The sequence below is a fragment of the Aquarana catesbeiana genome, linkage group LG05 (assembly GCF_042186555.1).
Source record: "Aquarana catesbeiana isolate 2022-GZ linkage group LG05, ASM4218655v1, whole genome shotgun sequence".
NCBI classification, from domain to species: domain Eukaryota; kingdom Metazoa; phylum Chordata; class Amphibia; order Anura; family Ranidae; genus Aquarana; species Aquarana catesbeiana.
In genome coordinates, this window is record NC_133328.1 from 397898431 (window position 1) to 397970519 (window position 72089).

Here is a 72089-nt window from a genome sequence, read left to right on the forward strand (position 1 = left end):
TAAAACTCTGTGATAAATGTGAAAAGAATCCATGATTAAATACGTGAGCTAAAAGGACAATTTTCACACTGTTCCTGGGTTTCTATTGTTTTTTTCTCCCAAGTACAGCGGGCATAGGTGATACAGAATCTTTGGGGTTGATTTTAAGGCTGTTCAAATTGCAAGGTGAATGTTGTTATTAAAAACAGCAAACCTGTGTTATGTATGATCAGGGCTTTTTTTCTCAGACAATAGGTGCAGGAACTCCCCCTTTCCGAGTCAGCCCTTTTCTCTGCCCCCTACCCACCTCCCAGTACTGTCCCTTTTAGACAATATAGAACCAAGTATCATTTTGAGGTGCTGAGTAATTTGTATGGAATTTGGTAATGATATCAAGAAAAACAGTAAAATAGATCCTCTGCAGCCAGCAACAATTGATCCCCCCAACAACAATGGACCAACCACAACAAAATTTCCCCGCCAGCAACAATAGACTCCCAGCAGCATCTCCGCACAGCCAGCATTAATAGTCTGTCTAGCTGCCATCAACAATAGATCCCCTCCCCCAACAGTAGATCTCTTTCAGCAACAACTGACCCCCCCAGCAACATAAGACCCCCCAAGCAACAATAGGTCCCCCACCAGCAACAATAGACCTCCCCAGCAACAATAGACCCCCCTTGCAAAAATAGATCCCCAGCAGTGAGCATCAATACCCTGCAGCACACCACCACACCCCTTGCCATTACATACAGTCAGTCCAAGAGGTGCCAGATCCCCCCGCGTTCCCACTGAAAAAATGCCCTGTGTATGATAACAGAATACCAAATCATGTACCAGACAAAATTCTGTTCTTTTTCTCATTTCCCTCAGAGGTGATTGGGTATTCAAAGCAAACACAGATTTACCTTATTTGCTAACATTCACTGTGTCAAGTCAACATACACTTAGCAAATAAATCCTTCCCGCCCAGCACTGGTGTTCCTTTAAGTGGATCCATATGCCGAGGACAGGATGGACTTCTCGATCATGTGACTATTGTAATTGTCTGTCACAGTAGTCACATCTTTATGACAGCTCTTACCATAAAAACATGTGCATCGGGTGGGCATTAAAGTTCACCCTCTTTGCCACCGCACATATGCATTACGTGGACAACAAGAGGTTACACAGCCTCTACTGCTTTACTAAATCAACACCATTGGTTACACTGCTAAAAGTCAAGGCATTATTTTATTTTCTCTTTTTATTTAAATGCCAGCATATCATCAATGTATAATAAAGGCCCAACTCCAGGCAAAAATGAAATTTATTTTTTTTTATATTTAGTGCATTGTTAATCAATTACCTTACTACTCATTCTTAATTTCAAACACCTCTTCCCAAGCCATTATACAGTGTAATGTATCAAAGTTATGTTACTTCTATGAGCCAAGTCAATTTCCTACATTGAGGATGAGACATCTTTCCCTGTTTGTTATCTTCTTGGGCACTGGTCCCCTTACTGGCCCTGTGAATTGTTTTGCTTCTGGAGCCTATGAGAGAGGACCAAGCCACTGTGTCACCTCCACCAGTAGGAGATGTCCTCATTGAACAGGCAGTGATGTGGTCAACAAAATAAGTACCACAGGAAGTAAAGAATAAAAGAGAGAATGATCATCACATAGCAGTGGCTACAGATAAGTAAAATTGACATTTGGGTGGCTTTTTTTTCATACAAGTGGTTCGTTAGAGGGAGTGGGAGGGAGGGTTGCTAATATCCTGGAGTTGGGCTTTACACTTATACAATCTTTACTTTCCTATTTTGCAAGTAGTCATGCCAGACCTCTTTGATTATGTTAACTAAACCCCAGACCATAGTATGCTTTGTGTACAGACTGTTCAAAAAGTAATGTTTTGTCAAAATGATTCAATTATATATTATATATTATATGGATCCCCTTTCTTAACAATGCAGTTCATCAGATCTTGTACAGTGTTAACATTGATCCCATAAATGCTGAGAAACTAGGTATTATTGCCTACTGTCTTTCTTTTTATTGAATGATCAGTCCACTCAAAACTAATATTTCAGTTTTTGGAAGATGCTGGATACTTGTGTAGCACCCTCTACCTTAGGTAGGTGCTACAGTAGCGGGTTTGTTTTGTACTGTCAGCACAGGTAAATTTTAGCAGGCCTATGCTGTGAGCTAAGCCTGTTTGTTTTGATCTGGGGGCAGGGGAGGGGTTTAGTGTAGCAGCAGGTGACTGACATGTGCTTCAGCTCTTGGGCGCCTCCTCTGTTTTCAGAAGGTTCTGGAAAAGAGGCTGGGCAGACAGCTGGAGTGACATGGGGTGTATGTGGGAGCCTTGACCAATCCCCAACTAGGATTGGCAGGGGACAGGCCTCCTATATATACCCATGGTCAGCCTGCTGTGGGAGCAGTTGTCGGGTGGAAGATCTGAATGATGGAGTGTTAGACTGTCGTGATCTGAGGGAACCCCCTTTCTGGGGGGGTGAACTCAGGCCTGGAGCTTGGGAGGGAGCCTCTCTCTACACAGTCATTGAGAGGTGTCTTGGAACAGGAGCAGGAAAGAGGACAGTTGGGAGCACTGCCAGGCAAGTCATTCAGGAGGGATCCATGCCGGGGTCGGTGAGTGAGGAGCACAGTGTGAAGCTCTGGGAGAGACATGCCAGGAGTTGGATGTGGAGCCAGAGGGAGAGACTGTAGTGTTGTTTGTTTGGGTACAATGTAGCATGACCGCGCGCAATTGTCATTCAAATTGCGACAGCGCTGAAAGCTGAAAATTGGCCTAGGCGGGAAGGAGTCTAAGTGCCTGGTATTGAAGTGGTTAAGAATGAGACCTACCCATGTGCTAATGGAGACAGGAACCTAGATTTGGACAGTGAAGTGAAGCAAGTGATCTCAAGTAGTGTGCTGGAGGAGAAGTGCAGAGGAAGAGATTGTCAAATCTAGACTCAACCAACATTGATTTCATTAAGAAGTATTCATTATCTGGGTATCCCATGTCCCCTTTCCCCATCCAAGTTTAATCCCCTAATAAAAACAACAAAAACAAGCAAGAGACTGTTCATTTTCTGGGAAAGTGTGGCAAAATGGATGTCTGACCAGCAGGGTGAAATGTGTGGATGCTAGTACACACAGCGACCCCACGGGGGGCACCGCTACACTTGAGTTTTTGGGTCTGTGACCATTGTGAAGGGGTCCCACTGTGTGTGAATTTTTTATTTGTACTCCATTAAGTGCAACAGGAAGCAAAAACACTAAAATCTCCAAGGGGCTTTTTCAAAATGTGACCACTTTAGAAACAGTGACTTTGCTACCTATTGTGTTGTTCTACAGCAGAACTGTTTATTTTGCAAAGCAGACATATGCACCTGTTATGTGGCAGATTATTTATCATTTCACACAGACTGTTTTCTGCCACTAGAGGCCAATCTGTTTCTAGTAGCTTTCCAGCAATGGATTTCAGACTATCCCCAAGTGGCCACCGCAATTTACATATAAGGGATAGTTACTAAAAAAGAGACACATGTACAACCTGTATTGTGTGACATCAGAGAGAGAAATGTTCTGCAGCACAGTTTGGGAAGAAGTAAATTGGTGAGGGAGCCTTTTGGAAGAAGGTAGTGAAGAGGGTAGAGACGTATATATCATGTGGGATTCTTTTAGTCAGATTCCTGTTTGTTCAGCTCAGAGAAGCTGGGGCCGATTACATCTGTTCCTCAGTCTGCCTAAATGCCTACATTGTAAGTGCCACATGGTCTTCACGAGTAAGTTGCTTGTGCTACTGTGACTGTTTCTCAGATTTCTAAAATGATTTTATTTTGCTGCAATATGGTTTTACAATATCTTCAGCTAGCTATTTATCTCACAGAAGCTAGTATGCATAGTCAAAGAGAGACTGCCAATTAAAATATAGATTCGCCTTCCGAATATGTGACATTTTACATCCGTATTTAGGGTGCAAAATGTAACATGTTCAGCCCCCAAGCCTCCCCCACCCCGTGACAGCAGGGATTCTATTCGCCATAGCCACATTCTAAAAATTCATTTACAGCAGGGGTCCCCAACCTTTTGAGGAGCAAGGGCCACTTAAGCGACCTGATAACCAGTTGCAGGCCACAATGAGTGGAGCAGGCAGACGACAGGTCCGTGTCCTCTCTGCATATGCAGTGCAGACATGGACACAGCTCGCTCTACTCTATGGGCCCTCCAATCTGATCAGCCCAGATGGAAGGGGGCGGAATATGATCTGTATTTTTTTGCTTATTAGATTGAAGTTAGGCGGGTGTAAACAGACACATGTCCGTTTACATCTGCCGATCCATAGAGGTGAATGGAGGGTCTGATTGGATCCACCTGAAAAACGGACAGGCGGACCTGATCGGATCAATTGCGTGAAAGGGGTCTAAGGCTGCTTTCACACTGATGTACTGCGGTTTACCCACACCATGGGTGCAGCTCAGTGCACCTGCAGGTTAGCTGCACCTTGCCATAGGTCTGTGGCAAGCGTGACTTGTAAACACATCCAAGTGCGCACGCTCGCGAAACGCGTCCATGTTTGATGACCTCACCCATCTGAGCCAGCCACACCGTGCACTTCAAGCCTCACTCTGAGGCAGCCTTCCGGAGCCGGAGAGTACACCTGTCAGAAGAGTCACTGCCCTTAGCTGCGATCAGCAAGGATGTACATGGCACGGAACTTGGGAGCGTCATCATGACATTTGTATACCATGCCTGTCACTTCCACCTAAATGTGAGTGTATTTATTATGAGATTAAAGCTGTTTGTCAAAACTATTGCACCCAGAGGCGCCTCTCCACTTGTGTTTCTTTCACAGCCCTTGGAATATGGTTTCTGTCCTACTATGATGGCAGCCCTGCTTGCATTTTTTGGTCAGTTTTTCAACTTCCTCCAGCGCAATTACATAGACTTTTTAGCCTGCATATGCTATATGGACTAATTAGTTCTATTATAGAACACTTATTTTACAACAGACTTGCATTGGGAAATTTATGATTCCTGAGTTGTTGTGCCTATACTTGTTACTACTACTGCACCTTGCTATAGACTTCCATTATATCCTGATGGTGTGGTGCACTCTCTGAAAGCGCACCAAACCTGCAGGTAATAATAGAAGTCTATTGCTCAGTGCAGGTAACCTGCAGGTGCACTGCGCAGCACCTTTGGATCAGTTTGAAAGCAGCCCAGTAACCACTGGGAAGAAGAGATATACCCATGTATACACTGCGATTTTAAAATTTACACTGGCCTTTAATAATCTTCCATTCAGGAATCTCCCTGGCTACAGGCTTTGCCGGCTCTTGCTGTCCCAGATGGAGTGCAACGGGTATCATTCCGCCTGTGACAGAAGCCGACGCTATACAGGAAGCATCGGCTCATGCGGCTCTGCTCCCTCCGCAGCCTGGCTTCCTCTAGCGCCAACTCTATTCAGAACACTGATGCTCCAGGATGGCGGGTTGGGAACTCGCAATCTGGGCTTGCCGACCCGCCATCCCAGAGCAGGAGGACGCGGGCCACATCAGAGGGCTCCGTGGGCTACACATGGCCCTCAAACCAAGGGTTGTTCACCCCTGAATTACAGCAATCTGTAAATGATCGAACTACAAGTCCCATCTTCCTTTATGGCAGATGGTTTGTAGTTCCCAATGAAGAATGAGGGCGCTGATTAGCACTCCACTGATCACAGGTACAAAAGGTGAACTTAGCCTTTAAATACAGAGGATAAAAATATACAATTGCTTAAAGATAGGTCTGTTGGATAAAGTAACCAGTGAGAAGAGATCTTCCTTCCTTCAGTATGTAATATCCTAAAGAGATAGCACGTTGGTACACTATTGTTCTGCGTCCCAGTGCAAAATTGTAAGCTCACCAACAGACAAATTTAGGACTATTTAGCTTCACTAGATAGGAGAAAGTGTGCTGCTATCACATATGTTGACATTCTAATGCTAATACTGTGCTTCCACTTTTTAATAACTAAACTTGTTTATCTGTTTTCAGTAACCATTTCTCTTTTCAGCTTGCAGACACAATTGAATAACATTTTGTCTTATTTGCAGTTGTTTCACTATGATACAGGATTTCTACGGTGACACCAGATTTAGGTAGGAGCTGTACCCGCATACTTATCAAAGCCAAAACTTAGGCTGCATTCACACCTGACCGTTTCATCGCATGATTTTACCGCGATTTTGCAGCGCTTTTACCGTGTTTTTGTTCTGGTCACCAATGTAAAAGGCAGAAAAACACGTGTAATCTGCTCCAAAAATGCTCATGCTCTTTTTGGAGCTTAGGGTGTTTTTCAGATGTTTTGCTTTAGGTGACAAAACGCTCAGATGTGAACAGGTGCCATTGAAATGAATGGGATTTTGCTTGTTGGGCGTTTTTCAGGTGTTTTTTCGGGTGTTTTACGAGAGTTTTATGTGCTGAAACGCTCAGGTGTGAATGCAGCCTTAAAGGTGTGCCACAAACATTTTTAAAAAGCTAATTTTTCTTTTAAATAGTTTTTATTGAAGAAAAATAAAGGCAGATACAAACAATCATAGACCATTGTAGCCAAAGGGACAATAAAGCAATCCAGCCTTTTTTTTTACACTGCACTTTAAGAAGCATACGTCAAATAAGATTTTTACCTGCATCAGATAAAAAAGTAAATGCATATATATATAAACACACTACTAGTGACGTGTTCTTCTCTAATGCCCCATACACACGATCAGAAATTCCGCCAGCAAAAGTCGGATGTGAGCTTTTGGTCAGAAATTCCGACCATGTGTATGCTCCATCGTACTTTTGCTGGCAGAATTCCTGCCAGCAAAAGATTGAGGGCAGGTTCTCTATTTCCCGTCGGAAAAAGTTCCTATCGGAAATTCCGTTTGTCTATATGCAATTTCGACACGCAAAAAACGACGCATGCTCGGAAACAATTCGGCGCATGCTAAGAAGCATTGAACTTCATTTTCTCGGCTCGTCGTAGAGATGTACGTCACCGCGTTATTGGCGGTCCAAAGTTCAGAGAACTTTTGTGTGACCGTGTGTATGTAAGGCAAGCTTGAGCGGAATTCCGTCGGAAAAACCATCCAAGTTTTTTCTGACGGAAATTCCGCTTGTGTGTACAAGGCATTAAAGTCTGCCCAGTTTACAGAGCCTTGAAAAAGTATTCATAACCCTTGACATTTTCCTCATTTTGTTATGTAACAACCAAAAACATAAATGTATTTTATTGGGATTTTATGTGATAGACCAATACAAAATGACATATCATTGTGAAGTGGAAGGAAAACAATACATTGTTTTCAAAATTGTTTAAAAATAAATATTGTGTGGTGTGCATTTGTATTCAGCCCCCTTTACTCTGATACCCTAACTAAAATCTAGTGAAACCAATTCCACTAGAAGTCACCTAATTACCGTATTTTTCGGACCATAAGGCGCACCGGGTTATAAGGCGCAATATCAATGATCGACTGCTAACGGGTTTTTTTTCATACATAAAGCGCACCAGGTTATAAGGCGCATTAAATGAAACAAATGAAACAAAACTCTGATAAGTCAAACTTTATTCAGCTCTTTCACAATAACTCTCAACATTGTTCAGTTGTAACACATAAAATACAAAACAATACACTCACTTATTCAGTTTATTCTTCTACCACAAATCCATCAAATTCTTCATCTTCAGTGTCTGAGTTTAACAGCTGGGCGATTTCGGCATCAAGCATGCCCGGATCCCTCTCATCATTTTCCGAGTCAGTCTCTTTGCTGTTACTTAGCTGTTCAGTGATGATTCCGGCCTTCCTGAAAGCTCGGATGACACTGGAGACTGATACCTTTGCCCAGGCATCCACGATCCACTGGCAGATAGTGGTGTAACTCGCCCGGCGTTGCCTCCCTGTCTTGGTGAATGTGTGTTCGCCTTCTGTCATCCAATGCTCCCACGCAGCTCGCAATTTAACTTTAAACGACCTGTTGATACCAATATCTAGCAGCTGGAGTTCTTTGGTTAATCCACCTGGAATGATGGCAAGCTCCGAATTAGTTTTCTTCACTTGGGCTTTGACAGTATCGGTCAGATGGGCGCGCATGGAGTCACAGATTAATAGGGACGGAGATTTGTGGAAAAAGCCATCTGGTCTTTTGACGTAAATCTCTCTCAGCCACTCACTCATCTTCTCCTCGTCCATCCAGCCCTTTGGGTTAGCCTTGATAATGATGCCAACCGGAAACTTTTCTTTTGGCAAAGTCTTCCTCTTGAAAATGACCATGGGTGGTAGTTTCTGGCCATTAGCCTGGCAACCGAGAACTACAGTGAAGGATGACTTCTCGTTTCCTGTGGTGCGTGTAGAAACCGTACTGGTCCCTGTTTTCTTAACAGTACAGTTTACAGGGATATCAAAGGTAAGGGGGACCTCGTCCATGTTGGTGATGTGTTCTGGCCGGATCTTCTTTTCATTGATCTTATTTGTGCAGTAGGTGCGGAAAATGGCCAGCTTTTCTTCGTAATCCTTTGGCAGTTGCTGCGAGATAGTAGTTCTTGTGCGGATGGAGAGATTACGCCTTTTCATAAATCGGAAGCACCAAGAAGGGCCTCCTTGAAAGTCGTTGATCTCCATGTCGCGTGCTATCGCTGTTGCTTTGAGTCGAATAGAGACAGTAGAGACACTTCTACCTGCGGTTCTCTGTTCAATAACCCACTGTTCAATTTTGTCCTCCAACTGTGGCCATCTCGCTTTGTTCCCTCGGAAACTCAGTTTGGTCTTCTTTACCTGGCGCAGGGCGTCTTCTTGCTTCCTCCACTTCCGTACCATTGATTCATTAATGTTGAATTCTCTCGCAGTTTCTCTATTACCATGTTGTACTGCATGACTGATAGCGTTGAGTTTGAAATACGCTTTGTAAGCATGTCTCTTAACAGGAGCCATTTTTGGGGCAGCGGAATGCACACACCTTAATGTTTAAGCACAAATCGTATTACTCAGCGAGGCTCCTGACTACGATGGCCGTAATGCTCAATCCATCAAGCAGTGCAGCTTCGTAGCTTACCAAGGCCGTGCTAAAACATTTTGACAGATTTTTGCCATGTACCACATAAAATCGGTTCTAGGTCAGAAAGCACAAACAGAAATTAATTCATACATTAGACGCACTGCATTTTAAGGCGCACTGTCGATTTTTGAGAAAATGAAAGGATTTTAAGTGCGCCTTATGGTCTGAAAAATACGGTAGTAAATAGAGCCAACCTGCGAGTAATTTAATCTCAGTATAAATACAGCTGTTCTGTGAAGCCCTCCAAGTTTTGTTAGAGAACCTTATTGAACAAACAGCATCATGAACAAACAGCATCATTAATGCCAAGGACCACACCAGACAGGTTAGAGATAAAGTTGTGGAGAAGATTAAAGCAGGGTTAGCTTATAAAAAAAATATCCCAAGCTTTGAACATCTCACAAAGCACTGTTCAATCCTTCATCAGAAAATGGAAAGAGTATGGCACAGCTGCAAACCTACCAAGACATGGCCCTCCAACTAAACTGACAGGCTGGGCAAGGAGAGCCATCATCAGAGAAGGAGTCAAGAGGACAATGGTAATTCTGAAGGTGCTGCTGTGATCCACAGGTTAGGTGGAAGAATCTGTCCACAGGACAACTATTAGACGTGCACTCCACAAATCTGGCCTTAATGGAAGAGTAGCAAGAAGAAAGCCATTGTTGAAAGAAAGCCATAAGAAGTCCTGTTTGCAGTTTGTGAGAAGCCATGTAGGAGACACAACAAACATGTGGAAGAAGGTGCTCTGTTCAGAAGAGACCAAAATTGAGCTTTTTGGCCTAAAAGAAAAACGCTATGAGTAGCGGAAAACTAGCACTGCATATCACCCCAAATACACCATCCCCACTGTAAAACATGGTGGTGGCAGCATCATGTTATGGGGATGCTTTTATTCAGCAGGGACAGGGAAGCTGGTCAGAGTTGATGGGAAGATGGATGGAGCCAGATACAGGGCGATCTTAGAAGAAAACCTGTAAGAGTCTGGAAAAGACTGGAGACTAGGGCAGAGGTTCACCTTCCAGCAGGACAATGGCCCTAAACATACAGCCAGAGCTACAATGGAATGGTTTAGATCAAAGCATATTCATGTGTTAGAATGGCCCAGTCAAAGTCCAGACCTAAATCCAATTGGGAATATGTGGCAAGACTTAAAAATTGCTGTTCACAGACACTCTCCATCCAATCTGACAGAGCTTGAGCTATTTTGCAAAGAAGAATGGGCAAAAATGTCACTCTCTAGATGTGCAAAGCTGGTAGTGACATCCCCAAAAAGACCTGCAGCTGTAATTGCAGCAAAAGGTGGTTCTACAAAGTATTGACTCGGGGGGGCTGAATACAAATGTGCGCCACACTTTTCACATATTTATTTGTAAAGAATTTGAAAACCATTTATCATTTTCCTTCCACTTCTTATTTATGTACCACTTTGTGTTGGTCTATCACAAAAAAATCCCAATAAAATACGTTTACGTTTTTGGTTGTAACATGACAAAATGTGAAAAATTTCAAGAGGTATGAATACTTTTTCAAGGCACTGTAAGTAAACAAAATCAAATAAAAGAATAGAAAGGAAAAACAATATGTCAACGTGACCAATACAAAATTACTTACCAGCACCATCACTTAGATACCATCCCTAATAAATCTACTAGCTGAAATATTTGATCCCAACAGACCATATTTTTATTAGCTAGAAAAGGCTAATGCCCCGTACACACGGTCGGACTTTGTTCGGACATTCCGACAACAAAATCCTAGGATTTTTTCCGACGGATGTTGGCTCAAACTTGTCTTGCATACACATGGTCACACAAAGTTGTCGGAAAATCCTATCGTTCTAAACGCGGTGACGTAAAACACGTACGTCGGGACTATAAAGGGGGCAGTGGCCAATAGCTTTCATCTCTTTATTTATTCTGAGCATGCGTGGCACTTTGTCCGTGGGATTTGTGTACACACGATCGGAATTTCCGACAACGGATTTTGTTGTCGGAAAATTTTATAGCCTGCTCTCAAACTTTGTGTGTCAGAAAATCTGATGGAAAATGTCCGATGGAGCCCACACACGGTCGAAATTTCCGACAACACGCTCCGATCGGACATTTTCCATTGGAAAATCCGACCGTGTGTACGGGGCATAAGACCTTTCATACATATAATGAGTGTTAACTCTACGCATGTCATCCGTGATGTTAAAAGATTTAGTAGATTGGCAAGCATTGGCTATAGCTAATCTAGCAGCAGTTAGAATATGGGGAACTACAGTTCTATATTGAACAGGGATAATATCCATAGTAATGCCGCGTACACACAATTTCGACCGGACTGGTCCGACGGTCTATCCGACTGACTTTTGGCGGACTTCCGACGGACTTTCCAAACAAACGGACTTGCCTACACACGATCACACCAAAGTCCGACTGATTCGTACGTGATGACTTACGACCGCACAAAAATAAGGAAGTTGATAGCCAGTAGCCAATAGCTGCCCTAGCGCCGGTTTTCGTTCGTCGGACTAGCATACAGACGAGCTGACTTTTCGATAGGAACTGGGTCCAGCGGAGTTCCAACGTAAAGATTTGAAACATGTTCCAAATCTAAAGTCCGTCAGATTTTCGACAGAAAAAGTCCGCTGCAGGTCCGATGAAGCCCACACAAGGTCGAATTGTCCACCGGACTCGGTCCATCGGACCAGTCCGGTTGAAAAGTCCGCTCGTGTGTACACGGCATAAGACTCAAGGTGTTGGAGGAAATGAGCACACCTGTCACTTGTGATATTAGAGCTAAAATCTCCTTCCAGAAGTTGTGTATGGATTTACATTCCCATAGGACGTGTAATAAGTTGCCCACAGATCCACATTGTCGTCAACAAAGAGGCGATGCATCTGGATACATCTTGGACAGTTTATATGAAGTAATACAGTGGAGTAAACAGTTAAATAGAGTTATCCCAATGATTAAAAATATAGGTATCCTGAATGCTACACCGCCCTTCAATCAAAAAATACCTCCACTGCGCCACCAAATGATGTGTAAATCAATATAAATGTGATTAAGTGAATAGTCTCATATATTCTCCTATATATAGAGCTTCCCCTTTAAAAAATACGCACAAATAATATTCTCACATATCTGTACACCCAAACGATCCCTTTTACAGATATACAAGAAGAAATAAGAGGCACTCTCACCCTCCCAGTGCAAAATGTTGCTAACACACAATTAAAGTATACTTTGAAATCTACTGTGTGTCGCAGAGTGTGCTCTGCTACAAACATACACAAGTGAACCCAATGATATTCACAGTAAATTACACACCAAATCTATACAAATATATATCCAGATATTTTCACCAAGTGTTCAATGTGAAAAGTACCTTTGGTGTACTACAATAGTCCATATATAATGTGAACAAAAATCAGTCCAAAATAATGTGACAAAAAATGTGATTAAAAAAAAGTGACAAAAAACTCAATAGAAAACTGGAATCTTGATAAATTAGTGATCTCCGCGTGTCTTCCACCTCACCACCGTGATGCGTCAATCCACTCCCAATAGAAACACACTCACCGATTCCTATTGCCAGCACTCTCAAGCACGTCAAAAATCGCTTGTTTACCACACTCCAGGGTAATCAGTTAAATTCGATATCCCACAGTGTATAATAGAATCGGTCCACATGAAAAATAATGAAGTGCTCCAATAGTGTAAACCAGCACAGCAAATTTATTAAAACCACTACAATCTTTTAGAAAATCACTCACATTTTAAAAGATTCAAAACAGCAGGGGGGGGCGTGGCTAGCCGGCGCTGAAGATGGCCATCTGAACACACAGCTCCTCAGCAAGGGAGAACACCGGAGCGCATAGGACCCGACAGACTCCAAGAAAACACCCCAAACGCGCCACACAACTTCCCCGGGTGCCGACCGACGATGTCCCGCAAGCGGATGGGCGATCACGGCATCAGAAAGCTCACCACCTTCATGTTCCCTCAGGACAAGGTCAGTGTGATCCAAGATGGCGCCGGCGGCCTGACGGAGCAAAGAGAGGCATACACTGACCTCCCAGACGCTATCCTCACATAAATGGGCACTGCTCCTCTGCCCTTATCCCCCACACAAGACCCAGGCTCTGACCCTCTTACCTCCAGCCCAGCCAAAGCTCGGATGCGGATGGATGCACCGCACCAGCAGCCTCCTCCTGCTATGATGACAACACAGGCCCAGGCCTTCACTCCATTCATATCTAATCAGGCACTGCATAATTCAATGGCATCCTTCCCCACATCTGGCCTCCCAGTTATTGACACCACTCTCAAAGAGATGCTCATGTCCCTACAAACCTCTCTGATGACAGACCTGACATCCATGTTCACAAAAATCTCCACAGACATGCACTATATGGGCAATAGAATATCTACCATAGAGCAGGGCATGACAGACTGCTCCACCACAGTTAACGACATAATTGACGCAGTTGATGACATTAAAGGGGAACAAGAATGGGTCCGGGCCAAACTGGCCGATTTGGAAGACCGTTCGCGACGTAACAACGTCAAGTTGAGTGGGGTCCCTGAAACAGTTCCCCCGGGAGATCTTCCGAAATACGCCAAAGATCTCATACATACTATCATACCAGATGCAGCTCCCAGAGATATCATCATTGACAGAATCCATAGGATTGCAAAGCCTTCACACCTAGCAGCATCAGTTCCAAGAGATGTTCTCATGAGAATCCATTTTTTTCATATCAAGGAAAAGATGATGTCAGAAGCCAGATCCAAAGGCCCATTACCCAGACCGTATGACGGAATCCAGATTTTTGCCATGTACCACATAAAATCGGTTCTAGGTCAGAAAGCACAAACAGAAATTAATTCATACATTAGACGCACTGCATTTTAAGGCGCACTGTCAATTTTTGAGAAAATGAAAGGATTTTAAGTGCGCCTTATGGTCTGAAAAATACGGTAGTAAATAGAGCCAACCTGCGAGTAATTTAATCTCAGTATAAATACAGCTGTTCTGTGAAGCCCTCCAAATGTCATCAACTGCGTCCCTGACCTGTCCAAATACACCCTACAACAGAGAAGAAAGTTGAACCCCATCACCAAAGGCCTGTTTAACCACAAAATTCAGTACAAATGGCGATATCCCGCGACTCTGCTTATCGCAAAAAATGGTACCACTCACGTCGTCAGCGACCTCATGAAAGGACTGCGTCTACTCCATGATTGGGGTATCATTCTTGAACCCCCAGTAGAAGGAATATCACCTCTGCCACAACGCACACCCCCTCACAGGCGCACCAACCAGGCTTCAAGAGCGCACCAACCCCAAACTAACGCCTGAACCTGTTGGGTCACAACCACCACCACATTTCTCCCTTGCTACCTTGTATGAATCTTTCTCTTCGGTTCCATTACCTACAAACTGGTTTCCCCCACCTGCGGCATAGCTATACGTAGCTTCTTGTTACCCACGCCGCCACAATCTTTGTACCACTCATTTATAGCATAACAGAAGTTCTGCTACAGTTTTTTTTCCTTTTTTCTCTCAGTCTCTTTTTTGATTGTTGTCTTGAGGTAGCAACCTCACATTTTTATCGTTTGACCTGCTGACTTGTTGTTTCCCCCCAGCCATCTTCCACGGCCTCAAATCCAGGACATCTACTCCACGACGACGCACAACAGGATCTCTCCCTCCCCCGTAGCGGAAACACCTACGCTCACACCCTTGAATCAACTAACTGTAAGTGCTATCTATTTCTCTGCATCTCCACCACTCTCCACAAAATACCATGCCATGCAATATCTTGTCCCTCAATGCCAAGGGCCTCAACCATCCGGCAAAGCGCCACTCGCTATGGCACACAGCAGCCAAACTGAACAGCGACATCATATGTGTCCAAGAAACACATTTGCTTCCGACAGCTACGGATCTATGCTCCAATAGCAAATATCCCCAAATCTTTCACGCCACATACAACTCCAAAAAACGGGGAGTCCTCATTGCCATAAAAAATGGTCTAGACTTCCATTTGCTACAGGAGATCGCTGACCCCAATGGCCGATATCTAATTTTAATATTCACCCTCAACAAGATCACCTACACCTTGATGAATATATATGCCCCCAATACCCGCCAGATGTGTTTCCTTAGAAGAGTTTTCCTCAAAGCACGAGAAGCACGACAAGGGCACTTGATCATTTGTGGAGACTTCAACTTAGTCGCAGACATACACATGGACTCTACTTCAGCTGCAAAAAGAAGGGAGTCGCCCCTGGGGCAATTCCTCACGTCACAGGAGGTCTTTGACGTGTGGAGGTGCCACCATGGGTCTGAAAAGAACTATACTTATTTTTCTCCACATCACAAATCGTATTCTAGGATTGATATGTTCCTCACGGACAAGTGGCTACTACAAAACATTGGTGCATCTGTAATCCACACCGTGACGTGGTCAGACCATGCTCCAATCACCATCTCCATCAACGACACTGCACCCCAGCGGAATACGTTCCTATGGCGGGCGAACAATTACATTCTGCAACACCCAACCTACTCCCAAGATATCAAAAAACAACTGCAGGAATATTTTGATTTAAACAAAGGTTCAGTGGGGGACCCCGTCACGGTGTGGAACGCACATAAAGCGGTTCTAAGAGGTACGATTATGAAATTAAGTGCAATATGCAAGAGAAAGAGGACGCAGCAAATAGACACCCTTACATCCCAAATTGCAACTCTTGAATCCCAACACAAGACCAAACCAAACCCGACACTTCTAGCCCAGCTTCTGACCCTCAGACGCGACCTACGCTCCCTACTTCTATATTCCTACGAACAACTCCAACGCAAACTCAAAGCCAACAATTACTCCACGTCCAACAAAGCGGGCAAGAGATTGGCCCAGCGCCTCAAGGGACTTAAAATCAAGTCCAGAATAACCCACTTATTTCACCCCCGCTCTAATGTTAAACTGACTAACCCCCAAGACATAGCGAATGCATTTAGCGAATATTATAGTAACTTATACAACATCAAACATGATGCCGACACCTACCAACCGTCCTCTGCTGACATTATTGACTTTCTCCACCGAATTAAGCTCCCGACCCTGACAGACTCCCAATTGGCTTCTCTAAGCAAACCGTTCACAGACCAGGAAATCCTAAACACAATTTCTTCCCTACCTCTGAACAAAGCTCCCGGACCTGATGGGTTCACGGGAGAATATTACAAGCACTTTTCCAGCCACCTAATTCCTCATATGACAGAATACTTCAATATTGCTGCCTCCTCTTCCAAGCTCGCAAATGAATCTCTCAATGCTATTATTATTACCATCCCGAAACCGGGAAAAGATCCAACCTCCCCTCCAAACTTCCGTCCAATATCTCTGTTGAACCTTGACGTTAAAATATATGCCAAAACAATTGCCAGACGCCTGATGACGGTAATGCCGGATCTCATCCACAAAGACCAATCGGGGTTCATCAGAGATAGACAGGCTCCTGACGCCACAAGACGGATGATAAATCTGATACACCATATTGAGTCTAGTGGAACGCCTTCTCTGCTCCTATCTTTGGACGCAGAGAAGGCGTTCGATAGGGTCCACTGGTCCTACCTACGAGAAGTATTGACCAAGTTTGGGTTTAGAGATTTCATATATGACGCCATAATGGCACTTTATACCACCCCATCAGCACAGGTCTACTCTGCAGACATGTTATCACGTCCTTTTCACATAACGAATGGCACTCGTCAAGGCTGCCCATTATCCCCACTGATTTTCAATATGTTAATAGAACCCTTAGCAGAACACGTCCGCTCAAACCCCCTCATTACGGGTCTAACAATAGGCAAAATCCAACACAAGATTAGTCTTTTCGCGGACGACGTCATACTGATACTCACCAACCCTAACTCCGCCCTCCCTGCAGCCCAAAAACTGCTAGAGTGGTTTGGACGAGTCTCATACTACAAACTAAACGTAACTAAATCACACATTCTAGATTTTAAAATAGACGCCACCTCCAGACACCTTTTACAGGCGCAATTCCCCTTTGCCTGGGCAGACAACAGTATATCCTACTTGGGAATTAATTTAACTAAATCAACCAAACAACTCTTCACAGCAAATTTCAAACCTCTCCTCGCCAAATTAAAAAGTGACACACTAAACCTAACTAAACACAACCTCTCCTGGTCCGGGAGACTGGCAGCGTTTAAGATGATCCACTTACCACAAATACTATATCTGTTCAGAACTATCCCCATCCCCATTCCTAAACAATATTTCAAATCCCTACAAACTATGTTTAACAAAGCTATTTGGAACGGAACTAAGCCCAGATGTGCACACGCTATACTCAGACACCATAGATCGGCCGGGGGCTCGGGCACAATCGAATTTGAGGACTATTACTCAGCGGCAATCTTGGCCCAAATGGACGAGTGGTTCCAGTCCAGCCCTAGCAAGCTCTGGAGTTCCATCGAGAACTCGACCTTGATCCATCCAAATTTAACATTTTGGGCGATGAGCACACCCTGGTGCCCAAAACTATCGTCGGCTTTACCGCCTACAATGTTAGCAACAATCACAGCTTGGAAAAAAATACTACACAACAGTCGCGCTGTCTCTGACACCCGTTCCATACCTATCCCGATAGAAACTCTCCGACATATATCACCCGATCTACACCTAGGTCAGTGGTCCAAAAAAGGCATCAATACCATACAGGACATCCTTCAAAATGACAGCCCGAAACACTTTTCCCGTCTTCAAAGCGAATTCAACCTGCCTCCTTCAGAACTATTCACCTACATGCGCATCACCCACTGCCTTAAAGCCATCCAATTTCCTCTCTACACATTACACTCCAGTGCCTGGGATTATCTCACGAAACCCTCCACAAAACTAAAAGGAATTTCTCTCTTTTACAATATCCTAAACCACAAACTACAATTTACTAAAAAAGCCCCCCACGTACACTGGGAAAGCGACCTAGGACATTCATACACTGAACACCAATGGCAAAGAGCACTTAGGTCCACCTACGCGGCCACAAAATGCTCCTCACTCTGGGAGATAACCCAAAAACTGTCCCTCAGATGGTATCTCACACCCTCGAAGCTAGTTAAGTTCAGCTCTCCTACGAGCGACCAATGTTGGCGATGCAACTCAGCCAAGGGAGATTTGTTCCACATTTTTTGGTCCTGTCCTCGGCTAAAGAACTACTGGCAAAAAATATTTCTCATACTGACAGACATTACAAACCAAACCCTACTCCCCTCCCCTGACCTGGCACTACTAAACCTCAATATTGATTCTGTTCTTCCACAATACAGACACGTCCTGACACATATCTTACTCGCAGCGAGACTGTGCATAGCGAGGTCATGGAAGTCTGACAAACCCCCAACAATAGAACATGCTCTTGACACGGTAAACCTTCACTACAATTTCGAAATAGTGATGGCCTCCAGTGCAGGCCGCTTGAATAAAGAATGGACAAAGTGGAGGCCGTGGGAGTCCTGGACTGGGGCCGAGGTATTCCTCTAAAGTAACGGAAACTTGCTACTCTATCTTGACACACAACAATCACCTAGGGTTATGTTAGTCATCACCATTCATACTTACTGCTGACTTATGCTATTGAATTTGCTCTTATTGGATCCTGTCCACAGGAGCAGCTCCCCCTCGGGTGACAAACAGTTCCCAATGGGGTCCCCGAGGGCGACGTTCTAAACAATTATAAAACATCAGATAATCTCTAACTCGCACATGACAGATCCAAATCTCTGTTCTGTTCTGTTCTGTTTGTGATATTGATGAATAACTGCTGAGTAATTAATACATACATTTCTGATTTCACTTATTGTCATTGATATACAATGTACTTACTACAATGTTGTGAAAATTTTCAATAAAAACTATTGAAATGAAAACAGCAGAAAATATAGTGCAGCTCACAGCAACTTCAGAACTCAGTGGATGAACAAATGACACTAATGGTCACGGCGGACCCGAGGTGTGTTAGTGCTTAGACTTCCGATCTCACCCCTTCCTCGATGGTTCACCGTGCAATCAATTCACCCCTCCTACGGTGCGGCTTCCAGCGTTACTTGCCACACATCACAGCCACGCCCCCTATCCCAATGATTAGTGCAGCTTGTGACAAAAAATATCATTTTTAAAAAGTTACATTATATAATTGTAACAATCTCAGAACACCCTACATTTTTCTTTTTCCTAACTTTTAGTATTTCTTTCAACAAGCTGTGTTTATTTGTAGGGTCAAGAAGAGTTATGGACAATCACTGCTTAATGTTTAGTGTTTTGAATGGTGTGTTCACTTCTTTATATTTCATAGGTGATTGAAAACACAAAGAATGTACTTCTAGCTATTCTTCTTGTCTCCTCATTAAAGACTTTTTCAGGACACAGAACAGTACCCTGCTTGTAGTGTACATGCAAATGCAAGAACTTACCAGACCTGACAGGTACACAGCTTGCTAGAGCACAGTGTAACTGCTTTGACATCTACAGCCTTTTAAAAAATACTGCATTGTGGTGAAGTAATGCAGGGTTTTAGGTGAAGAGTTTAGCACACACACACACACACACACACACACATATATGCACACAGTATCTCACAAAATTGAGTACATTCCTCACATATATAAATATTTGGACCCAATTGGCCACTTTCCCTCCCCGGTGTCATGTGACTCATTAGTGTTACAAGGTCTCAGGTGCAATGGGGAGCAGGTGTTTTAAATTTGGTATTATGCTCTCACTCTCTCATACTGGTCACTGGAAGTTCAACATGGCACCTCATGGCAAAGAACTCTCTAAGGATCTGAAAAAAAGAATTGTTGCTCTACATAAAGATGGCCTAGGCTATAAGACCCTGCCAAGACCCTGAAACTGAGCTGCAGCACGGTGGCCAAGACCATACAGCAGTTTAACAGGACAAGTTCCACTCAGAACAGGCCTCGCCATGGTGGACCAAAGAAGTTGAGTGCACGTGCTCAGCGTCATATCCAGAGATTGTCTTTGGGAAATAGATGTATGAGTGCTGCCGGAATTGCTGCAGAGGTTGAAGGGGTGGGGGGTCAGCCTGTCAGTGCTCAGACCATACTCCGCACAGTGCATCAAATTGGTCTGCATGGCTGTCGTCCCAGAAGGAAGCCTCTTCTAAAGATGGTGCACAAGAAAGCCAGCTGAAGACAAGCAGACTATGACATGGATTACTGGAACCATGTCCTGTGGTTTGATGAGACCAGGATAAACTTATTTGGTTCAGATGGTGATAAGCGTGTGTGGCGGCAACCAGGTGAGGAGTACAAAGACAAGTGTGTCTTGCCTACAGTCAAGCATGATGGTGGGAGTGTCATGGTCTGGGGCTGCATGAGTGCTGCCGGCACTGGGGAGCTAAAGTTTACTGAGGGAACCATGAATGCCAACATGTACTGTGAAATACTGAAGCAGAGCATAATCTCCTCCCTTCAGAGACTGGGCCACAGGGCAGTATTCCAACATGAAAGTATATAAGTGATAACATCGCTAACGGAATAACGTGCTAGTATAACACAATATAACACACTAGGCAATATGAAAAAATGTGTAAAGTGCTGAGTGCTTCAAACATATATATATATATATATATATACATGAACATGACAAAATAAAGTGCTGAAAAGTCACACAATAAACAATATGGAAAAAAATTGCAAAAATTTGCTGGGTGTTTCCAATATTAATCAAGGTTACTGGATGGGTGCTTATAATAAGATGGTCTCCCCTCTTGTGCCCCTACTCACCAAAGTTCATGGACCCTCAGCTTTGCAGTCCAGGGGTAAAACAGGCTTAGAGATACAGGAAGGCATGTAATAAAGATCCAAATTTCCGAAAGGTATTCTCAGGGGGATCCAGGATTTTCAGTTATATTGAGGAAAAGAGAGAAAAAACATTCATGTGAAGTACTGCCGTTTGTAGAATACACTGCGCTGCTAACTTGTGTCACTCACGAGACAGTAGGTAAAAACAGACATCAACGTGTTTCCGTGTTCGCACTAGCAGCATACGTTCCACGGAAACCGGAACTGGTTCAGTATACTGGAAATTACGTCGACGTGTTTCGCCCCTCCTCCAGGGCGTCATCAAGGACATCACTTCCGGTATCATGAATGGAATTAAAATATGCTTAGGGTCGTCCTCTCACAACCAATTAGCCAATGATATGAATGGGAACCATCTGGTGTAGTTAAACACCTACTTCCCTCAAGCACACAACACTTCCTGTTATAGCCAAATCGTAACAAACTTTAATAACAACTGACAATTTGAACATTGTGAAAGACATTGTAAAACATGAAATATAAAAATATATAAAAATAATAAAAAAAACTAATTCATAAAATATTTCATTGGAATAATTCAGAACAATATGTATAATCAAAAAATCAAAAAATGGTAGCCAACTTAAAATAAAAATAAATAAAACTACAAATAAAAATATAAATATAAATAAAAATAAAGTTGAAATTAAATAACATTAAAAATAAAATAAAAATGAAAATGAAAATGAATATGAAAACGAAAATAAAAATAAAAATAAAAAATAAAATAAAATGAAAATAAATAAAAAATAATGAAATAAAAATAAATGTAAAATAAAAATAAAAATACATGTAAATAAAATAAAATCAGCTACCAATTAGATAGAAAACAATTTAAATCAAGTTCAATGTTGAGGCCATACGGGCTTAAAGTGCCCAACCTATGGATCCACTGGGTTTCATTCCGTGAAACGGCCTGCTTAATGTTGGAGCCTCTCCAGTGTGCCTCAACCCCATCAATTCCATAAAACTTCAAATCCCTTAGATCACTATTGTAGAATAACCTGAAATGGTTAGATAAACTAAGGTGTTTAAAACCCTTTTTTATCCTGTTTACATTTTCTCTGAATCTAATACCTAATTTTCTACTGGTTCTACCTACGTATTGGTGCCCACGCGGGCAGGACAAAAGGTAGGTTACATGGGTAGTACCACCGGTGATAAATTTTTTTATTTCATAATTTCTATTCTGAGAAAATTAAGTGAAATGTGTTGTCTTCCTAATCCTATGTCTAGAAGTCCGACAAATAACTAATTTCCCACAGCTAAAAAAACCTGTCTGGTCTAGAAAAGTACACATTTTCTTAGGAGGATATACAACATTATGAGCCAGTTTGGTTCTCAATGTAGGAAGTTTGGTGTATATAAACTGCGGTGAGGCTGGTAAGATACTAGTGAGGTCTCTATCTTTAAGCAACAATGGCCAATGTTCTTTGATTACCTTCTCAAATTGTTTATGCTGTCTAGTGAACCCTGTTATAACGGCAACACCATCATTGTTTTTCTTATGGGATTTTATTTTGAAAAGAGATTACCTATTAATATTTGTTATGTCTTCTTTGGTTTTCTCCAGATTCCTGATATCGTACCCTTTTTCTTGAAGCCTATCTACTATGATTTGGGACTGTATATCATAATCCTCAATCTTTTTACAGTTTCTCCTCACTCTAAGCATCTGACTTTTGGGTATACTGCTCAGCCATCTAGGATTATGACAACTGCCAAGTGGTATATATCCATTCCGATCTACTTCTTTAAAGAAAGTTCGAGTGCACAATTTGCCATTCTCCTTAAATATAACCAGATCCAAGAAATTAACTGAATTTTGGATAGAAACTTCTGAAAAAGAGATACCATATGGATTGGTAGCAATTTGATTCAAAAACTAAAAAGAAGACTCTTTTGATCCTGCCCAAATAATAAAAATGTCATCGATATACTGCTTATAAAAACTCAAATGTGGTATATTTTTTCCATAAATGAGACTCCCACCAATTCATGAAAAGATTTGCTACCGATGGGGCATATTTTGCTCCCATGGCCACTCCCCTTTTTTGTCTGTAATATTTCTTCTCATGCCAGAAGAAATTGTGGCTCATTGCTAATTCCAAGGATTCCAATAAAAAATCTTTTTGTTTGGGCTTGATGTTGGTCTCATCCAGAGCCCACTTGACCGCTTTAAGTGCATGGTGTTGCTGTATGTTAGTGTACAATGAATTAACATCTACACTTGCAAGGATGCAACTATCATCAACCGCTAAAGGTTCGATGAGTGATATAAGATTTTTGCTATCCTTGAGATACGCTGGGCATTTCTGGACCAAAAGTTGCAAAAATTGATCCAGATATTCACCCAACATAGAAAATAGTGAATCCACACCACTTACTATGGGTCTCCCCGGTGGCTTCAGTGGATCCTTATGAATTTTGGGCAAATGATATATGACACGGACTCTAGGACCAAAAATCTTGTTTGTTTTTTGTTAGTTATCCCTGTTTGGTGTGCTCTCTTTATCAATAGTTTTAATTTAGCCTTATATTTGTTGCTGGGGTTTCCTTTAAGTTTCTCATAAGTTGCTGTATCAGAAACCAATCTGTTTAATTCATCTAAATAATCACTTTTGTTGAGGATCACTAGCCCACCCCCTTTATATGCCGACCTGATAACAATGTTTTTCTTATTTTCTAATAATTCTAGACCTCTTTCGACATCTTTTTTCCGCCTACTAGGACGAACTTTTAATTTCTTAAAATCTTGTTCGACAACTGATTTAAAAACTTCCACAAAATGATTATTAGTCACTTTGGGGTTGAAAATTGAATTATTCCTTAAAGTAGTATGCACAAATTCCTCTATTACTTGTTTACTTGTTGCTTTGTTTTTGGCATAAAACTTTTTAATATTGATTTTTCTAATACATTTTTGAAATCAATAAACACATCAAACTTGTTAAAATCTTTATCCAAAGCAAATGTAGGTCCTAGTTCTAAAACTTTATTCTCATCCTCGGTGAACACAGCATCACTTAAATTAAAAATTCCTGTATTCAAGCTTCTCTTTTTCTTTTTCCTTTTCCCTCCTCGACATCCTCTGAGTCTTCTCTTCTTGAGGTCTCCTGATGTGGTGGAGGAGGTGCCATGGGGTACCATGGCCTCCATTCCTCCTCCCTCACATCTTGGGAATATTGGTCTCTCCCATGACCTCTGGGATTGGGCCCTCCTCGGGCTCTCTGAGGGGGTCCCCCATATCCTCTCCTCTGAAAATACCCTCTGTAGTTGTTTTGATTGGCATACTCCCCTCTTCCTCTGAGTGGGTATTGATTATAATGATATGGGGTCCAAGACGGACCACCACGTCCTCCCCTTTGGTCATAGCCTCTCGTATTGTAAGACCCCCTATTAGCCTGTTGAGACTAATCATGTCTTAATGGTTCAAATCTATTCTGTGTGGGGACTCCATACTGTGGGGTGGAAGCTTGGGGAGTGCCTCTCCCCCTACCATATCCACCCCTTACAGAGTCTCTCCTATGACCTTCATATTTAACAGGAATATGGGGGTAAACAGACCCAACGTCCATTTCTTCCGTAGGATCCCTGGACGCACTGGGCTGTTCATCAGTCAGCTCTTGCCACCTGTAGACTTTGTTTGACTTATAATCATTAGTATCTCTGATGTATTTCTTCATTTTTTTCTTTTGTACTTCTTTATCTAGTTTTTCCACAGTCTTGTAAATGCTTAATTTTTTCTTTATATTCACCTGTGGTGATAGAGGGTCCTAACTTGTATTTTAAAGCATTGGTATTGGCCTCCAGCAATTTTAACTTTCTTTCTTTTCTAGTTATTAATAATTCCAATATCCAATATCCAATTTTTCTCGGTATGATTGAAAAAGGAGAACCATTCATCCTCCAGCTCCTTGTCAATCAGACCATCATTGGGAGCAACATCCCACCTTAGTCTCCTAGGGGTAATGTTATCTTTGATGTATTTTTTTAAGGTAAACACATCCCACCAGGTCTTGACCTTTTTGTCTAAGGCACTTTTTAATTGTTTGAATCCTGATTAACATCTGAATTAATACTGTGTTGTGAAAAAAATTAATCCGCATCTAATTTCTTATTGTTAACAAACGTAAAAATTTCCATAGCTGCTGAGTGCACTCTGAAGAGAAAAATCACAAAAAACAAACTATAACTCGCGCTTAGTGGAAAAAAGGAATATAGTAAATTATAAAACACACTAGGCAATATGAAAAAATGTGTAAAGTGCTGGGTGCTTCAAACATATACATATACATGAACATGACAAAATAAAGTGCTGAAAAGTCACACAATAAACAATATGGAAAAAAATTGCAAAAATGTGCTGGGTGTTTACAATATTAATCAATGTTACTGGATGGGTGCTTCTGATAAGATCTCCCCTCACTGGTTCAGTATACCGGAAATTACGTTGACGCGTTTCACCCCTCCTCCAGGGCGTCATCAAGGACATCACTTCGGTATCATGATTGGAATTTATATATGCTTAGGGTCATCCTCTCACAACCAGTTAGCCAATAAAATGAATGAGAACCATCTGGTGTAGTTAAACACCTACTTCCCTCAAGCACACATCACTTCCTGTTATAGCCAAATTGTAACAAACTTTAATAACAACTGACAATTTAAACATTGTGAAAGACATTGTAAAACATGAAAGATAAAAATATATAAAAATAGGACTAATTCATAAAATATTTCATTGGAATAATTCAGAACAAGATGTATAATAAAAAAAAAATAAAAAAATGGAAGCCAACACAAATAAATTTTAAATAAAAATAAGATAAAATAAAATAAAAATAAAATAAAAAATAAAAATAAATAAAATTAAAAATAATCCATCATCCGAAAATGGAAAGAGTATGGCACAACTGCAAACCTACCAAGACATGGCCGTCCACCTAAACAGACAGGCTGGGCAAGGAGAGCATTATTCAGAGAAGCAGCTAAGAGGCCCATGGTAACTCTGGAGGAGCTGCAGAGATCCACAGGTCAGGTGAGAGAATCTGTCCACAGGGCAACTATTAGTCATGCACTCCACAAATCTGGCCTTTTTGGAAGAGTGCCAGAAGTCATAAGAAGTCCCGTTTGCAGTTTGTGAGAAGCCATGCGGTGGACACAGCAAACATGTGGAAGAAGGTGTTTTGGTCAGATGAGACCAAAATTTTACTTTTTGGCCTAAAAGAAAACTGCTATGTGTGGCGGAAAACTAACACTGCACATCACCCTGAATACACCATCCTCACTGTGAAACATGGTGGTGGCAGCATCATGTTGTGGGGATGCTTTTTTTTGGCAGGGACAGGGAAGGAAGCTGGTCAGAATTGATGGGAAGATGGATGGAGTCAAATACAGGGCAATCTTAGAAGAAAACCTGTTAGAGCCTGCAAAAGACCTGAGACTGGGGCAGAGGTTCAACTTCCAGCAGGACAACAACCCTAAACATACAGTCAGAGCTACAATGGAATGGTTTAGATCAAAGCATACTGTATTCATGTATATCCCAGTTAAAGTCAAGACCTAGATCCAATTGAGAATCTGTGGCAAGACTTGAAAATTGCTGTTCACAGACGCTTTCTATCCAATCTGACAGAGCTTGAGCTATTTTGCAAAGAGTAATGGGCAAAAATTTCACTCTCTAGATGTGCAAAGCTGGTAGAGACATACCCAAAAAGACTTGCAGCTGTAATTGCAGACTACAAAGTATTGACACAGGGGGGGCTGAATACAAATGCACGCCACACTTTTCACATATTTATTTGTAAAAAATTTGGAAAAGCATTTATTGTTTTCCTTCCACTTTCCTTCCACACAATTACAGTGGGTAAAATAATTATTTGATCCCCTGCAGATTTTGCACATTTGCCCACTTACAAAGAAATGAAAGGTCTATTGTTTTTCTCATAGGTGTATTTTAAATGATAGAGACAGAATATCAACCAAAATCCAGAAAAAAACACAAAACAAACGGTATAAATTAAGTTGCAGTACAGTGAGTAAAATAAGTATTTGATCCCCAAGCAAAACATGACTTAGTACTTGGTGGAGAAACCCTTGTTGGCAAGCACAGAGGTAAGATGTTTCTTGTAGTTGATTACCAGGTTTGCACACATCTCAGGGGAGATTTTGGTCCACTCTTCTTTACAGATGTTCTCTAAAGCCTTAAGGTTTCTTGGCTGTCTCTTGGCAACGCAAAGCTTCAGTTCCCTCTTCAAATTTTCTATAGGATTAAGGTCTGGGGACTGGCTAGGCCACTCTATAACCTTAATGTGCTTCTTCTTGAGTCACTCCTTTGTTGCCTTGGTGGTATGTTTTGGGTCATGCTGGAAGACCCATCCATGACCCATCTTCAGTGTTCTGGCTAGGCCCGATCTCTGGCTTAGCAGCCCGGGGCATATGACGCACATCCACCCAGATGGCGGTCCGGGTGGCACACAAGAACCTGAATCACCTGCCTTCCCCTGAATATATAGGCTGTCCCAGCAGGCCAAGGGATTCAACAAAATCACTGCCCATTGGCTGAGATACCCCATATACCCATAACCTGACCTTGAGTTGTCCTTCTCAATCTAATACATCCAAGTGCCCAGCCACCTAGTGATAGAAGAGGAAAGTACAACCAGGCCAAACTTAGGGAGAAATCAAAGGATCCCTAGCAATTAACTACAATAGCTATCCCTGACAAAGGACTTAGCAAGGAGCTCCCTGACTAAACTCTGGAGTGCTACACACCTATAATAAAAATTACAGACCCTTAATTTATTTGTAAGTGGGCAAACTTACAAAATCTGCAGGGGTTCAAATAACTATTTTCCCCACTGTATGTGTCACTTTGTGTTGGTCTATTGCAGGGATATGCAATTAGTGGACCTCCAGCTGTTGCAAAACTACAAGTCTCATCATGCTCTGCCTCTGGGTGTCATGCTTGTGGCTGTCAGAGTCTTGCTATGCCTTATGGGACTTGTAGTTCTGCAACAGCTGGAGGTCCACTAATTGGATATCCCTGGTCTATTGCATAAAATCCCAATAAAATCCTTTTACATTTTTGGTTGTAACATGACAAAATGTGGAAAATTTATAGGGGTATGAATACTTTTTCAAGGCACTGTGTATATGTGTATATATATATATATATATATATATATATATATATATGTGTATTTATACACACACACATAATGGGTAAAATAATTATTTGATCCGCTGCAGATTTTGTAAGTTTGCCCACTTACAAGGAAATTAAGGGTCTATAATTTTTGTCATAGGTGTATTCTAAATGATAGAGACAGAATATCAACCAAAAATCCAGAAAAAAAAACATGATACAAATGTTATAAATTGAGTTGCAGTTCAGTGAGAAAAATAAGTATTTGATCCCCAAGCAAAACATGACTTAGTACTTAGGGGGGAAACTCTTGTTGGCAAGCATAGAAGTAAGACGTTTCTTGTAGTTGGTTAACAGGTTTGAACATATCTCAGGAGGGATTTTGGTTCACTCTTCTTTACAGATCTTCTCTAAATCCTTAAAGTTTCTTGGCTGTTACTTGGCAATGTGAAATTTCAGCTCCCTCTATACATTTTCTATAAGATTAAGGTCTGGAGACTCGCTAGGCCACTCCTCGACCTTAATTTTGTTTCTTTTTGAGCCACTCCTTTGTTGCCTTGGCAGTATGTTTTGGGTCATTGTCATGCTGGAAGACCAATCCACGACCCATCTTCAGTGTTCTGGCTGACGGAAGAAGGTTGTCATCCAAGATTTTACAATGCATAGCCCCATCCATTGGCCCTCAATGCGGCAAAGTCAGCCTGTGCTTTAGCAGAGAAACAGCCCCAAAGCATAATGTTTCCACCTCTGTGCTTGACTGTAGGTATGGTGGTCATAGCATTTTTCTTCCTCCAAACATGGAAAATCAAGTTAATGCCAAAGAGCTTAATTTTGGTCTCATTTGACCACAGCACTTTCTCCCAATCCTTCTCTGAATCATTTAGATGTTCATTGGCAAACTTCAGACAAGCCTGTACATGTGCCTTCTTCTGGAAGAGGACGTTGCAGGCGCTGCAGGATTTCAATTCATGGAGGAGTATTGTGTTACTAATGGTTTGTTTGGTAACTGTGGTCCCAACGGCCTTGAGATCATTCACAGGCTCCTCCTGTGTAGTTCTGGGCTGATCCCTCACTTTTCTCATGATCATCCTTACCCCATGAGGTGAAAACTTGCATGGAGCTCCATTTGTATTTCTTCCATTTGCGAATAATCACTCCAACAGTTGTCTCCTTCTCACCAAGCTTTGCACAGATGGTCTTGTAGCCCATTCCAGCCTTGTGCAGGTCTACAATCTTATCCCTGGCATCTTCTGACAGCTCTTTGGTCTTAACCATGATTGTGAGGTTTGAAAAGAAGAAAGAGATTCTGTGGACAGGTGTCGTTTATACATATAATGAGTTGTCGTTAGTAGCACCTTCTTAAACTGACAGGACTAATCTGTGTACCACACAAGCACATATTGTAGCCAGTCTGTGGGAGCCAGAATTATTGTTGGTTGGTAGGGGATCAAATACTTATTTTACTCACTGAACTGCAACTCAATTTATAACATTTGAATCATTTGTTTCTTTCTGGATTATTGGTTGATATTCTGTCTGTATCATTTAAAATGCAACTATGATAAAAAAAAAACTATAGACCCTTCATCCCTTTAGTGGGCAAACTTACAAGATCTGAAGGGGATCAAATAATTATTTTCCCCACTGTATATATATAACAGGCTAAACTAATATTGATCTTTAACTAAAAGGACTAGGTTTACCTGTGTTCAGACTATGCACACTGAAGTGTTTACACATTCTAAATAAGCAGTAAAAGCACTTGAAAACAAATGCCTATTCACCTTTGTAGCTATAAGCATTTTGGAGTGGAGAATTTGTTTTCACAAGAAACACACAGAAATCAAAGTTTTTGTCTATGCTTTCTATTGCAACAAAATCTTGTCAGTCTGCCTGCCTGTAATGTAAACAAACAGCAAGTGTAACTAAATTGTTAAGCCTCGTACACACGATCGGATTGTTGGCCAACAAAACCGTGGAATTTTGTCCGAAGGGCGTTGGCCCAAACTTGTCTTGCATACACACAGCACACAATTGTTGGCCAACAATCATGAACGTAGTGACGTACTATGTGTTTTTTCAGCTCTTTAGCGGCCCCCTTTTGGCTCTTTCTGATAATTTTGTGTTAGTAGAAGTTTGATGAGTGTTGATTTGCGCCTTTCATTTTGCGTTTTTCATTTAGCGCTTTTCATTTCGCACTTTTCATTTCGTGCTTTTCGGTTAGTTTCTGAACGACCGTTTGTTAACCAGACATGTTGCGGAATCAGAGGAGATAACGTGTTATTTATTATTGGTCTGGGAGTTATTGCTTTGACATTATTTTTTTGGTTGAATAATGATTTGATTTGGTATATTTTCTATATTTTTGGATGCATAGAATGCATTTTTTGGTTAAGTTCTATTGGCAGATAGCATGTCTAATTTTATTTGTTTTCTTTTTTTAATGCACAATAAAAAAATTGTGGATAATAATACTTGGCTATGTATTTTACTTCAAATGACATGTTGGGAGTAGGCAGTTACATTTAAAAAAATACAATGTAAAATTGACAAGGGACCAACATAGTTGTATCTTTCATCTTAAAAGCTACGGGATAATTGTGTTGTGGTAACTTGCCCAAATAAAAATTTAAAAAAGTGTAATAATATTATTCTTGATATCACTAGAAAAAAAAAATCCTTTGAAAATTAGTTTGCAATAACTCCATCAGTATCAGCAGCAAAGCAGCTTCATTATTATCCCATTAAAGAAGAAGAGAATTGTGCGCTGCATTTGGAGATTTCATCAATTTGCCACGTCACAAATGTTAATTCTCTATTACTAATGCTAGTTTACAAGACAGACTGCTTTTGGTTCGTCCTTGCTTCCGAGCATGCGTGTTTGTACTTTGGACTTTTGTCCGACGGACTTATGTACACACGCTCAGAAAATCTATCAACAGACATTTGTCTGAGGAAAATTTATAAACCTGCCATCCAACATTTGTCCACGGAAAGTTGGCCAACAATTGTCTGATGGAGCATACACATGGTCGGTTTTTCCGCCGACAGCCTGTCATCACACATTTCCCATCGGAAAATCCGATTGTGTGTATGAGGCTTTAGAAACCAACCAAACCAGCATTGGACAACATTGCTCAAAGCAGTTCCAATGCAAGAACAAGGCAATTTGCCTTATATACTATGGCTTCAGTTCATACGAACAGGCTAAATAAAAGTGGGATATGTTGGATTTTGCAGTGCATTCTGACAGGCTGTAATGCAATGCAACACTCACTTTTATGGACCACGTTGACGAGGGGGGCAGAAACGTGTAGTGGTCCACCCATTCTATTGATGTTGTGTGCCAGAAGAACAAGGAGGACAGCTGTAGACGCTTCTTCCAAATTGGCGGTTCCGGCTTTTAATGAATAGAGGCATCATAGCAGATCACCTGTTATCCCTGCTAGTGGCCGTACAGTGTCTACCTTCAGGCTGTTTACAGGCTTCCCATACACAAGTATGATATGTTTTATGTTTAACAAATTTTGCTATACACTGATCCTGTAACTTGTTGCTTTGCTCTTTTACAAGTAGCTAAATGCTTGTTTTGAAGCCGCTTGAGGCTTCGTTTTCACTAGTGTGTCTTGTCATGCGACTTTGGACACATAAACTCACAGCCCATTTCAATGGCACCCATTCCCATCTATGCGACTTTGAAAATCAATGACATTGAAAAGGTTCCTGCATTACTTTGATGCGTCTTTTGATGCAACTTTGATCCAGAGAGTGTAAAGTTGGATCAAAGCTGAACTTAAAGTCGCACCAAGGTCGCACTCTAAATCGCGCGACTTTGGGGTCGCAATAGTGGAAAACGTATCCTTACTGTTTATTAAAACTATGTAAATCATTTAACATCCATAGTCTTTTAGGTTTCTTGAAAAAAGTGCTGAAGAAAATAATTTTTCATATAATCAAATCAGATGAGTGGAGGTGCATTTAGAGTGTTACTAAACCCACAACCAGTGGTGGCTGGTGGAAACAGTATGCCACCCCCCTGGGTCGGTCAGTCGGCACTTACCCCTTCACCGGCGGCTTCCCCTGCTCGGTGATGGCTTCCTCTGCTCGGGGGCCTCCCGTTCTCCTGCTGTTCTCCTGCGGCCTCTCATTCTCCGGGTCATCAAGGTGGCTTCCGTTTCCTCCCTCCTCCTCGGCAGCCAATCGGGAGTTTTCTCTTTTCGGTCAATCGGAAAATGAGTCTCACACCCGCTTGTGATTGGCCGGATTGAGGATCAGTGTTTCAACAACGAATTTTCATTCCCTCTTGCAACACACCTGGGTGGGATCGGAACGCATCCTCTTTGTCCCGAGCCCACCTGATTTTAGAGCCTCTGGCTCTAATCAGGTGCTTCAAAGAAAATACCCCATCACTGTAATTCATTCACCTGGTGCCCTGATAGGGGCCGGACACATGAATAAGGGGTGGCCACGGTGGCCATTGATAGATTCATACTACCATATATGGAGGTGGAGTGGAGAAAGCGGGTGGCGCCCGGGTGCCCCTAATGGACGGGCTGGCACTGCCCACAACAGTAAAATCAGTCTGTATATGCAGTAAAGCATGCTTGTTTTACCCACTGTGGAACCTAAGGGGTTAATTCTCCGCATTGTGAAAAAGGCTGTTTGATCCTGTCTTCTCTGGTCTTCCCTTCTTCCACAATCCTCAATCCATCTCCTGATAGTACAGAGCCTTGGGGGCACTCTGCACATGCTCAGATGATGTGTATTGCAAGAGAGTTTTTTTTCTTTTGGAGGGTGCATGTGATCGGCACAAGGCCAATCAGCACACAGTGGATCAGGTGTCATGCAGGACAGTCATAGGACAGTCAGAGGAGAATGAAAACTCCTCCTACAAGCTTTAACCAATGCTCGACTTTATACTTATAGAAGTCACAAGACTGCTATATACTGCTGATGAGAAAAGGTATTTAGCTGTTTATATTTAGTAAAATTATTGCATTTCCATATTCTGTGTACTGTGGGAGAAAAGATATGAATATAGGGTCCTGGGTTTAGTAACGCTTTAATGTTTCCCCCATGTTGTACCATACCTCCCAACTTTAAAAAAACCTTGATGTATATTTAACTAAGTCAAAATGTGAGCATGGCTACATTGGATACAATATTGGTTGTTGTGACTAATGTTTTAAAAAAACTGGGGAAAAAACAATGCCGCAGTGTCAGAGATCAGTGGAAGGAAGAAAGCCCCAGCATCAGTTTTCTGTGGTAGAAGTAATTCCCCTTTTGTTGGTGTTTGGCCCTGCAAGCACAAGAGCCCCTGGACAGCTTGACTGGGACACAGCCTGTTCACATTTGTGGTAGACAGCTTGATATGGAGGCTGTCAATTCACTTCAATGGTGGACAGCTTGGCCTGGGAATTTCTTGTGCACATCTATGGCAAAGGAGGAACCTCCTAGAGGTGGGTCTTTAAAGGCACTACCACATCAAATTATAGAAAAAATATATAAAATTTATTGAAAAAAGGCATAATATAAAAAACATATATGACACATGACCAAGGATGCAATGCAATGTACAGAGAAATGGCAAAGAGGATTGATACAACTTCCTTAACACAATGAAGTTTCAGAGATGAAATGTTGTCTCCTTCATCAGGGGTTTTCACAGGGAGTACAGTATATTATAAACATTTAGCAAATACATTTGAGCATCCATCAAGATTAAAAAAGATTTTAGCTTTCAGGAAGAAGAGAGGGGGGCCATCGAGAATGAGGGGGCAATGAATCCCCTAGTCGCACCCACCAGCTACGCTGAAGTCCGGGAATCCAGACAAACAGCAGGCTGGCATGTACACTGAGGCCCAGCCAAAGGGGAGTCTAAGTCCAAAGATAATGTCGCTCACAGGCAGATGGGCAATTGAGGAAAAACAACCCTGGAGTCTGGAGACCCATGTATTGAGGAGATAAGGTCTGGTATAAGCGCCAAACAATGTCTTTCCCACAACTGCCGGCAGGGGGAGGACATCTCCTGGACTCGCCGGTGGTACCAGTTGTGGGAAAGACAATGTTTGGAGCTTATACCAGACCTTATCTCCTCAATACATGGGACTCCAGACTCCAGGGTTGTTTCTTGTCAAATGCCCATCTGCCTGTGAGTGACACTATCTTTGGACTTAGACTCCCCTTTGGCTGGGCCTCAGTGTACATGCCAGCCTGCTGTTTGTCTGCTATTATTATTATTATAATACAGGATTTATATAGCGGCGACAGTTTACGCAGCGCTTTACAACATAATATTGCATAAAAGGAGAAGTAAACTTAATTTATTGCCTTTTACCTATAGGTAAGCCTATAATAAGGCTTACCTATAGGTAGTGTAAATATCTCCCAAACGTGCACCATATAGGAGATATTTACATTACATGCAGCCAGTGACATCACTGACGCATGCACTCTAAAGGAACGGCCACCCGTGCACATGCGCGGGAGTGACGTCATCGCGGCTCCGGCCAGTCACAAAGCCGGAGCCCGCGAACCCGGAAGCAAGATGGGTGAAAATGGAAGCGGCTGCTGCGCTGACATTGCGGCGCTGGAACAGCTTGGTTTTAAGCTAAGTTTCACATAATGTGCTAGTATGTGATGCATACTAACACATTATGACTTTACCTTGCAGGGGAAAAAAAATTCACGCGGTATACAACTGCTTTAAGTCATCTGTACACTTATTCTAATTACAACAAGTTATGGTATCTTAAAGAGTATGTGTATGCTAGACTTGTTTTGCCTTTTAACCTAAACTCTGGCAAGTATTAGGAAGTGCTTCAACTGATTACAGTTTAAAAAAAGTTTCTCTTCATCATCAAACGCTGCTTTGTGTGTAGCAGAGATGTTGTAAGACTGAAGTTTGTTCAGCACACGAGTGGCCATCTGTCCTGATTTTGTACCGGAGTTGTGTTACAAAGTAATGAGGAATTGTTGGCAGCCTAGGATGGTAAACAGTTCATCCAAGACCAGGATATGACACTAGGAGACATGGTAATATATGATCCTTATCAACAGGGAGCTGAAAAATGACCAGGCACTAAACTGCTGAGAAGCAAAATGTCAGTCCATAAGAAACATTTATAACTGAATAACTTTCTCAAATGAACAGTATGAAAGCTCAGCCCGTAATCTCTGTCTGGGACACCAGTGCACTGTTGGCACGGCATAGTGGAACTAACAGTGACTTAATGGTTGCTAATTATGCAATAACACAATATAGTCTATTACTTATGTTACCTAAGTTACCTATGGATCTTGGCATTTTTTTATTAATAGGTGTTATACAGTATATTAGTATGAGGCAGGGGTAGGCAACCTTAACTACTTAAGAAACGGATGGATTTGCCCCGATACTGACCGGGCCATTTTTTGCAATACGCATTGTGTCTCTTTAACTGACAATTGCGCAGTCATGCGGCGCTGTACTCAAACAAAATTGATGTCTTTTTTTTTCTGACAAATAGAGCTTTCCTTTGGTGGTATTTGTTCACCTCTGCCATTTTTATTTTTTGCGCTATAAACAAAATAACAATATTTTTTACCTTTTGCTATAATAAATATACCCAAAAAAAAATGTCTTCATCATTTTAGGCCAATATGTATTCTTCTACATATTTTTGGTAAAAAAAATCGCAATAAGCATATACTGATTGGTATGCACAAAAGTTATAGTATCTACAAAATAGGGGATAGATTTATGGCTTTTTTTTTTTATACTAGTAATAGCGGTTCTCATCGATTTTTAGCGGGACTGCGACATTGCTATGGAGCCTAGCAAATTACATTACCTGATGGACATATCTTTAGACCAAAATTTATGGCCAATTGTCAATCGATAGGATTGTTTTACATTATTATTAGGGATGAGCTTCGTGCTTGAGTCGAACCCATGTTCGACTCGAACATCGGCTGTTCGATCGTTCGCCGAATTGCGAACGATATGGGCCGTTCGCGCCAAATTCGTGTGGCGCGTCACGGCCCATAATTCACTGCGGCATCGCAGTGCATTGCTGGCTGATGATTGGCCAAGCATGCACTATGACCCGCTTTGGCCAATTATGGCTCAGGGGGTTTAGAACACGCCCCACACTATATAAGGCCGCCTGCACGGCGGCCCTGTGTAGTGTGTTCCGGCGTGCTTAGAGAGAGAGACAGTGTCATTTCATTTGAGTAAGCTAGATTAGGCAGGACAGTCAGTGAGTTAGCTGCACTTACAGTGTATTGTGTATATATATGCATCCCAGGTGTGTATATATATATATATATATATATATATATATATATATATACACACTGTATTCAGTTTAGCTAGATCCGTTCCTGTTATCTTCCTACTGAGAGGCAGGCTTGTCTTGTTACAGTATTTACAGCTACCTGAAGAAAATTGCTGGTGTTCTTTTGATCCTATTAGTACCACAGTCAGGCAGCTAGACTATTTACAGTTAGTGTAGTGCGTCCTCCTCACAGTGTTCAGTTAAAGCTACAAGTTAGTTTAGTGTGACCTCTGCACAGTGTTCAGTTAAAGCTACAAGTTAGGGTAGTGCGTCCTCCTCACAGTGTTCAGCTAAAGCTACAAGTTAGTGTAGTGTGACCTCTGCACAGTGTTCAGCTAAAGCTACAAGTTAGTGTAGTGCGTCCTCTGAACAGTGTTCAGCTAAAACTACAAGTTAGTGTAGTGCGACCTCTGCACAGTGTTCAGCTAAAGCTACAAGTTAGTGTAGTGCGTCCTCTGAACAGTGTTCAGCTAAAACTACAAGTTAGTGTAGTGCGACTTCTGCACAGTGTTCAGCTAAAGCTACAAGTTAGTGTAGTGTGTCCTCAGAATAGTGTTCAGCTAAAACTACAAGTTAGTGTAGTGCGACTTCTGCACAGTGTTCAGCTAAAGCTACAAGTTAGTGTAGTGTGTCCTCTGAACAGTGTTCAGCTAAAGCTACAAGTTAGTGTAGTGCGTCCTCCCCACAGTGTTCAGCTAAAACTACAAGTTAGTTTTTTGCGAGCTCTGCACAGTGTTCAGCTAAACCTACCTGTAGAAGGTTGGTGGTGTTTTCCTGATCCTATCACTACCGCAGGCAGATAAATAAGCTACAAGTTAGTTTTTCGCGAGCTCTGCACGGTGTTCAGCTAAAACTACAAGTTAGTGTAGTGCGTCCTCTGAACAGTGTTCAGCTAAAACTACAAGTTAGTGTAGTGCGACTTCTGCACAGTGTTCAGCTAAAGCTACAAGTTAGTGTAGTGTGTCCTCAGAATAGTGTTCAGCTAAAACTACAAGTTAGTGTAGTGCGACTTCTGCACAGTGTTCAGCTAAAGCTACAAGTTAGTGTAGTGTGTCCTCTGAACAGTGTTCAGCTAAAGCTACAAGTTAGTGTAGTGCGTCCTCCTCACAGTGTTCAGCTAAAACTACAAGTTAGTTTTTTGCGAGCTCTGCACAGTGTTCAGCTAAACCTACCTGTAGAAGGTTGGTGGTGTTTTCCTGATCCTATCACTACCGCAGGCAGATAAATAAGCTACAAGTTAGTTTTTTGCGAGCTCTGCACGGTGTTCAGCTAAAACTACAAGTTAGTGTAGTGCAAGCTCTGCACAGCGTTCAGCTAAAGCTACCTGTAGAAGGTTGGTGGTGTTTTCCTGATCCCAACACTACCGCAGGCAGCTAAATAAGCTACAAGTTAGTTTTTTGTGAGCTCTGCACAGTGTTCAGCTAAAGCTACCAGTAGAAGGTTGGTGGTGTTCTCATACTACAGGCAGGCAGTTGATTTTGCTAGCTGCAGTATCAGTATATATATATATATATATATATATATATATATATATATATATATATATATCCCAGCTTAGTGCAGCTACAGGCCATTAGTATGTCTGGAAGGCCAACAAGGAGAGGCAGACAGTCACAAGCCAATAAAAGAGGGCAAGCAGGCTCTGTGTCTAGAGGCAACAGTGCTGATTGTGGAGACGGTGCATCCTCATCAGCATGTGGCCGTGGGACACGCTTGGCCTTTTTTTCAGCAGCTGGCCGTGTTGAGCCGCAACATGCGGAAGACTTGGTCGAGTGGATGACCAAGCCGTCCTCATCCTCCTCATCCTCTCTCATCCATGCTCAGGGTACTTTGTCTGGCAAAGCAGCTACCAACACGGCCTCTTCCCTCAGCTCAATGGCATCAGTGACTCCTTCCCTAGCCCCACCATGTCCTCCTGAGGAGTCCCTCGAACTGTTTGACCACAGTGTTGGGTACATGCTCCAGGAGGATGCCCAACGTTTAGAAGGCTCTGATCATGATACTGAGCTAGATGAAGGCAGTAACGTGAGCACGGACAGAGGGGGTGCCCAAGAAGGACAGCAATCTGGCAGTCATGCTCCCCCTGCTGCAGCATACTGCCAGGTTTGCTCCAGTGATGAGGAGGGAGGGGATGATGAGGTCACTGACTCAACGTGGGTGCCTGATAGGAGAGAGGAGGAGGAGGAGGCACATCACCAACGAGGCAGGATGCCCTCCAGGGGCCAGCCTAAAGGCAGTACACTGACTGCATCACACCCCAAAGCTCCGCATGTGAAGGGCGCTGCTCTCTCTGCGCGTTATTCCAAAATTTCTTTGGTGTGGGCCTTTTTTGAGACGAGTGCATCAGATCGCACCACTGCTATTTGCAACATATGTCTCAAGCGTATGTCGCGTGGCCAAAACATCACCCGCTTGGGCACCACATGCTTGACCAGACATATGTTGACCTGCCATGCAGTTCGTTGGCAAGCGTATCTAAAAGACCCACACCAAAGAACAAAGAGGACCTCTCCGTGCTCCTCATCAGCTGAGATCTCCAACCCCACTATACCTTCAGTCCACTCTGAGACCTGCACTGAGAGGAATGAAGGTGTAGAATTAGGTGTGTCACAGCCAAGTACTTGTGGGCAATCTGCTTTCGGTACACCGACGTCAGATTGTTCCAGGCAAATTTCCCTGCCCCAGCTGCTGCACCGCCGAAAGAAGTTCGCTCCCAGCCATCCACATGCCCAGCAGTTGAATGCTAGCTTGGCAAAATTGTTAGCACTTCAACTGCTGCCTTTTCAGTTGGTAGACTCTGCCCCCTTCCGTGAGTTTGTGGAATGTGCGGTTCCTCAGTGGCAGGTACCCAAACTCCACTTTTTCTCAGGGAAGGCGATTCCGGCTCTCTACCGGTATGTGGAAGGCAATGTCTTGGCCTCGCTGGACAGGACGGTCAGCGGTAAGGTGCATATTACCGCTGACTTATAGTCCAGCAGGCATGGACAGGGATGTTACCTAAGTTTCACCGCGCATTGGGTGATTCTGCTGGCAGCTGGGAAGAATGCAGGACAAGGTGCAGTAGTGTTGGAGGTTGTTCCGCCACCACGCCTACGCCTCCAAAATGCCACTACTAATGATTGTGACACACCTCTCTCCTCCACCCCCTCCTCTTCTTCTTCCTCCATGGCCTCTTTCTGTGCTTTGTCCTCGGAACCAGCAGTGCTCCGTAGCCGTTCAAGGGGCTACGCAAGTATGCAGGCCAAAAGATGCCATGCGGTGCTTGAGCTGGTGTGCTTGGGGGACAGGAGCCACACTAGGGCAGAGGTTCTGTCAGCTCTGCAGGGGCAGGTTCAGAGGTGGTTGACGCCACGCCTACTTAAGGCAGGAATGGTGGTTTGCGACAATGGCACCAACCTCCTCTCTGCCCTCCGACAGGGACAAATGACCCATGTGCCCTGTTTGGCTCACGTCCTTAACTTGGTGGTGCAGCAGTTCTTGGGCAGGTACCCGGACTTACAGGATGTCCTGAGGCAGGCCAGCAAAGTCTGTGTGCATTTCTGCCGGTCATATAATGCCAGTGCTTGGCTGGCAGACCTCCAAAAGGAGTTTAACCTGCCCAAGAACCGCATAATCTGTGACATGCCCACCAGGTGGAACTCAACGTTGGCCATTCTAGAGCGGCTGCACACGCAGCAGAGGGCCATCAATGAGTACCTGTGTGACTATGGCACCAGGACAGGGTCAGGGGAGCTTGTTTTTTTTCCCCACACCAGTGGGCCATGATTAGGGATGCATGCACTGTCCTGTCACCATTTGAGGAGGCCACGAGGATGGTGAGCAGTGACAGTGCATGCATCAGTGACACTGTCCCCCTTGTCCACCTGTTGGAGCACACGCTGCATGGAATAATGGACAGGGCACTTGAGGCAGAACAGAAGCAGGAAGAGGAGGACTTCCTTAGCTCTCAAGGCCCCCTTTATCCAGACAGTGTTCCAGCGTGCCCGCCGATCACACAGGAAGAGGACGAGGAGGAGGAGGAGGAGGATTGTGTCAGTATGGAGGTGGAGCCTGGCACTCAGCATTAGCAGCAATCTTTAAGGGATCAGTCCCAAGAAACACATGGACTTGTACGTGGCTGGGAGGAGGTGGCTGCGGACCATGTCGTCCTTAGTGACCCAGAGGACTCCGGACCGAATGCCTCAGCAAACCTACGCTACATGGCCTCCCTGATCCTGCAAAGCCTGCGTAAGGATCCTCCTATTCATGGTATGAAGGAGAAGGACCAATACTGGCTGGCAACCCTCCTTGATCCACGTTACAAGGGTAAGGTTGCGGACCTTATCTTGCCATTGCAGAGGGAGCAGAGGATGAAACATCTTCTGGAGGCCTTGCAGAAAGGTCTGTGCAACACGTTCCCAGAGACTGGGAGGTTACAAACTCCTGTTTCTGGACAACATGTTGCTGAGGCTTCGGTCAGTCAAAGAAGGAGCGGTGGAGAAGGTGGCCGTCTGACTGATGCGTTCAGACAATTTTTTAGTCCGCAGCCCCAAGGTATGATTGGTTCCAGCAACCATTGCCAGCGTCTGTTTTACATGGTGCAGGAATACCTAGGGGCAAGATCTGACTTGGACACCTTTCCCACCGAAAATCCTCTGGGTTACTGGGTCTTGAGGATGGATCACTGGCCAGAGCTTGCACAGTATGCAATTGAGCTACTGGCCTGTCCTGCATCCAGCGTTCTTTCGGAACGCACATTCAGTGCTGCTGGAGGCTTTGTAACCGATCACAGGGTGCGTCTGTCCACCGATTCGGTCGATCGACTGACCTTCATAAAAATGAATCAGTCTTGGATCACCACCAGCTACCAAGCACCTGATGCTGATGTAACCGAATAATTTTTTTTGAAATCTCAGTATAGTAGCAAGTCCTAGTTGCAATCTCGAAACACCCAATACGAGGACAATATGCGACCGGTCTAAACTATGTGGCATGTTCACCAATGCCAGGAGCATGGCAGACAAGATGGGTGAACTAGAGATACTGTTGTACGAGGAGGATTTGGATTTTGTGGGAATTTCAGAGACCTGGTTCAACAGCTCTCATGATTGGCTGGCAAACATTCAAGGGTATACCCTTTACCGAAAGGATAGGGAGGGTAAAAAAGGGGGAGGGGTATGCCTATATATCAAGAATAATGTACAATTGAATGTGAGAGATGACATCACTAAGGGAGCTAGGGAGGAGGTGGAATCCTTATGGGTAGAGCTCCAAAGGGATGAAGCTAAGGGGAAAATAATACTGGGAGTATGCTATAGGCCCCCTAACCTGAGGGAGGAAGTGGAGACGGATCTCCTATCACAAATTGGATTAGCAGCAAGGATGGGAAGTGTTATCATAATGGGGGATTTTAATTATCCAGACATAGACTGGGTGGAGGGAACCGCGCATTCATTTAAGGCTCGCCAATTCCTTAATGTCTTGCAGGACAATTTTATGGGTCAGATGGTAGACGCACCAACTAGAAATAAAACATTACTGGATCTACTGATTACCAACAATACAGACCTGATCACGGATGTGGAAATACGGGGCAATTTAGGTAACAGCGATCACAGGTCAATTAGTTTCAGTATAAATCACACAAATAGGAAACATAAAGGGAATACAAAGACACTGAATTTCAAAAGAGCCAACTTCCCTAAACTACAAACCTTGCTAAAAGGCATAAACTGGGATAAAATATTAGGAACAAAGAATACGGAGGAGAGATGGGTTTGCTTTAAGAGCATATTAAATAAGGGCATTAGCCAATGTATCCCATTGGGTAATAAATTTAAAAGAGCGAACAAAAGTCCTGGATGGCTTAACTCCAATGTAAAAATGCATATAAAAGCAAAGCAGAAGGCCTTCAAAAAATACAAGGTTGAGGGATCATCCTCAGCATTCAGACTTTATAAAGAATGCAACAGGAAATGTAAGGGTGGAATTAGGACGGCTAAGATAGAACATGAAAGACACATAGCGGAGGAGAGCAAAAAAAAATCCCAAGAAATTCTTTAAGTATGTAAACAGTAAAAAAGGGAGGACAGACCATATTGGCCCCATAAAGAATGAGGAAGGACATCTGGTTACAAAGGATGGGGAGATGGCAAAGGTATTGAATTTATTCTTCTCCTCAGTCTTCACGAGTGAATCAGGGGGCTTCAGTAACCAAAACTGCAGTGTCTATCCTCATGACACAACACAGGAAGCACCTCCATGGTTAACAGAGGACGGAATTAAAATTAGACTTGAGAAACTTAACATTAATAAATCACCGGGACCAGATGGCTTGCATCCAAGGGTACTTAGGGAACTCAGTCAAGTGATTGCCAGACCGTTGTTCCTAATTTTTAGAGATAGTCTACTGACTGGAATGGTACCAGCTGATTGGAGAAAAGCCAATGTAGCACCAATATTTAAAAAGGGCCCAAAATACATCCCTGGGAATTACAGACCAGTTAGCCTAACATCAATAATATGTAAACTCTTGGAGGGGATGATAAGGGACTATATACAAGATTTTAGTAATAAGAACGGTATCATTAGCAGTAATCAGCATGGATTCATGAAAAATCGTTCTTGCCAAACCAATCTACTAACCTTCTATGAGGAGGTGAGTTGCCATCTAGATAAAGGAAGGCCGTAGACGTGGTGTATCTGGATTTTGCAAAAGCATTTGACACAGTTCCCCATTAACGTTTACTGTACAAGATAAGGTCCATTGGCATGGACCATAGGGTGAGTACATGGATTGAAAACTGGCTACAAGGGCGAGTTCAGAGGGTGGTGATAAATGGGGAGTACTCAGAATGGTCAGGGGTGAGTAGTGGGGTTCCCCAGGGTTCTGTGCTGGGACCAATCCTATTTAATTTGTTCATAAACAATCTAGAGGATGGGATAAACAGTTCAATCTCTGTATTTGCAGACGATACTAAGCTAAGCAGGGCATTAACTTCTCCGCAGGACGTGGAAATCTTGCAAAAAGACCTGAACTCGTGGCCACTCATTAAAATTAGAAGAAAAGAGGTTTAACCTTAAACTACGTAGAGGGTTCTTTACTGTAAGAGCGGCAAGGATGTGGAATTCCTTTCCACAGGCGGTGGTCTCAGCGGGGAGCATTGATAGCTTCAAGAAACTATTAGATAAGCACCTGAATGACCGCAACATACAGGGATATACAATGTAATACTGACACATAATCACACACATAGGTTGGACTTGATGGACTTGTGTCTTTTTTCAACCTCACCTATTAACTATGTAACTATGTAACTTTTTTTCCTTTAAAAATGACATTTTGTGCAGGGACTGTTCTAAGCACGGGAAACACGCGCCACTTTACAGGCATACTATAGACACCCCCCAGGTATGATATTTAAAGGAATATTTCACTTTTTTTTTTTTTTTACTTTAAGCATCATTAAAATCACTGCTCCCGAAAAAACGGACATTTTTAAAAGTTTTTTTTGCATTGATACATGTCCCCTGGGGCAGGACCCGGGTCCCCAAACCCTTTTTAGGACAATACCAAGCAAATTAACCTTTAAAATGAGCACTTTTGATTTCGAACGTTCGAGTCCCATAGACGTCAATGGGGTTCTAACGTTCGTGCGAATGTGGGGGTGTTCGGTTCACCCCTAATTATTATATGCGATTGTGGAGCATTTTATGTGGGAAAGACTAATGCCCTGTACACACGACCGGTTTTGCCGTCGGAATAAACTCCAAAGGTTTCTCGGACGGAACTCCGATGAAATTCCATTCAAGCGGTCTTGCCTACACACGGTTTAAACCAAAGTCCAACCAAAGTCCGACCGCCCAGAACAGGATGACATACAGCACATACGACGGGACTAGAAAAAGGAAGTACAATAGCCAGTAGCCAATAGCTTCCATCTCGTACTTGCTTCAGAGCATGCGTCGTTTTTGGTCCATTGGAACAGCATACAGACGAGCTGTTTTCCCAATAGGTATTGGTTCCGTCGGAAATATTTAGAACATGTTCCATTTCTAGGTCCGTCAGAATTTTCGAAAAAAAAAAAGTCTGATGAGGCATACACATGATCGGAATAGACGATGAAAAGCTTCCGACGGATTTTTTCTGTCGGACATTCCACTCGTGTGTGCGCGAGTGAGACCCTTCTTTCACCATATTCATGACCATGTTTCTCTAGTCTTTAAGTCCAAGATGGAGACACCCATTAGTAGACACATGGGTTTATTTCACGGATTTGATCTATCAAAGATGCATTTTTTTGCTTTAGAATATCTACCAGTAAATGAGAGAGGAGGTGACAATGATAGGTTGTTACTACAGCGAGAAGCTCGCTGGATTCACAATTTATCGGCTCGTGAACCACCAGGATTAAATGATGCCTTCAGTTACAAGCCCTTTTTATAAACGGTTTTGTTCCTGAGTCATCATGACCCCCTTTTTCGCATTCCCCTGATCCACTCCTTCCGATTGGCCAAAATCTTTTTTTTTTTTCGCCAAAAGAAATTTTATTGAAAATATATTATATCAAGATAACAGTATCATCATACAATCGTTTAAGAATCAAGGAACAGTTGTTGTTGTAGTTAAGAAAAGCGTGTCAAAGATTTGGCTATTACAAAAAATCATATATGTAAACATTTCAACGTACATAAGGCAAAAGTGTTACGTCTAGTAGAAGAAAAAACAATAAATTAACTTTAGAGTAGATATTACTAGGTATAATGGCATATTTTTCATCTTGTGTTATGACCAGTGAGGTTCCAATTTGTAGAGTGATAGTACGGGAGTTTATACGATAATTCAATCCATATGGAGTGTGAAGTTGCTGGCCGGGTGCTCTGTTACGAGGACCCAAATAGCAACAGGTATTAAGATGGGGTCTTGATGGATAGCGAAAGACATAGGGATAAAGGGTAGGGCAGGGGTCAGGGAGTTGTGGTGTGATTACCGGGCATGACCACATAATGTCTAGCAATGTGTCTGGTTCTCCATCACATCTACAGCATTTGTTAGGATATGAAGGGTTGAGTTTGTTTAAAATAGCTGGGGTTCTGTATCAGCGTGTTAGGGTCTTATAGTTGTTTTCCTGAATGGAGACGTTTAGAGAGCCTTTATGGGCAATCGTAAATATACATTCCCATTGGTCTGCTGATAATTATGATTGTGTTTCCCTTTCCCATGTATGCTTTCCCTTCTTTGGGTGAAATATCTGCAAATAGCATTGTATAGATATTGGAGATTAAGTGTTGTTGGGGGTTGGATTGGGAGCAGAGGTGTTCAAATGGAGTAAATGGTCGTGTAATGGAGGAGTCGCTATTGATCTCCTGTAAGAAGGCAAACTTGAAAGTAGGTCCAGAATGGGAGAGGGTTGTTGGTGAGAGTGGGCGTTAGCGCAAGGCGATCTAGGAGAGAGCCATCGCAGAAAAATTGATGTGCTAATATGTCTGGGTGTTGCCACTGATGTGTTAGGAATTGTGCGGACATACCAGGGAGGAAGGTAGGGTTCAGTCTTATAGGAGTTAAGGATCCTAGAGCAGACGAGATGTGTAGCTTTTGGCAAGTTTCCCTGAAACAGTGGAGTGTCGGGTCAATAAGAGGGTGTTCTCTGAGAGTGGGGGGATATGTTTAGGCGACAACCAGGGTGTTGATCGTAGTGGTGAGGGAGACAATGAGTTTTCCAGTCTGACCCAGTCTTTGCATTGGTTGTGTAGTGACCAATCTACAATTCTGGTAAGATGGCAGGCCCAGTAGTATTTTTTGAGATCTGGAAAACCAATGCCCCCCTTCATCTTTGAAGAAGGTCATTTGCAATTCTCGGATGTTTTTGCTTCCATAAAAATCCTGTACATATCCTCCTATAAGATAGGAAGAAGGATGGGGGAAGTTTAATGGGGATAGTTTGTAGGATGCATAGAATACGGGGAAGGATATTCATTTTAACAATTGCCGTGCGGCCTAACCAAGAAAACTGTGGCTTGTTCCATTTCTTGAGGTCATCGGATATGGTTTTGAGATTGGGTACATCATTTTTGGCGAAGAGATCTGAAAGGTTCGCTGTAAGGTAATTTCCTAGGTATTTAATTGCATCATGTCGCCATTGGAAGGGGAAGTTAGTTTCACAATGTGTAACCGTCTCTTGAGGGATGGTGACATTGAGGACATGGGATTTGGTGAAGTTAATTTTGAAATCAGAGAGGTGTTGGAAGAGTTTGAAGTCTATCAGTAAGTTTGGGATTGAAATATGGGGCTCGCTAAGGGAAAGTAGAATGTCATCAGCAAAAGCTGCTAACTTATAGGTGCGGCCTGCTATGGGTATGCCTTTAATATTTTCGTTGTTCCCGAGGCAGTTTAAGAGTGGTTCTAGGGGGGGCGTGGCCAAGACAGGCATGTGAGAAGACGTGTGTCTCACAGCTCCTCCACAATACAGTGTACCGATCCTCTCCCAGCAGTGATCTGCAGCTAAGAAACGGCTTTCCAGCTGGCTACCGATCGGGGCAACATCCCGGACCACCCACTGGCCCTCTGTACCCGGGGAAAAACAAAGAAAAAAGAGGATTTCATGTAGTCGGAAATCCAAGATGGCGCCGCCGCAGCCCAGGCACAGCGCACGCCGAGGGGAACGGAGGCTTCTAAGGGGGAGCACAACAAGAAGTTGCAGAAGACACAGGGTAAGGAGCAACAACGGGACATGCTTTATTATGCCCAAAAAATGGGGGGCCCCCCAGGATCAGGAGGCTAGAGGAAGCTCCGCTCAGCCCCGCATGGTACCACAGGGCTCAGCTACACAGGGCCTACAGTGTCATGAGGCAGGAGAGAGTGAGGGACATGGAGAGCAGTATCATGCAGACATGCACTTTAATACCCAGCACACAGACACAGAAACTGAGGACGCTGAGCAGCCAACTTTGGCTGAGATTTTAAGAGCGGTGCATGTCTGCACAGCCTCTGTGAATACTCTCAAGGAGCAGTTTGGGGGATTGAGAGAAGAAGTTTCCTTGCTGCGACAGGATTTGCAAAAAATCCGGGAACGTACGACCGCAGTAGAAAGCAGGGTGAGCGAGGTTGAAGATAAACTACCCCCAATTGCTCGGGAGGCCCATGCAGCACACCAGCTCGCTAAAGACATTAACAACAGAGCAGATGACATCGAAAACCGTCTGAGATGGAATAATGTGCGCATCGTGGGGTTACCGGAGAGAACAGAGGGGAGAGACCCTACCACCTTTATTGATGGATGGCTGCAGGAGATATTTGGAAAGGAGGTCTTTTCCCCGTTTTTCACCATCGAGAGGGCTCATCGCACACCTGGCCATCCGCCACAACCAGGCCCCCCCCCAGACCAATCCTGGCCCATCTTCTACATTACCGAGATAGGGAGGCAGTGCTGAGACAAGCCATGGAGAAAGCTAATGTGCAGGTGAATAGAGTCCGAGTATCCTTCTATCCGGACTTTTCTGCGGAGGTACAGCGACGCCGGGCCAAGTTTTCAGATGTGAAAAGGCGTCTAAGATCATTGCAGCTTCCTTACGCCATGCTGTACCCTGCTAAATTAAGAGTTACTGCCAATTGTCAAACCCACTTCTTTGAATCTGCTCAGGATGCTGCTCTTTGGCTGGATCGAAATGAGCAGGCTCTACGTCACAGAGGTGGAGAAGAGGATGGTGATTGACTTGGTCATTGATGCAGAAAGTCGTTATGATGATCAATGGATATATTAGATGTACCGGCAAGTTCTACTTGGAAAGCTCACCTAATGTTCACTTTCTGCCCCCTTTTGTTACCCCCCTCCCCCTTTTTTCTCTTTTTTTTTCTTTTATTAATTTTTCAATTTTTGGCATACAGCGCTACCGTCTGTTTTGATCCTGGCAAATAAACCTTTGGACAGAAGGGGTAACATGCGCCTTGTTCTGCTGGGAGACGTAATACTACCATGTGAACCTTGAGCTATCTTGTAAAGTTGCAAGAAAAATGCGATTTTTTCACGAGAGATGTGGAACCAAAATGCTTAACCAGTTTTTGATCCATGTTGGATCGTTTGGGCTTGTCCTGTTGACAGCCTGGACACATGTTTGGTTTATATGTTTAACCCTTTATACCCACAGGCTTCGATTGAAGGACATTAGACTCTGGACTAAGAGTGGTTCTAGGGCTAGTACAAAAAGGATAAGGGAGAGTGGGCAACCTTGCCTCGTCCCATTGGTTTTGGAGAAGGCGTTTGACAGATGGCCATTAATCTGAACTGTAGCAGTTGGTGTCATGTATAGGGACATGATTAAGTTGAACATACGGTTTTAAAGTTCTAATGCCGCGTACACACGAGCGGACTTTACGGCAGACTTTGCCCGGCGGACGGGATTTCGTCGGACAATTTGATCGTGTGTGGGCTCCAGCGGACTTTGTTTTCTCAAAAGTTGGAGGGACTTAGATTTGAAACATGTTTCAAATTTATCCGACGGACTCGAGTCCGGTCGAAAAGTCCGCTCATCGCTACGCTAGTTCGACGGACAAAAAGCCACGCTAGGGCAACTATTGGCTACTGGCTATGAACTTCCTTATTTTAGTCCGGTCGTACTTCATCACGTACGAATTCGACGGACTTTGGTTGAATGTGTGTAGGCATGTCCGTTCATTCAGAAAGTCCGTCGTAAAGTCCGTTGAAAAGTCCGCCGGGCAAAGTCTGCCGTAAAGTCCGCTCGTGTGTAAGTGTCTCAATACTGCTCCCATGTAGTCCCAGGCCAATCTGTCAAACTCCTTCTCCACGTCCAACGACAGGAAGAACCCTTTATGCTTGTTGGTTGTCATCCAGTGGTGGAGATTTATGACTTTGATAGTGTTATCTCTTGCTTCTCATCCTGGAATAAAGCCGACTTGGTCTTTTTCTATTAAAGATGGTAGAAGAGGAAGCAAGCGATTGGCAAGGATTCTGGCAAAAAGTTTTATGTCGACGTATAGTAGGGAAATTGGCCTATAGTTAGTAACTAGTGTCGTGTCCTTCCGCTCTTTTAGTATAACTGTAATGTATGCTTTAAGAAGTCTGTGGAAGGGAAGCGTGAAGAAAGAGAGGGAGTTAAAGGCCTTGAGGAAGGGGCCAGTAAGTAGCTCTGTGAAGGTTTTAAAATAAGCGGCTGTCCATTGAGGAGAAGTTATCACTATACGCGGATGACGCTCTGCTTTATTTAGCGGATGCGTCGTCCTCTTTGCAGACTGCACTCGAACTGATTAACCGATTTGGTGGGTACTCGGGGATTCGCATTAACTGGGACAAGTCGGTTCTTTTCCCACTTCATCCCTCGACCCCTAGAATACCTCACCCACAGCTAAAATGGGTAGATGACTTCAAATACCTGGGGATAAAAATTAGTGGTAAAGTCCAAGACTACATCGATAACAATCTGCGTCCACTCATGGCACAGCTTACGGCTAGGTGTGCGGCTTGGTGTTCCCTTCCACTGACCCCTGTTGGCAGAGTCAATTTATTAAAAATGATTTACCTCCCGAAATATCTATACTTCTTCCGCAACACACCCATACCCATCCCTAAGATTTTTTTTCGAAGGCTGGAGAGTCTGTTGATACACTTTGTCTGGGCTGGGAGGCCACCTAGGGTGGCCAAGCAGATCTTATATCTCCCACTTTTGGGGGGGAGGACTGGCGTTACCGAATTTTCAAATCTACTACTGGGCAGCTGTTTTGGTCACGATTCGGTGGTGGTTCTCCCAGCCCACGCAGAATCCGGCGGTCACTCTGGAGGCAGCCATTCTGGATTCCTTTGCTGCCCTGAGCAATCTCCCGTTTCGCGGTCTTAGGGCCAGTTTGTCCATGACAACTCCGATGCGAACCACTGTGAAGGTATGACAGGAGGCTAGGAAAATCTATAGGAAGCCCAACTACATTTCACCCCACATGCCCCTATGGGGTAACCCTCTGCTCTCCCACTTTTACACTATACCGGACCCCTCTCTCTGGGCAAAAAAGGGAATCCTTACATTAAACATATAGTTAAAGATGGCAGGCTTATGACTTTCCAAGCACTGAGGCAATCCTTTGCTATCCCAACCTCCTTCCAATTCAGATACTGGCAGCTGAAGCACGTCATTGAGGTTCAGTTCCTTGCCCCTCTCACTCTGGAACCGGACTCCATTGAAAGGCTCCTGACCTCAAGCGTGATGGGGAAACCTCTCTCAACACTATATCTATACCTTACGGTGGAGTATGATACGAAATTAACTAAAACCTGGGAAAAGTGGAGGGTTGATATCCCCTCTTTAGATGAGGAAGAGTGGAAGGAGTGTTTAGTTTCTTACATTCCTTCCATGATTGCTGCAAGGGATAGGTTCATACAATTCAAGTTCCTACACAGAGCGTATTTCACCCCACAAAGATTGGCACGCATATACCACCAAAGAGATCCCAACTGTCAGAGATGCAGTCAGGAAGTGGGTACTTTCTGGCACATGGTCTGGTCTTGTCCCAAACTAAGACCCTTTTGGTCAGCAGTGGCCTCCACACTGGGGAATGTCATAGGCTCAGACTTACCGGTTGATCCCCAAATACTTTTACTCAGTCATCTGGAGGATGTCGAGGGTGATAGATATGATAAATTGTGTCTAACCTTCACATTGTACTATGCTAGGCGGTAAATTCTACTGCGATGGAAAATGGTGGAGCCTCCTACCCTGGCCTAGTGGATAAGGTCGGTGAACAAGGTACTCCCCCTGTATAGACTGACGTACGAAAGTAGGCAATGTCCAGGGAAGTTTGACAAAATTTGGTCGTCCTGGATAGACGCTTCTGGGGACCCTGAACCCCCTACCCCATAAGTAAGACGTGGAAAAAAGTAGAGGACGTCCTGCATCTCAAGTCTATTCCTCTTATGCCCGTTTCCCTTCTTCCCCTTCCTTTTCTTTCCTTTCCCTATCCCCCTCTGCCTTCCTTCCTCTTCCCTCCCCTCCCCCCCTTTTTTCTTCTCCCCCCGTCTCCCCCCCCCCCCCCCGCCGCCCCTAATAGGCTTGATTGAATACTGGGTTATTTACTTTATATTATCTAAGAAATTTAAGATGATACGAGCCATGAGAAGTATGGTTAAGTGAAAAAATTCTGTTGTGTGCACATCTGGAACACCTGATAAACAGTAGTTATTGTTTTAGAGTAAATCTCATTGTTGTTATTCTTATCACAATGACTGTACTAATTTCTTGTACTGTAATGCTGATTTGTTTAATAAAAAAATTTCTGTTAAAAAAAATAAGCGGCTGTGAATCCGTCTGGGCCGGGGCTTTTTCTTGCTTTTAATTGTTTGATCGCATTTTCAAGTTTGTCTTCCAAAATGGGATTTTCTAATTGGCGGGCATCTTCTTTGTCGATGGGTTTAGGGCAGTGTTCTTTTAAGAAGCTCTTGATAAGGGAGCGTCTAGTGTTGTTTGTAGTGGGGCCGTCTGCTTGCGTGTTGAGGTTGTACAGAGTGGAATAGTATGCCTCAAATTGGGAAGCTATATCTGGGGCCGTGACTTTAGGCTTACCTTGGGAATCGTTGATAGCATGGATGTTAGTGCAAGCTTTGTTCGTTTGGATGGCTTTGGCTAGGTATTTGCCGCTTTTGTTCCCAAATTCATAGAATAATTTCTGTTGTAGAATAAATTTACGTTTTGTTTTGTGGAATAACTCTGCAAGTAGGAGTTCTTTGGTTTGTGTGAGGTCCTGGTATGTCTGTTGAGCTTGAGTTTGTTTGTGAGCTAGCTCTAACATTTTTGAATCAGGTTTGTGATTTTGGCTTGGTGGGCCTTTTTCCGTGAAGTCTTTAGGGCAATAAATTTTCCCCTTAGGATGCATTTGTGGGCCTCCCATTGTGTTAGCGGGGCTATTTCTCCATTATCGTTATCACTACAGTTGAGTTTAAGCACCATATCTTCGAAACGATATGATGGTCTGGGAAGGTTAACTGTGATTGGGAAGGTCATTGTGATTGGGTGATGGTCAGATAGGAGCATTGGTTCAATTGTCGCGTGGGAAAGGAAGGTCCGTCTGGGAAAGGAAGAGGTAATCTATTTTGGAATATCTGTTATGAGGGGCGGAAAAGAATGTATAATCCTTTTCATTTGGATGGAGAATGTGCCATGTGTCATGTAAAAGTAGCTCTTGAAATTGCAGTTTAATTTGGCGTAGTGTTCTGTAGGGCAACGATGTGGTGCCTGATGAGGTGTCTAATAGTGGGTATAGAGCAACATTAAAGTCCCCCCCCGTGTATGGTTAGTCCAGCAGAAAAACCTGTCAGGAGTTGGGAGATCTGTCTAAAGAAACTAGATTGTGCAGAGTTAGGGCTGTAGAGATTGGCCAGAGTTACAGGTCGGCCTTGAATCCTGCCTTTTAAAAAGATGTATCTGCCTTCCTTGTCAATAAGCGAGTCAGTGAGTTCCAAGTTCAGGTTTTTGGAGATCAGAATTGAAACCCCTTTAGTTTTTGCCTGTGGATTAGTAGAATGGTAGGAATTTGGGAACCAGTAGTTTGTGAGCTTGGGAATCTTGTCTGTGCGGGAATGTGTTTCCTGTAGGAAGACGGTGTTGGTTTTTAGTTTTACATCTGAGAGAGAACGTGGCTGCGTTTCTCTGGGATAGTGAGACCTTTCGCATTTAGGGATGTCACTTTCAGCGTGGTATGTTTAGTGGTAGGTTTTGTGTGTGACATAATGTTTGGGGGGGTAAGGCTTTGAATAAGTGAGAATGTCTGTGGTTTTCATCTAAATACACACCGAAGTGTGGTAAAGGATGGGTTGTGAGGATATTGGTATCCCAGGGGGAGGGGGCTGAGATAGCAATTAGGGTGGCGGAGACCGAGGAAGTGGGGGGTGGGGAAGGGGGTCAGAGGAAGAGGAGAAAAAGTAGGGAGAGTAGGTGTGGGTGAGAAAGAAAGAGGGAGAGGTGGAGGAGGGGTAGAGAGGGTATGGAGGGAAATGGGGGGGGGGGGGCTACTGAGGGTGGAGGAGAGAGAGAGAAAAAAAAAGGGGGAAAGTGTTCTGGAGGTAAGGAAGGGTTCAAAGACCCCCCTTATGAGGTATTACGTGGTCTGGTAGGGGTCAATGGGAAAAAATGGGTTCCTGTTGTGTATAGAGGTGAAAGGTGCCGGTATTAAAGGAGTTAGTTGGTATGTAGAGTCCTCTGGTCCTCAGAGGTATGTGAATATTAAAGATAAGAGAAGGAGCCAGTGGATTATAACATTGAGCATAAAGACTATGGTTCAACAGAGGGAGAACTTGATTTTAACATGGTATAGAGTTGTAAAACAGAATATCAAATGAGTTCACTTGGGGAAATGCACCAGCTTATTTTGTGGTGTGTAAGCATTGGCGTTGTGAAGGTTGATAACAGTTGTCTACAGCTAAATCAGATATATGTCTGTCGTGGAAAGAGAGGTGCCTCAACTGTAGGAATTACTTTGCTATATTAGCTAAACATTCAGCAGTTAATAAGTGTACCTTACTGTAGCTTCTGAACTTGTCTAGATCTCTGCTGTGTGTGGCCGAAATCCATTCGGCCTGTGAGTGGGTTTCCAAGAGCCGATCGTAAAGGTGGACAGGCTTTACTCACCTGAGTGTATGCTCATCTAAAAAGCAATGAAGGAGGAGACGTAAAGCAGGTGGGGTGTAGGGATTGGCCTCACACGCCAGAGGTCCACCAAGGTTCTTCTGTTTAGCTGCTTAGGAAAAATAAAATTAATCATAACGAAATACAAAAAAAAAGTAAACATTATAAAGAACAAAGAGAGCATTTAAATGAGACCGGTTATTCAGTCGTTTCCTATATATAACAATAGGGGGACATGTGGCAGGCTCCAACAGAGATCATTAACAATGAACATTATGGAATAGTATCCCCTTTCAGGATTCTCTGCTTACCCGGGGGTTTTGTCTCAACTGGAGACATTAGGTTAACTTTGTGTGTCTTCAAGTTTAAAGAGTGGGCGAATCCACACAGAAAATGCTTCTACGGGGGCAGCTAGTATTTAAAGGATAGCCATTGTATGGCAATTTAGTGGTTGTCATGGCTATAAGGCCCATTCTCCCTTGTTGGCTGGCTTAGGAAGAGGGTGAGGGGGAGTAGGTGCATATAGAGATGATCTCTTTGTGAGAATGAGGAATCGCTTGGGGTTGGGTAAAGAGGGAGGGGGTAGTAATGAGCGTTAATATCAGGTTCCATGCGAAGTCGCCCCTCTGGAGAGGGGTTCAGTCATACATTGTACAGGTCCAATGACCAGTCCTTTAGCAGAGGCCTGAAAAGTAGCACAAGAGGGCCTTGTCGTGAGCATACCCAGTTTGTGATCCATTGTACGGAGTAGTAATCGTTCAGGGGGATTAAGTGGAGATTAGATGGGAGTTGGATGAAGGGGTGGAAGGTTAAGGAGATGGAGAGGTAATGGGAAGGGGGGAGACTGATTGGAGGTCTGTGTAGTAGTCTTAGAAATTGTTCATCCCATTGCAGGTGTAAATTATACTTGCGTGACAATGTTCAGGTTGGCGGTAGTAATTCTGTGTTGTAAAGGTTACCATTCTTTGCCTCCAATGAGGGAGATCGAGCGTCGTGGTAGGTTCATATTTCTTGGGCAGGTTTCGTATAGTGAAGAGATGGAGGGAATGATCTCTACATGTAGTTAAGTCTCGGGGTCCATGTGATTGGCAACTGCTAAGTTCAAGGTGAGGGGGAGATATTGGACTGGTCAATTGATATGTGAAGCATTTCCTCTCTGATGTCGAGGTTCTGTGTGCAGATATCTTCTTTGTGGTAGCCTTGAGTGTAGAGTAGCTTAATGGGCTATTTGCTAGGTATCGGGTTTAAGGGCTTCAGGTGAAAAATGAAAGAAGAGGAGATGAACCATTATTCCGGGCCACCATGGCGGGGTCTTCTGTGAGCAGGAGAAGCCATGGGGCTATTGTGTGTTGTGTTCCTGGGTCCTGTGGACGTGCTGGTTCTGGGCGAGTTGGATCTGCATCTTCTGATATGGAAGTCATCACGAACTGGGATGGCATCCATTAAATTAGACCTTCTGAGATAAGGAGGTCTAAGAGATCTGTACCAGTCAGGTAGTTCAATGCGGGGTATGTTCAGTGATTCGCAGAATGTGGGGAGATCTTCTGGCACCCTCAGATTTGCCATACGCCCTTGTGCTGATGCCAAGAGGCAAAAGGTAAATTTCCAGCGATACTGAATTCTGTGCGTAATAGGTCAAGGAGATGGCGCAGGTCTCTTCTATTTTGGAGAGTTATGAGCAATAGATTGTGATTTTTCTATCTGTGCCTTGGCACATTAGGTTGCGGCAATCTCTGGCCCTGTGAAGGATTTCTTCTTTTAGCTTGAAATTGACCAGGCAGCATACCACATCTCTGGGAGGATCAGTGTCCCTTCCCCTGGGTCTGAGAGCTCTATGTAGGTATTCACATTCAATGGGGGTCTCAGGGGGCCTGTCTAAAAGATCGTTGAATACGGCTATAGTAGCCTGGGCAAGTTGGGTGTGATCGATCGCTTCTGGCAAGCCTCTTACCTGTATGTTGTGTCGTCTGCCACGGTTGTCCAGGTCCTCCATGTATCTGTACAGGTCTCTGAGGTGGACATTGTGTGCCTGGGAGGATGTCTGGAGCTGATGGATGGCATTCTCATTGCGGACTGTTGTTTCCTCAATGTCATCCATACGCACCGTCAAGGACTGGATGTCCCTCCTGAGGTCCGTGATTGCTGTTGCTAATGTGGCTCTTATGTCCTCTGCCACAGAACTCAGGTCCCTGATGCTCAAGGGCTGCTCTGCCACCGTGCTTGGTAGAGGCGAATGCGCCTGGTGTCTGCCAGAAGGGCTGAGGCTGGAGGAACGTGCTGTGGAGGAGTAGGCCCAAGATGAAGCCAGTGCCTCATGTGGCTGCATCCGGAATATCTCTAGTATGCTGCTGCTCGCTTGGGAGTCGGATCCCCTGGGGAATCGGGATTGGGTTGGGGATGAGTTCCCCTCCAGTTTCCCCCATGTACGCGGGGGTAGATGGCTCTGCTAGGCTGATGAAAGCTCCTCTGAAGACCGGAGCACGGGGATCAGGCTTCCATAAGAGTCCGGCACCAAACCACACCCCCCCCCCCCCCCCGAAATGTATTCATCTTATTTTAAGATGGGTCACTCTAAAAATTGTTTTGCTTTTGTTATATTTTATTTTTGGAACATGTCAAGTTATGTACTGCATTTATATGTATTCTATGTACGCATTAAGCTGAGAGGATGAGCCTTTTTGATTGGATGCAAAAAAGGTAGGATTTTGACAGGATTTTGTGTACCTGTTCAATCTATTTTACTAATATACTATACAATTTCTATGTCCCGGGTCTTGGGTCCAGGAACCATATGGACACCCCAGGCACTTCCTTGCAGGGTGTCAGACCAATCGCCTTTGCTAAACTTAGTGCCCTTCCAGCTCTGCTTGCTATGGGGGTTTCTAATGACATCTGGTGATCAGATTGCTTTCCTTGCTCTCTGTACCTCCCCCTTCAAGTCCTATGCCCTAAGACGCTGAGGGGCGGATCGGGATCTCCATCTGACCCTCCCCTGTGTTTTTTGGGGGCAATGAACTTTCCAATATAGCGATGTGCATCTCCGCACACGTGCGTGTGACGTCACATCCGCCGTTTTGGTTTCCCGCATGCGCAGTAGCGCTATTAACACGCTGCGCCCCGCTGGTGATGTTAGCCGCCAGGATGGGGAGAAGTTTAAATCGTGGCGTTCAGTCCCCATTCCTGCCAGGGGATCTGTGAGAGAGAGGGTTTGTACCTCTCTTCTCCCTCTTTACCACACTGAAACTTCCTTGCATTGACTCCATCGCTTGTGAGTACTCTTTCTAAGTAGATTCTTTGTTGTTTCAACACCTGGTCTTGGGATAAGACATGGGATCAACTGGTCATTTTCTCCTGATGGAGGAATTACTTACCATCATCGAACAAGTTTATTGACGCTCAATTACAGGAGGGATGATTGCTTGTTCTGTTCCCCACTTTGGTTGAACTGTTGCCCTGTCTCGTCCCTCACAGTGATAATTCTCTATGAGGCATCACACATATATTTTATATATATATATTCTTTCTTCCCCCCTTTAGGATCTTGCTGGCTGATTTTTTAGAACAAATAAGCCCTTATAGCTGGAGGGATTCCCACTGCTTTATGCTTCATTTTGGGCCCCCCCGGTCATGAGGAAATACCATCTGCCGCTTTTTCTTTCTTTTTAAATCCCAGCACCCGTTTCAAGGAAATGAGGAACCAATTGGTTATATTTGGACACTTATGTGAATAAGGTAATCTTTATTACCTATGGTCTTCTGCCAGGTAGAGATATTGATAAATTTAAATGTACAAAAATATTTTTTGTTCTATTAATTTAGAATCCTTTCTTCTCCCTATGCTTTAGAGGAATTGTCATATTCAACTGATTCAAGATTTGATTTTAAAGCATCTGGTAGGCCCTCTTTTTCAGCTTGATATAAAATGATCATATGTGATTTTGTGAAATCCAATGCAATATGTGTCTATTGTAACGCTACTGTTACAATATACAGTTGCAATAAAAAGTATGTGAACCCTTTTGGAATGATATGGATTTTTGCACAAATTGGTCATAAAATGTGATCTGATCTTCATCTAAGTCACAACAATAGACAATCACAGTCTGCTTAAACTAATAACACACAAAGAATTAAATGTTACCATGTTTTTATTGAACACACTATGTAAACATTCACAGTGCAGGTGGAGAAAGTATGTGAACCCCTAGACTAATGAGATCTCCAAGAGCTAATTGGAGTGAGGTGTCAGCCAACTGGAGTCCTATCAAAGAGATGAGATTGGAGGTGTTGGTTACAGCTGCCCTGCCCTATATAACACACACACCAGTTCTGGGTTTGCTTTTCACAAGAAGCATTGCTTGATGTGAATGATGCCTCGCACAAAAGAGCTCTCAGAAGACCTACGATTAAGAATTGTTGACTTGCATAAAGCTGGAAAGGGTTATAAAAGTATCTCCAAAAGCCTTGCTGTTCATCAGTCCATGGTAAGACAAATTGTCTATAAATGGAGAAAGTTCAGCACTGCTGCTACTCTCCCTAGGAGTGGGCGTCCTGTAAAGAGGACTGCAAGAGCACAGCACAGACTGCTCAATGAGATGCAGAAGAATCCTAGAGTGTCAGCTAAAGACTTACAAAAGTCTCTGGCATATGCTAACATCCCTGTTAGTGAATCTACGATATGCAAAACACTAAACAAGAATGGATTTCATGGGAGGATACCACAGAGGAAGCCACTGCTGTCCAAAAAAAGATTGCTGCATGTTTACAGTTTGCACAAGAGCACCTGGATGTTCCACAGCAGTACTGGCAAAATATTCTGTGGACAGATGAAACCAAAGTTGAGTTGTTTGAAAGAAACACACAACACTATGTGTGGAGAAAAAGAGGCACAGCACACCAACATCAGAACCTCATCCCAACTGTGAAGTATGGTGGTGGGGGCATCATGGTTTGGGGCTGCTTTGCTGCATCAGGGCCTGGACAGATTGCTATCATCGAAGGAAAAATACATTCCCAAGTTTATCAAGACATTTTGCAGGAGAACTTAAGGCCATCTATCCACCAGCTGAAGCTCAACAGAAGATGGGTGTTGCAACAGGACAACGACCCAAAGTATAGACGTAAATCAACAACAGAATTGCTTAAACAGAAGAAAATACGCCTTCTGGAGTGGCCCAGTCAGAGTCCTGACCTCAACCCGATTGAGATGCTGTGGCATGACCTCAAGAAAGCGATTCACACCAGACATCCCAAGAATATTGCTGAACTGAAACAGTTCTGTAAAGAGGAATGGTCAAGAATTACTCCTGACCGTTGTGCACATCTGATCTGCAACTACAGGAAACGTTTGGTTGAAGTTATTGCTGCCAAAGGAGGTTCAACCAGTTATTAAATCCAAGGATTCACATACTTTTTCCACCTGCACTGTGAATATTTACATGGTTTGTTCAATAAAAACATGGTAATATTTAATTATTTGTGTGTTATTAGTTTAAGCAGACTGTGATTGTCTATTGTTGTGACTTAGATGAAGATCAGATCACATTTTATGACCAATTTGTGCAGAAATCCATATCATTCCAAAAGGGTTCACATACTTTTTATTGCAACTGTAATCTAATGCTAATATTTGTTAGTATTTACAATTATCTCTTTCTTTCTTAGTATCAATGTCATGCAGCACTTTTAAGTCTCTTGAGGAAGTTCATTTGGGCGAAACATGTTGAGCAGAAGTGGCTGCAATGTTGTATGAAATGTATGTATTTGACTATTCTTTGTCATTTTTAAAGAAATTGATATTTAATAAAATGTATAATTTTTTATACAAGTTGTTTCATTAATTGGCATCTTTAAAGTCCTGTTCTTTGTATCCCTAAACCAATTTTCATCATCGCCCATACTTTTTTCAAATTTTTTCATCAGTTTAGACCAATATGTATTGTTCTACATATTTCTGGTAAAAAAAAAAATGCAATAAGCGTATATTGATTGGTTTGCGCAAAAGTTATAGCATCTACAAAATAGGGGATAGATTCATGGCATTTTTATTAACGTATTTTTTTTACTAGTAATATCGATCAGCGATTTTTAGCGGGGCTGCGACATTGCGGTAGACAGATCGAACACTTTGGCACTTTTTTGGGACCACTGACATTTATACAGCGATCAGTGCTAAAAATAGCCACTGATTACTGGCAGGGAAGGGGTTAACACTAGGGAGCGATCAAGGGGTTAAGTGTTCTCTAGAGAGGTGTTTCTAACTGTGGGGGTAGTGTACTGACTGAATAGAGATAGAGATAGAGCGCTGTTCCTGACCACAAGGAACAGTAGATTTCTTTCTACTCCCCTGACAGAACGGGGATCTGTCTGTTTACATTGACAGATCCTCGTTCTGTCTCTCTGTGGAGAGATCGTGGGTGGACGATGGACATCACGGCCGCCAGCCACGCGCAGCAGCTCTGACGTCGCGCTGCGGGCATGCGCGTGCCCCCTATTCCTCTTAAAGCGGCCGATGTACAATGATGGCGGCTCATGCAGGGGAGCCAACCAGCCGCAGTACAACTGCAGCGGCTGGTCTTAAAGTGGTTAAAAAGGTGGAGATCTGAACAACATGGGAGAAGTCAAAGATCACCAGGCACAGTGTTGCCAAGTGTCGCCTCCTCACACAGTGTCGCAATCGCGAGCACTGCACGGCAATCATGGGTTTAAATCAGGTGGTGAGGAGGAAACATATCGCCTGCTCACCACCTGTCAAACACATTTGGATCGCTTTTCAGGGGAGCAACAATGCCTGCTGCACTTGTGAATATACCCTTAGTTGCATTAGGCAGCGGCACACTTAGGGCTCGTACATAAATTTTAGGGTGGTAAAACCCTGTGGTTGATTAGCAGTTTTACCATCCCCAATCCCTACCCCCTTTAGCTGCTGAGGCAGCAGTTAAAGGTGTACACATGCCACAGCGGGAATTTAACCCCCTGTTGCTTTTGGTGGGTGACCACCTGCCAATCACAACCTATTTAAGTTAATGGGGCCACTCTGCAAGTGCCCACCAACTGCATGCTTCTGTGGGGTCCAAGGGGTTAAAGCAGGTGGTGAGACAGCAACACAAGGCTGCCTGCACAAGGTCACAGGGCATTTGCAGAGTGGCCTTGGTCACTTGAATGGGTTATGCTTGGCAGGTGCTAAACCCACCAACCGTTGCAGAGTGTATAACTCCTGCTAGGTCTGCAACATGTGTACACCCCTGACCACTGCAGCTAGAGGGGGTGCGGTTTGCAGTTGGGGCTTTACCCCCCAAACTACAAATATAAATGAACCCTTACTGTTCTGAGCCCCCTGTGGCTGTGCAACTAAATCCTCATACACGCGATCGGATTTTCTACAGACAAAACCTCGGACTTTTGTCTGAAGGCGCGTGCCTGGATTTTGTCTTGCATACAAACGGCAAGGAATTGTCGGCCAACAAACACGAATGTAGTGACGTACTACGTGTTTTTTCAGCTCTTTAGCGCCACTCTTTGGGCTCCTTCTGCTAATTTTGTGTTAGTAGAAGTTTGATGAGTGTTGATTTGCACTTTTCATTTAGTGCTTTTCAGTTTGCGGTTTTCATTTCATGCTTTCCAGTTCGTTTCTGAACGGCCGTTCGTCAACCAGACATGTTGCGGAATCGGAGGAGATAACGTGTTATTTATTATTGGCCTTGCAGTTATTGCTTTGACCCAAGTCCAGTCCAGGAACAGGAGGAGGAGGAGTTCTTGGATCAAAAATTGGTTACTTTAATAATCGTGACCAATTATGTCATATGCCTTTGCTGCAGGAGCTCCAGGAGAATAATCCAGATGATTTTCGTAATTATCTCCGGATGACGGAACCCTGCTTTCACCAACTCTTGGCATTGTTGAACCCTATATTAAGAAGCGGGACACATGCATAAGGTTTTTATCTTATTTTTTGGTTGAATAATAATGATTTGTTTTGTTATATTTTCTATATTTTTAGATGCATAGAATGCAGTTTTTGGTTTTCCATTGGCAGATAGCATGTCTAATTTTATTTGTTTTCTTTTTTTAATGCACAAGAAAAAAACTGTGGAGAATAATACTTGGCTATGTGTGTTACTTCAAATGACAGTTTGGTAGTAGGCAGTTACATTTAAAAAAATACAATGTAAAATTAACAAGGAACACCAACATAGTTCTAGTATCTTTGATCTTAAAAACTACGGGATAATGGTGTTGTGGTAACTTGTAGACATGTGCATTCGTTTTCGTCCGAAAGCATTTTCGTCCGAATTTCTGGTATTTTCGTTATCATTTTAATAAACGATAAAGAACGTGCAGAATCCGAAAACCGAAAGATCCGACATAAACAAATGCTTTATTTTAGTTTTCGTTGCGAAAAGAGTTCGATATAGATAGGAGATTCGACATGACGCTGACAATAGCGATCTGTGTTCATCGAACCTGTGGTAGAATGTGCCTAACCTTAGCTCGATTAGTCCAAGTTTATTCGACATAGAGAAAAAAGATTCAACATTATAGAGACAATAGCAAAAAAGGTTGAATGTGCCTAACCTAACTCTATTAGTCCAAGATTATTCTACGTAGAGAGAAAAGATTCGACATGAAGATTCGACGAAGCAGTCGCCGCGAGTGGACATTTACGGTCAGATGCTCCGCCCATAGGCTATCGAAGAATTCTAATGTTGGTTGACTAGTAATAATAATTAATAAATATAATTATTACTAGTGCCATACAACATTAGAATTCTACTATAGCTTGTAGGCGGAACATTCGACTGGAAATGTACAATTGCGGCGTCGTACAGTTTAGCTGCTCCGTCGAATCTTCTTAGAACATTCGACAGACACCATAAGCCTTTAATGACAGATTTGACCTTAATTATTTTGGATTTTCGGACGAATGCATTTTTTAACGAAACAAAATAAATAAAAACGAATTTCAAGAGTAACTAAATAAATTTATTTTTCGAACGAAAATGAAATTCCGAAACAAAATACTTCAGTGTGCACATGTCTAGTAACTTGCCCAAAAAAAAAAGCATAATAATATTATTCTTGATATCACTAGAAAAAAAGCCTTTGAAAATTTGTGTGCAATAACTCCATCAGTATCACCAGCAAAGCAGCTTCATTATTATCCCATTAAGAAGAGAATTGTGCGCTGCATTTGGAGATTTCATAATTTGCCACGTCACAAATGTTAATTCTCTATTACGAACCCTAGTTTACAAGACCGACCGCTTCTTGCTCTTCCTTGCTTCCGAGCATGCGTGTTTGTACTTTGGACTTTTGTCCGATGGACGCTCCGAAAATCCGACAACAGACATTTGTCCATGGAAAATTTTCAAACCTGCCATCCAACATTTGTCCGTGGAAAATCCGACAACAATTGTCCGATGGAGCGTACAAACGATCGGATTTTCCACCAACAGCCTGTCATCACACATTTCCCATCAGAAAATCCGAACGTGTGTACGTGGCTTAAGACTTTCCTGGGTTAGCTGCGCTTTCTTATAGACTTCTATTATATCCTGCAGGTGTGGTGCACTTTCTGAAAGCGCACCAAAACTCCTGCATTCAGAAGTTTTGGTGCACTCTCAGAAAGTGCACCAAACTCACAGGATATAATAGAAGTCTATGGCTAAGCTCAGCAAACTCAGCAAAGCTCGGGAAAGCTGCAGGTACACTGGTGTGGGCAAACCATAGCACATCAGTGTGAAAGCAGCCCTATACTATTATACCCAGTGTATTGCTTCACACTGACCTGAAGATCTCCCCTTTCCTGCTGCTGGCACCACTCTGGAGATTGATAGTAGGTATAAGAGGTGGAGTGAAGTTTGTATCACTCTGAATGGGACAGGAGGAGCCAGCACTACAGAGGAGGCATCGGCTTATGCAGCTCCTGCTCCCTACTACAGCTCTAACTTTACAAATAGTTCCTCTGCACTGCACTCTGATGCTCTGGGATGACGGGTCAGCAAGCCTAGACCACGATCTACCAGTCACCTGACCAATATCTACTGGCAGATTATGATCCGGTTGCTGACCCCTGGTATAAGGACACAAAAACAAGTCTATACTGATATTTCCCAATGTAAGAATGATGTCCTATAACCCATATCATTATGGCCACTACTGAAATGTATAGAGCAGGTCCAAATGTAAATGTTCAAGGTCTTTGTACCTTTTTTGATACTAGAGATATCAGCACTGAAAGATCACAGCCCCATACCAAAATGACACAGCGCTAAGGTCCTAGGGCTGAAAACTAATAATATTATCCTGTGCTTTTAGTGCTTGAGCCATTTAGCATAAAAAACACAGATAATGGATGGCCGAGCGCCTACCTGGGGGTGAGACCCCTTTAAGGCTGGGGGTCCTGGCAGGTGCCAGTTTTTGCTGTTATGTTGCCATGGCAGCTGCCCACATGCTGGGCTCAGGATGGAAGGAAGTGAGAAAGAAGTGAAGGGTTGCATGGAAGGTACTGAATAGGAAGTAGGCTGGGCTGGGTTGCTGATTGGCACTGCAGTCAGCACTGAGGGTGTGGGCGGGCCCTGTGTTTAGAGAGTCAGTGGGGCTGGGGCTATTCTTTTAATCACCAGCTGTTACAGGACCTGTTTCTTTACAGGGCTGTCTCATCTCAATGTAAGGGCCTTGTGGTGGATTGGGACACCTCACAAGGTGGATTAAGGCCCGTACACACGATACGAAAAGCGGATGGAAAAATTCATACGACGAGCTGTTTGCCAATTTTCAGATCGTTAGTACGTTGCTTTCAACAGCCGATTTCGCATTTTCGACAGACAAAAGCTGGATGTGCAGACCATAACATTTTTGTCGGATGTGAACTCAACATTCAATTTTTGTTTCATTAGTACGGTTTTCGTACCAAAAAAATTGTAACAGCATGACTACGCATGCTTAAAAACAAAAGAATACATACAAAACTATTCAACACATTACATCACTTCTGACGTTGTATTCTGTCATACGAAAATTTTTGTATTGTGAGTAACCTCCTAACTTTCGACATGAGACTAGCATGAGACAAAAAACGGATGTTCGGTCATCTGAAAATCTAAGCGTGTGTACGAAGCTTTAGACACTCTCTCAAAGCTAGAAACTGAAGAGGTCTATTACTGCAAGCAGAAAATGGGGCGGAGACGAGGAGACAGGTAGAGCACAAGGAATGTTACCCACCAGTTAATCACTAGCGTTCATTGTGGGGACACAAGTGTTCATTGTAGGGGGAACATTGGTGTGCATTGTGGAAAGGACACTGGTGTTGTGTATAGGTGAGGACACTAGTGTTCATTGTGGGGGCACACTGGTGTTCATTGTGGGGGCACACTGGTGTTCTTTCTTGGGGGTCACTGGTATTCAGTGTGGGTCCGACTCTGGTGTTTATTGTGACAGGGGATGCAGTTGTTTATTGTGGGGGGGGGACTGGTGTTCATTGTGGGGAGACATTAATGTTAATTATGGTTGGACACTGATATTCTTCCTGGGAGGGACACTGGTGTTCAGTGTGGGGGGGAGGCCGGTGTTTATTATGGAGAGACAATAGTGTTCATTGTGGGTGAGAGGTAAGAAAATAGGATTTTTATAACAGCTTACCTGTAAAATCCTTTTCTTTTGATGTACATCACGGGACACAGAGCCTCAGTAATTACTGATGGGTTATATAGAGTATCCCTAGGTGATTGGACACTGGTCACACCCTAAACAGGAAGTTCAACCCCCTATATAATCCCTCCCCTTACAGGTATACCTCAGTTTTGTAGCAAAGCAATATAAGTGTATTAGAAGAGGGGCGGGACCTCTGTGTCCCGTGATGTACATCAAAAGAAAAGGATTTTACAGGTAAGCTGTTATAAAAATCCTATTTTCTTTCTCGTACATCACAGGACACAGAGCCTCAGTAATTACTGATGGAACGTCCCAGAGCAATGCTATCTGAGGGGATGGGACCACACAACGTAGGGTGTAATCAGACCTGAGGACCTCGTACCGCTGCCTGCAGCACACTACGCCCAAAGGCGATATCCTCACGTTTTCCCATATCCACCTGATAAAATTTGGTGAATGCATGGACTGAAGACCAGGTTGCGGCCTTGCAGATTTGAGCCATAGAGGCCTGGTGATGCACCGCCCAAGAAGCACTAATAGCCCTTGTGGAGTGTGCCTTGATATGAAAAGGAGGAATTTTCTGTTTCAAACCGTAAGCTTGAATAATCATTTGTCGAATTCATTTAGAAATGGTAGCTCTTGACGCTGCCTGTCCTCTATAGGGACCTTCTGGCAGCACGAACAAAACATCCGTTTTGCCAATTTGAGCAGTTGCTTTCAGATAGGCCTTGACTGCTCTTACTACATCCAAAGAATGTAGTGACCTTTCTTCCGCAAAACAGGGATCTGGAAAAAAGGAAGGCAGAACAATATCTTGGTTTAGATGAAAACCTGAAACCACCTTCGGTAGGAAGCTAGAATGAGGGCGCAACACCATTTTATCCTTGTGTATGATTAAATAAGGCTCTTTACAGGAAAGAGCTGCTAATTCTGATACTCTTCTAGCAGAAGAAATGGCTACCAGAAAAATTAATTTTCTTGTCAACAAGACCAAGGGAATTTGATGTATTGGTTCCAAAGGCTGTTTCTGTAAGACTGACAGAACAAAATTCAAGTCCCAGGGGTTTAGGGGCACCTTAACCAGAGGATTAAGACGCGTCACCCCCTGCATGAAGTTTCGGACCAAAGAATTTGAAGCAAGTGGCCGTTGAAATAATACTGATAAGGCCGAGACCTGGCCCTTGATGGTACTCAAGGCCAGCTTCATTTCTAATCCCATTTGTAGAAAGTCAAGAATTCTACCTATTACATATTTTCTGGGATAACAACCCCTGGATTCACACCAGGATACATAAGCTTTCCAGACTCTATGATAAATCACTCTGGAAGCTGGCTTCCTCGCATTGATTAAGGTAGAAATCACAGGACCTGAAAGCCCACGACTCTTCAGAACGTGGGTTTCAATAGCCAAACCGTCAAATTTAGCGTTTGTAAAGCAGGATGGAACACTGGACCTTGAGATAACAGGTCTGGACGTGACGGTAGGGTCCACGGGGAACCTACTGTCATCCTTACTATTTCTGCATACCAAGCCCTCCTGGGCCAAGCTGGGGCCACCAGAAGTACTGACTTCTTTTCCTGCCTGATCCTGCGAAGGAGTCGTGGCAGTAGCAGAAGAGGCGGGAATGCATAAATCAGTGAGAACCGATGCCACAGAATCACCAATGCATCTGTCCCATATGCAAGAGGATCCTTTGTCGATCTTTTTGTTGAATCTGGACGCAAAGAGATCTACATCTTGAACCCCCCATCTTTGGCATATGGCCCGAAAGACTTCGGGGTGAAGAGACCATTCCCCTGGGAACAACCGCTGGAGACTTAAATAGTTCGCCTGCCAGTTTTCTATTCCTGGAATGAAAACTGCTGATATGCATGGCACATGCCTTTCTGCCCAGATTAAAATCTGGTTCACTTCTCTTTGAGCTGCCAGACTCCTGGTGCCTCCCTGATGATTGATATAAGCCACTGCTGTGGCATTGTCGGACTGGATCCTGACTGGGCAACCCTGTAGCCTGAGAGTCCAGGCCTTTAGGGCTAGATATGCCGCACGGATCTCCAGGATGTTGATGGGTAAGGACCTCTCGGTTTTGGACCCTACCCCTTGGACCACAGACTGTTCCAGAACTGCTCCCCAGCCCGAAAGACTGGCATCCGTTGTTACCACCGTCCAGGTAGCCGGTAGAAAGGATTTCCCTTTCTGCAGGCTTTCGGGTATTAACCACCAATTGAGGCTCTGACGCACTGCACGAGACAGGTGCATCGGAAAATCTAATGCCTGAATTTTCTTGTTCCAGGCCGACCGGATACTGTGTTGCAGCAATCTTGAATGAAACTGAGCATAGGGTACTGCTTCGAATGAAGCTACCATCTTTCCCAGCAGCCTCAAACAAAGGTGGACAGAAGGACCCTTCTTTGTCCTGACTACTTGAATCAGCTCCCTTAAGGTAGTGATCTTTGACTGAGGTAAAAATACCTTTTCCTGGCTTGTATCTATGATCAGACCCAAATACTCCAGTCTTCTTACTGGTTTAGAAAAGACTTCTGTAGGTTGAGAACCCAACCTAGGCGTTCCAGATACTTGACTGTGGTCATCAAGTTCCCGCTCAAACAGGCTACCGACCGGTCTATCAAGAGCAGGTCGTCTAGGTATGCTATGACAGTTATACTTTGAGCCCTTAATCTGGCCAGAGGAGGAGCCAAGATCTTTGTAAACACTCGAGGTGCAGTGGCTAGCCCGAAAGGTAGAGCCACAAACTGGAAATGGCGCCCTTCTATTTCGAAGAGCAAGTACTTTTGATGAGCAGGAAAAATGGGTACATGTAGATACGCATCTCTGATGTCTACTGATGACAGAAATTCTCCTCCCTGCAGGATGGAGACTACTAACCGAATTGATTCCATGCGAAAGGACCGAATCCTTAGGAATCGATTCAGATTCTTTAGATCCAGAATGGGTCTGACATCCCCATTTGGCTTTTGGACCGCAAAAAGGTTGGAATAAAATCCCAATCCTTGATCCTTCGTGGGAACCACCATGATGACTTTTTGCGACAAAAGTCGCTCTAACGCTAGAAGGAGCGACTGCTTTTTCTCCGGATCTCTGGGGACATTTGATCTGAGGAAACGAGGAGAAGGGAATTCTTGGAACTCCCGTTTGTAACCTAAAGTTACTGTGGGGATTATCCATCTGTCCTGGAAATCCTCCTGTCAGAGCTTTGAGAACGTCGAGCGAGCGGGGGGCGCCCCTTCATAAAGAGGCCTTAGCATCTTGCCTAGCAGGCTTCTTCCCCCAGGACTTCTTTTGTCCCTGGGGTCGACTCTTATTTCCAGACCCAGACGGAGGAGGCCCGTCGCGACTGCCTGGAGGCTGATGCTCCTGGCACTGGGGAAAGAGTCCGTTTGAAAGAGGGACGCTTACTCCTTTTCTTAACAGGTAAGAGAGTGCTTTTCTCACTGGAGATCTTTTGGATATAATTGTCTAGATCTTCTCCAAAAAGCCTTGCACCACGAAATGGAAATCCAGCCAGAAGTTTCTTACATGGTGCTTCGGTCTGACATCCCCATTTGGCTTTTGGACCGCAAAAAGGTTGGAATAAAATCCCAATCCTTGATCCTTCGTGGGAACCACCATGATGACTTTTTGCGACAAAAGTCGCTCTAACGCTAGAAGGAGCGACTGCTTTTTCTCCGGATCTCTGGGGACATTTGATCTGAGGAAACGAGGAGAAGGGAATTCTTGGAACTCCCGTTTGTAACCTAAAGTTACTGTGGGGATTATCCATCTGTCCTGGAAATCCTCCTGTCAGAGCTTTGAGAACGTCGAGCGAGCGGGGGGCGCCCCTTCATAAAGAGGCCTTAGCATCTTGCCTAGCAGGCTTCTTCCCCCAGGACTTCTTTTGTCCCTGGGGTCGACTCTTATTTCCAGACCCAGACGGAGGAGGCCCGTCGCGACTGCCTGGAGGCTGATGCTCCTGGCACTGGGGAAAGAGTCCGTTTGAAAGAGGGACGCTTACTCCTTTTCTTAACAGGTAAGAGAGTGCTTTTCTCACTGGAGATCTTTTGGATATAATTGTCTAGATCTTCTCCAAAAAGCCTTGCACCACGAAATGGAAATCCAGCCAGAAGTTTCTTACATGGTGCTTCGGCTGACCAATTTTTCAACCATAAGATTCTACGCATATGCACCAACCCAAGTGAGAGACAAGAGGTTTCCATGATAGAATCTCTGATGGCGTCAACAGCAAAACATAAGGCCGCTGGAAGGTTAGCCAACCCCTGGGCCTGCTGTTCAGGTAGAACTGTAAGGACCTGCTTAACATGGTCTCTTAAGTATTGACAGACTCCGATCGCTGCCACTGCAGGTTGAGCTACTGAGCCTGCTAAGGAGAAAACATCCTTCAACAGGGCTTCTATCTTTTTATCAATAGGATCCCTGAGCATCTGAGCATTGTCTACAGGACAAGTCAGACTTTTTTTTTATTTTTAGGAAATAGCGGCATCAACGGCCGGTATCCCCCACATCTTTTGTAAACTTTTCTTCCATATGATAAAGTGTTGAAAACTTTTTAGGTGGAAAAAAACGTTTATCTGGGTGACCCCACTCAGAATAAATGAGCTTTTCAAGAAGATTATGAACAGGAAAAGCATGTGTTATTTGAGGAGGCTTCAGTGACCCCAAAGAAGAAGAGGGTCCTTTAACTGATTCAGATACAGGTACTTTAAATGTGGAGCGGACCAATCCAGCAAGGATCTGTACTAAGACTTTCTCATCCTGAGAAGCCGAAGAGGGCCCTTCTCCACATGATTCCTCAGAGGAGGAATCATTAGTCCAATCCCGATCCTCTGAAAGGGATTCTTCTCCTTTATCCCAGAGTTCCTCAGCCTGAGGGTCTTGGGTAACAGAGGAAGACCTAGTGCGTTTTCTTCCACTGAGTAAAGATGCAATTACGGCCATTAATCTTTCCTCTAAACCATGAATGGTTGAGGAAAAAACCTCCTGTGTAATGTATACAGGGGCTGAAGTGCCAGAAGCAGATGCAGCCCCTGACCCCAACCGCTCTCCCTGGCTAGCCGTCCTTGGACCTTCAGGGGGGGAAGGTGCTGCAGAAGGGGGGTCCTCAGAACCTGAGGGAGATCCCCTAGAGCCTCTGGTTCTTGGGGTATTCGTACCTCTTCTACCCATAGTGCTAAGCAACAAGGTGGAGGTATCACAAAAATGAACACTGACTGCTGAGCGATGTAGTCCGGCAACAGCCACTGCTACCAATGCCCAGTCTAGTGTTTCCCAGTAAATGCTGCCTGGGGAATGCCTGTGTCCCACCTTACATGCGACCGTCAGCTCTGTGTCCCTCCATAGGCTGTGTGCACCTGAAAAGTGTGCTTCATAAAGCCCTGCAGCCGGCGATGTGGGTGTCCAATCACGCCGGTACGTTGTGCTGACAATCCGCCCCCCCCCCCCCCCTCCTCTGACCACCCCCCCTCGTTTTTCCAAAAACGGCGCTTTCCCGCGCGAACTGACCCTCCGGGACAAGCGTGGAGGGGAGGCTGGGGGTGGAGAAGGAAGGAGAGAGGCCGGCAGCTGATGGGGTCCTCCATGTGTAATGGCGGCGTTGACAGCGGTGGTGATAGTGCGGTATACTACCGCCTCACAGACCAACTGCGGCCCCCCTACTCTTGGGGGGAACATCCCTGAGGAGAGCCCCCCATCCCATCCTACCTGGAGCTCGGCTTGGAGGAGCTTGTGCAGCGTGAAACACTGAGACAGACAATCAGCATGAGAAGGTATGTGCTCTTGGCAGCCCCCAGTGGCGACAATAGGCATAGCATACATTTACTTAAAGGCGAAACCTACTAGAATTAAAAAATTCTGTGGAATCTCCCTTACCTTATCCAGCTGCAGGGTTCTGTTATACAGACCCAATCTTCACCTCTCATGGTGGGCTCTGTTTGGAAAACCTTCAGAGACTGGGGCCCCCTACGGATAGGGGGATCCTCAGTTCTGGGCCTGTAAAGCACCCGGCCAAGAATAAGGCTAGAAAAACCAAATTCTGAAATGCCGGGTCCAGCTCTCTAAAAAGAGGAAGCGTTACAGGTAAAACCTTGTTTCTTCGGACACGAGGCCCGGGTACCATCCAATTCGGCCTAGAAAGGACACTTTGAAATGGATCCGGTTCGCCTGGCTTGCCCCAGTATAGGACATAGGATATTTCCTTTGGAGCTCAGCACAGGACATCTTTTACACGTCCAACACCTAAGACACTGGCAAAAAAACTGAGGTATCCCTGTAAGGGGAGGGATTATATAGGGGGTTGAACTTCCTGTTTAGGGTGTGACCAGTGTCCAATCACCTAGTGATACCCTATATAACCCATCAGTAATTACTGAGGCTCTGTGTCCCGTGATGT